General features: G+C 40.0%; 3 protein-coding genes and 1 long non-coding RNA gene across 4 annotated transcripts; 2 read left to right on the top strand and 2 right to left on the bottom strand.

Annotated features, from left to right (window-relative positions):
• Positions 1–14988: 14988 nt before the first annotated feature.
• Positions 14989–18374, bottom strand: LOC108339098 (CRS2-associated factor 1, chloroplastic). The gene is made up of 5 exons (XM_052867163.1): positions 17666–18374; positions 16413–16540; positions 16044–16269; positions 15831–15958; positions 14989–15704 (listed from the first exon to the last, which is right to left on the bottom strand). The coding sequence occupies exons 1-5, from the start codon at positions 18357–18359 to the stop codon at positions 15030–15032; spliced, it is 1851 nt and encodes a 616-aa protein (XP_052723123.1). The 5' UTR covers positions 18360–18374; the 3' UTR covers positions 14989–15029.
• A 9120-nt stretch (positions 18375–27494) lies between these two features.
• LOC128193529 (CRS2-associated factor 1, chloroplastic-like) lies at positions 27495–31110 on the bottom strand. The gene is made up of 5 exons (XM_052867162.1): positions 30304–31110; positions 29051–29178; positions 28682–28907; positions 28469–28596; positions 27495–28342 (listed from the first exon to the last, which is right to left on the bottom strand). Exons 1-5 carry the CDS (start codon positions 31082–31084, stop codon positions 27668–27670), a joined length of 1938 nt encoding a protein of 645 aa, XP_052723122.1. The 5' UTR covers positions 31085–31110; the 3' UTR covers positions 27495–27667.
• Positions 31111–44963: 13853 nt separating this feature from the next.
• On the top strand, positions 44964–47824 carry LOC128193454 (pentatricopeptide repeat-containing protein At3g63370, chloroplastic-like). Its single transcript, XM_052866734.1, has one exon. It carries the CDS (start codon positions 44980–44982, stop codon positions 47797–47799), a length of 2820 nt encoding a protein of 939 aa, XP_052722694.1. The 5' UTR covers positions 44964–44979; the 3' UTR covers positions 47800–47824.
• A 1061-nt stretch (positions 47825–48885) lies between these two features.
• On the top strand, positions 48886–50049 carry LOC128193583 (uncharacterized). Its single transcript, XR_008244907.1, has 2 exons — positions 48886–49340; positions 49833–50049. It is a non-coding gene; the product is annotated as an uncharacterized LOC128193583 (long non-coding RNA).
• The last annotated feature ends 4401 nt before the right edge of the window (positions 50050–54450 follow it).

The following is a 54450-nucleotide window of genomic DNA, read 5'->3' as shown; positions in this document are numbered from 1 at the left end:
CCCTAAACCCTAAACCCTAAACCCTAAACCCTAAACCCTAAACCCTAAACCCTAAACCCTAAACCCTAAACCCTAAACCCTAAACCCTAAACCCTAAACCCTAAACCCTAAACCCTAAACCCTAAACCCTAAACCCTAAACCCTAAACCCTAAACCCTAAACCCTAAACCCTAAACCCTAAACCCTAAACCCTAAACCCTAAACCCTAAACCCTAAACCCTAAACCCTAAACCCTAAACCCTAAACCCTAAACCCTAAACCCTAAACCCTAAACCCTAAACCCTAAACCCTAAACCCTAAACCCTAAACCCTAAACCCTAAACCCTAAACCCTAAACCCTAAACCCTAAACCCTAAACCCTAAACCCTAAACCCTAAACCCTAAACCCTAAACCCTAAACCCTAAACCCTAAACCCTAAACCCTAAACCCTAAACCCTAAACCCTAAACCCTAAACCCTAAACCCTAAACCCTAAACCCTAAACCCTAAACCCTAAACCCTAAACCCTAAACCCTAAACCCTAAACCCTAAACCCTAAACCCTAAACCCTAAACCCTAAACCCTAAACCCTAAACCCTAAACCCTAAACCCTAAACCCTAAACCCTAAACCCTAAACCCTAAACCCTAAACCCTAAACCCTAAACCCTAAACCCTAAACCCTAAACCCTAAACCCTAAACCCTAAACCCTAAACCCTAAACCCTAAACCCTAAACCCTAAACCCTAAACCCTAAACCCTAAACCCTAAACCCTAAACCCTAAACCCTAAACCCTAAACCCTAAACCCTAAACCCTAAACCCTAAACCCTAAACCCTAAACCCTAAACCCTAAACCCTAAACCCTAAACCCTAAACCCTAAACCCTAAACCCTAAACCCTAAACCCTAAACCCTAAACCCTAAACCCTAAACCCTAAACCCTAAACCCTAAACCCTAAACCCTAAACCCTAAACCCTAAACCCTAAACCCTAAACCCTAAACCCTAAACCCTAAACCCTAAACCCTAAACCCTAAACCCTAAACCCTAAACCCTAAACCCTAAACCCTAAACCCTAAACCCTAAACCCTAAACCCTAAACCCTAAACCCTAAACCCTAAACCCTAAACCCTAAACCCTAAACCCTAAACCCTAAACCCTAAACCCTAAACCCTAAACCCTAAACCCTAAACCCTAAACCCTAAACCCTAAACCCTAAACCCTAAACCCTAAACCCTAAACCCTAAACCCTAAACCCTAAACCCTAAACCCTAAACCCTAAACCCTAAACCCTAAACCCTAAACCCTAAACCCTAAACCCTAAAACCCTAAAACCCTAAAACCCTAAAACCCTAAAACCCTAAAACCCTAAAACCCTAAAACCCTAAAACCCTAAAACCCTAAAACCCTAAAACCCTAAAACCCTAAAACCCTAAAACCCTAAAACCCTAAAACCCTAAAACCCTAAAACCCTAAAACCCTAAAACCCTAAAACCCTAAAACCCTAAAACCCTAAAACCCTAAAACCCTAAAACCCTAAAACCCTAAAACCCTAAAACCCTAAAACCCTAAAACCCTAAAACCCTAAAACCCTAAAACCCTAAAACCCTAAAACCCTAAAACCCTAAAACCCTAAAACCCTAAAACCCTAAAACCCTAAAACCCTAAAACCCTAAAACCCTAAAACCCTAAAACCCTAAAACCCTAAAACCCTAAAACCCTAAAACCCTAAAACCCTAAAACCCTAAAACCCTAAAACCCTAAAACCCTAAAACCCTAAAACCCTAAAACCCTAAAACCCTAAAACCCTAAAACCCTAAAACCCTAAAACCCTAAAACCCTAAAACCCTAAAACCCTAAAACCCTAAAACCCTAAAACCCTAAAACCCTAAAACCCTAAAACCCTAAAACCCTAAAACCCTAAAACCCTAAAACCCTAAAACCCTAAAACCCTAAAACCCTAAAACCCTAAAACCCTAAAACCCTAAAACCCTAAAACCCTAAAACCCTAAAACCCTAAAACCCTAAAACCCTAAAACCCTAAAACCCTAAAACCCTAAAACCCTAAAACCCTAAAACCCTAAAACCCTAAAACCCTAAAACCCTAAAACCCTAAAACCCTAAAACCCTAAAACCCTAAAACCCTAAAACCCTAAAACCCTAAAACCCTAAAACCCTAAAACCCTAAAACCCTAAAACCCTAAACCCTAAACCCTAAACCCTAAACCCTAAAAAACCCTAAACCCTAAAAAACCCTAAACCCTAAAAAACCCTAAACCCTAAAAAACCCTAAACCCTAAAAAACCCTAAACCCTAAAAAACCCTAAACCCTAAAAAACCCTAAACCCTAAAAAACCCTAAACCCTAAAAAACCCTAAACCCTAAAAAACCCTAAACCCTAAACCCTAAAAAACCCTAAACTAAAAACCGTAAACCTTAAACCCTAAAAACCCTAAACCCTAAACCCCAAACCCCAAACCCCAAACCCCAACCCTAAACCCTAAACCCTAAACCCCTAAACCCCTAAACCCCTATACCCCTAAACCCCTAAACCCCTAAAACCCTAAACCCCTAAAATCCTAAACCCCTGAACCCCTAAACCCCTGAACCCCTAACACCCTCAAACCCTAAACCCCTAAAACCCTAAAACCCTAAAACCCTAAACCCAAAACCCAAAAACCCAAAACCCAAAAACCCAAAACCCAAAAACCCAAAACCCTAAACCCTAAAACCCTAAACCTTAAAACCCTAAACCCTAAAACCCTAAACCCCAAACCCCAAACCCCAAACCCCAAACCCAAAACCCCAAACGCAAAACCCTAAACCCTAAACCCTAAACCCGAAACCCCAAACCCGAAACCCGAAACCCCAAACCCCAAACCCCAAACCCCAAACCCCAAACCCGAAACCCCAAACCCCAAACCCCAAACCCCAAACCCTAAACCCTAAACCCCAAACCCCAAACCCCAAACCCTAAACCCTAAACCCTAAAACCCCAAACCCCAAACCCCAAACCCCAAACCCCAAACCCCAAACCCCAAACCCCAAACCCCAAACCCCAAACCGCAAACCCCAAACCCCAAACCCCAAACCCCACACCCCAAACCCCAAACCCCAAATCCCAAACCCCAAACCCCAAACCCCAAACCCCAAACCCCAAATCCCAAACCCCAAAACCCTAAACCCTAAACCCTAAAAACCCTAAAACCAAAAACCCTAAACCCTAAACAACCCTTAACCCTAAACAACCCTAAACCCTAAAAAACCAAGATCCCTAAACCCTAAACCCTAAAGAACCCTAAACCCTAAAGAACCCTAAACCCTAAAGAACCCTAAACCCTAAACCCTAAACCCTAACCCCTAAACCCTAAACCCAAATACCAAAACCCAAAACCCTAAACCCTAAAAACCCAAAAAACCCTAAACCCAAAACCCAAAACCCTAAACCCTAAACCCTAACCCCCAACCCCCAAACCCCCAAACCCCCAAACCCCAAACCCCCAAACCCCCAAACCCCTAAACCCTAAACCCTAAACCCTAAAAAACACTAAACCCTAAAAAACCCTAAACCCTAAACCCTAAAAAACCTTAAACCCTAAACCCAAAACCCTAAAAAACCCTAAACCCTAAACCCAAAACCCTAAACCTTAAAAACCCTAAACCCTAAAAACCCTAAACCCCTAAACCCTAAAAACCCTAAACCCTAAAAACCCTAAACCCTAAACCCTAGACCCTAGACCCTAGACCGTAGAACGTAGACCCTAGACCCTAGACCGTAGAACGTAGACCCTAGACCCTAGACCCTAGACCCTAGACCCTAAGACCCTAGACCCTAAGAACCTAGACCCTAGACCCTAAGACCCTAGACCCTAGACCCTAGACCCTAGACCCTAGACCCTAGACCCTAGACCCTAGACCCTAGACCCTAGACCCTAGACCCTAGACCCTAGACGCTAGACCCTAGACCCTAGACCCTACACCCTAGACCCTACACCCTAGACCCTAGACCCTAAAACCCTAGACCCTAAAACCCTAGACCCTAAAACCCTAAACCCCTAAACCCTAACCCCAAAACCCTAACCCCCAAACCCTAACCCCCAATCCCCAAACCCTAAACCCCAAACCCCTAAACCCCTAACCCCTAAACCCTAACCCTAACCCCTAAACCCTATCCCCTAAACCCTAAACTCCTAACCCTAAAACCCCAAACCCCTAACCCCTAAACCCCTAAACCCTAACCCTAACCCCTAACCCCCAAACCCCTAAACACCTAAACCCCTAAACCCTAAGGATTCGGATACATACACCAATAACAATCAAATTATCATATCTGTCACCAAAGGATAAACACTGAAATAATGTCAAACTGAGTAATGATTCACATTCACCTTCATTTCATGAATGACTATTTACATACTTATTTTTCCTTTTTTATCTCTCTTTTCATCATGTCATATAACCTTTGAACCTATCACTTTTACTCTTTCAATGTGTATATTAAGTGGTGTCAACCTTTAAGTTGTAGATGAATAATTGGTAAATCCGGAACTTTATTTCTAACAGGTTGATCATTTTTACACAGACATCAAATTAAAATATTTTATAAAATTAAAAACAAAACATCAGCTGTAATACATAAAAGAAAATACCAATATGTAGTTGGCGCGAAGATTTCTCCGCCCTCTTAACTAAGTGATTGATCTCATCCTTACTCAACGGTTCTCCCAACACCTCCTCCCTCGACTCCCAAATCGGCATGGCCAAACGGACTAGTTCAGCTCCGTTCTCATCTGATGGCGACGGATCGAGCAAGTGGAACTCCCTCACAGTTGTCTGGCTCGGCGGTACTGGGTTCCGCCCTGTCCATGGCCGTGGCAAGGTTGGCGGTCCAAACGGTGCGAATGGCGGCCCCCGCAATTTCACCAGATTCGCTTTCGGGGTCTCCGTGTAACTGAACCTGAAGTCGAACGGTGCGCCTTCGACCACGTAAGACACTCCATCCTCACCGATTTTCACATTTTCCGGCCCCGGTTGAAACTCAAGTCTCTCGACTCGTGAAACCACGGGATGCCAATCAAGCAAGGACTTCGGTTTTGGAGGTGGTTTAGAGTATTTCGATTTTTTCCCCAGAATAGAAGGTTGCGACGGTGCAGAGGAGGTTCCGAGAGATTTAAAAGTTTCGGAAGTGGGAGAAACAGCGGCAGTAGTGACAGTGTTAATGATGTTGGCGTTGTTCCAATGCGAAAAACGTAGCTCCGTGGAACAACGTTCGCGGGTCGGGTTGTGGTTAATGTGTGGGCAAAATATGGGTAACTGGATTGCCACCTTCAGTAACACATCCATCTCTTCTCACCGTTGGGCAGTGTCATAGACCCTTTATAAAACTCAACCACAAGGGTGTTTTGGGAAATAAATCTCACTTAGGATATTTTACATCGCTTTTTATTTTAAATAATATTAAAAAAATAAATTTATAATTTATAATTAAGTTTGAATAAAAATCATGATGTAAAGGTAAATATAATATATATATATATATATATATATATATATATATATATATTAGTTATAATAAAATTTAATGATAATATATGTATTAGACTTATAAAGGTAAATATAACTATATGTGAAAAACAATCTACACTAAAAAAAATTTAATCACTAAAGTTTAATTAAATTTTAAATTATGAATAAATTTAGATACTTTCAATGAAATTTTATTAAATTTTTGTGATTTAGTGAGTGTTAAAAAGTTTTATACCTCGAGTATCTTTAGTTTAATTTGTTTGTTATGACTTATGTATCCTCACATTTATTGCAAAAGACTTTCATGTAGTATTTATTAAATATAAAAAGTCATGAAAATAATTTTTAAAGTTATTTAAAATTATAATATTATAAATTAGATAATCATAAAATCATAAATTTATAAAATCATAAATTTATTATTTATAAACATTAAATATTATTAAAAATTATAAAGAAATACTTATTTATAGTTTTAAAGTAAAACTATTAAATAAAATTATACTTGTACAATATTTCACGCCGCCCTGCACATCATTTATAATATGAAATTTTTATATTATTATATTCCTAGTATGCTAACTTTATTAGAGAATTTAAATAACTACTAAGTGGGTATAAAAATAGGTTTAATATCTCAATAAACACTCTATTATAATTCCCTCTTAGGCTATTTATAATGGAAAACCCCCTTTTTTTTCATTCTTTTTTTCTAAATCTCATTATCTAAAACTAAATGCAGCCTAAAGACTTAAAAACAAATATTTAGAATAAATTAATAGAACAAATTTAAATGTCAACACAAGACAAGTAATTATGTACTAAAGGAGTAGTGTTATTTCCAAAATGTTTATATTAGACACCTTTTATACAAGTGGAAATAGATAACCTACTCTAGTGGCACAGAAAACAAATGACTAATACAAATAGAAATTTGAGATAGAACTTATGATGGAAGACCATCTAAGACACACATTGGACCTCTTACTAGAGCCATGGCAAAGAGGATTCAAGAGGAAGAAGGATCACCTACCATTTTGCTTCTATGGAAGGTAATTTACATTAATCCTTCTTCCCATAATTAAAAGCACATTTTTTTCTTTGCTTTGTAGGATTAATAAAATTGGAGGGAGCAGCTGCCAACATAGCATTTGAGCACATGAAAAGAGAGACTTGGAGGGAGAAGCTTGCTGCCAAAGCTATCAAAAAGCTCATAACCTAGCTAGCCCAGGTTTCACGTGTGCTGCTGAGTTGGAATAAGAATTCAGAATTGGTGTTGTTTCACGTGTGTTGCTGAGTTGGAATGAGGCATGTTTGGAGCTGAAGCAAATTGGCGCCTTTTTCATTTGCTTTTGGATTGAATTTCATTTCAGATTTGAGGCTCTTATCTTCCTATAAATAGGAGACCTCTTCCTTTTGTAGACACTTTTGAGCTTAGTCTAATTGCTGCAGAAATGAAATTCCAGCTTATCTTTGCTCTTGAGTCAACCCAATTCTTCACTTTCTTTCTCCTTACCTCTAGCTTCCTTCCAAAGTAGAAGGCCCTCTGAGCTGAGAGGTTCTAACCCACTCCATTCTTCACTGAACCCATACCATTCTCTGCATCTATTCCAGAATTCCGCTGCCTTCATTGCTCACTGGAACGCTTGCTGTTTGGCTTTCTGGTTCAATGCGTCTCACCCATAGCAAGCTTCCATCAAGTGGTATCAGAGCCTTGGTTGTCCACGCAAACCAGAGCTAAGTTCCTCTTCCATTTTCTATTCCAGAATTCCGCTACCTTCATTGCTCACTGGAACGCTTGTTGTTTGGCTTTCTGGTTCAATGCGTCTCACCCATAGCAAGCTTCCATCAAGTAGTGTGTTCTGTTTTGTTCCAGAGGTGCTGTTTTTCATTTTTGTTTTGTTGTGTATTACTTTTCCAGTAGTTCAATTTGAGTTTCCTTTGTGTGTTGATGTTGTCTTTTCATTTTAATCGGTGAAACTTCATTGTTTGAGTCAATTCCAGCCTTATAATTCAAAATTCAGTGCTGTTATAGTCTTGTGCAATTGTTGCAGTATATTTTTTTCTGTTTTGTTTAGTTTCCTGATTCTGCTGGAGTATTTTGTGTTAATTGATTTTCAAGTGCTAAACAAGCTGTATATATACCAAATAAGGCAATGAGGACTTGATCTAGCCTGGGTTATACAAGCTGAAGCATTAAAAGTGCAAATCAGATTTGAATTTGGTGTGAATTCTGTTGCAGAAATTAAATCTGGTGCAACACGTCTAAAACTGTTTCAGCAATTTTTATTTGATTCTGGAGCTTGGTACAACATTGTATAATGTTGTTGAATGTGTCTTAAGGTATAGCAAACCAGAATAAGCACTAAAATGCAGTATGCATAGTGTGGTTGCTCAAAATCCTTAACCATTCACCATTTCAGCTTGAAATTCTAGCTCTTCACCGTGCTAATCTATTTGAATTGGTCTAATATGAATTTGGTCATGCTAAGCACATTAAATCTAGCTTAGATCTGTGTTTATACACTTCTTAGAGTCATTGCCTTTGCTGTCCAGTTTTTGATTCCATGAAAAGCTAAATTTGGTTGGTTCCTTGATGGTTTTTGCTGCATAATTTGGCCATAGCAAGGGTGATTTTCGAATCCTGCTATTTCTGTGTGTTTGGACAGTTTGAACAAGTCTAAATGGATGATTAAAAGTTGCTAATATTGTTCATTTGATCAAAATTGAAGTTATATTCAGATTGGACACTTAAACCATCAATTTTGAGTTAAAATTGGAAGTGGACCAGTGAATTTGAGTAGTAAGCATTACTTCAGCTGTTTAAGAGTTTAAACATGTTTAATATCATGAATAAAAGTTGTTTGAACATTCATCCAAGCTGCTGAAACACTGCTACTCATTTTGGGTTCCAAAACCACCATTTTAGTTCATTTTTCTGGTGTAGTTTCTGTTTTTTTCCAGCCACTGTTTTGGTAATTTTAGTGTAAAATTCATTGCTGGATTGTGAAAAAGCTGGTTCAATGTTTAAAAATGAAAATACATGATCAAAAGAAGTATCAAGTGTTAAAAAGCTGTTAGAACCAACCAATCCAGATTACAGGCCCTGAAAAATCAAAAACACAAAATCTGAAATTCATTGGGGCATTTTATCAAACACTTCTGAAAATTATCAAACAATTTGCATTTGGAATAATTTCTGAACTGTGGTTGTGTTTTTCTTGCTTTCTTCATCCATTCTAGTGCCTTTGATAAGTTCCTCTTGTGTACCTACTTTCATTTGTATACTGTTCCAATTGTTTGTGTCTATTTTTTGGCATCTAAAGTGTTCAATACAGTAGCCTATACTGGTGCAGTGTGCAGAATTTTGGTGCAGATTTTTAATCTGTTTGGTGTGATTTCTAATGAGTTTTGGAGTGTGTGTGCAAGTTGTTTGGGGCATCCAGCACCAGAGACCTACTCCTACTTTGGTAGTCTTCTAGGAAGTGGTTTGAGAATTGAAAGTGGAGCAAGGAGGAAGACTCAACAGCAGCCCAAACACCACTGTCCAGCAGCTGAAAAACTCTGTTACAGCAGCATTTCAAACCTGGAAAAAGAGCAACTCACACCTTCATTTTGAGTAGCTTTCTGCAGCAGCAAGAAGACAAAGCTCACATTACTTTTAGGCCTCATTTCAAGTTTATTTACACCAAATATCACGGAATTAGCTATTTGAAATTGTATTTTTTTCTTTCTTTGCTGTTTTTGAGCCAAGTGACTTGGAAAAATGCTCTTGAAGCAATTCCAAGTTCACAATTGAACATTGTAATAGTTCAATTTTCGTTTTCTTAGTGTGGAAGTGTGTCAAGGGGCTCCAAGTGTCACTTGCACTTTCACTTAGGGCCGTCTAACATTTACATTCTTGCATCTTTATTGCTTTCTTTAATTCTTGCTTAATCTTTTTGTTTGTTTTTAAGTCTCCGTGGTATATAGGATTGCATAGCATTTAGTCAACCTTTCTTTGGTTTAGGTTCATTTCATAACATTTGAAAAGAATTTGAAGAATTTCTACTTAGAAACTAAGGTAAAGGATAACTCTAAGGAAACTCTGGCTAAGGAAAAACTTGGTTTCTAAGCTTGTCCATTTGTGACTCACCTTTTCTTCCTGGGAGCTACTTAGAAACATATTTTGCCTCTAGAATCTCTTTAGAAATTTTTCACCAAAAAACAAAGAAAGCTTGTGAAAATCTTTTCACTCATTACTTGTCAAATATTTTGAAAACTTTGTGAAAACCTTTGTTTCTTTGACAAGAATGAGTCAATCAAGTGTGCAAGGAAGTTTGAAACCCAATAGTGAAATGTCTTTAAGGGAAGAATTTGAGCAAAGATTTGAACAAAGGGATAAAGAGATTAGTGAGCTCAAAGATATGATTAGTCAACTTTTGATTAATCAAGATAAAAAGAAAGAGAGGTCTTCCCATAGGAGAAGAGAAGAATCATCATCTTCTCCAAGTGAAATTGAGCAAAATAGTAGTCATCACAATGATGACCACTACCAAATGCCTCCTAGAAGACAACAGAGAGTTAGAGAGCATTACCTAAGAGAGCCTAAGATTGATCTTCCTTCCTTCCATGGAAAAGATGATGTAGAAGAATACCTAGAGTGGGAAATGAAAGTTGAGCAATTGTTTGAGTGCCACCAAATAGATGATGAAAGGAGAGTCACCATGGCTTCTCTAAGCTTTCAAGGTTATGCCTTAATTTGGTGGACAGCCTTAGTTAAGGACCATAGGCTAAGACACTTACCTCCCATTAGGTATTGGAATGAAATGAGAGCTGTCCTGAGGAGGAGGCATGTACCAGCCTACTATGATAGGGAGATAATGGATAAACTCCATAAACTCCAACAAAGGAACATGAGTGTTGAGGAATATAGACAAAAAATGGAATTACTCATGTTGAGGGCTGGGATAAGAGAGGAACCAAGAATCACAATTGCTAGGTTCCAAAGTGGACTCAACTATGACATAAGAGATAGGGTTGAACTTATACCCTACAATGATCTCAATGAGTTAGTCCAACTTTGTGTGAGGGTAGAGCAACAACTCAAAAGAAAAAGCTCTACTAAGAAAGATTACCCTCATAGTTACAAGAAAGAATATAAGAGGGAGGGTAGTCTAATTAAGCCAAGATATGAAGAATCTAGAGAGAGGGAGAAAGGGAAAGAAAAAGCCAAAGAACCTCCAAAAGATAATAAAAGAAAGGAAACCAAATGCTTTAAATGTGGGGAAATAGGGCACTATTCATCTGAGTGTCGAAATAGAAGGTCAACTTACATTCTTGAACATGAGAGTGAAAGTGAGGGTTCTTCATATAGTGAGTCTAAGACATCCACTTCTGAAGAAGAAGAAGCTTTACCTTGTGATGGTGACTTACTTATGGTAAGGAGACTCCTGGAAAGTAAACATGTCGAATTAGAACAGTCACAAAGAGAGAACCTATTCCACACAAGATGCAAAGTTTTAGAAAAGACATGTTCAATGATAGTGGATAGTGGCTCTTGTTGCAACTGTTGTAGTTCTAGAATGGTAGAGAAGCTTGGCTTAACAACTACTCCTCATCCTAAACCTTACAAACTTCAATGGATCAAAGAGGATGATGGAATAGTAGTTAAAGAACAAGTAAGTGTACCTATTTCCATTGGCAAATATGAAGATCAAATTGTTTGTGATATAGTACCAATGGAAGCTGGGCACATATTACTTGGAAGACCTTGGCAATATGATAAACAAGCTTTACATGATGGAGTCACCAACAAAATCACCATTCAACACAAGGGAAAGAAAATTATTTTGTGTCCTCTTACACCTTCACAAGTAAGAGAGGACCAAATAATTCTTAAGAAGAAGTTGGATGGAGAAAAGAAAAAAGAAAATAAGAAAGAAAGAAAGAATTTGGTAAACCATGCCTCAGCCCATGAAGTTGTCCAACCTCAAACCTTGAATATTTCCAAAAATCTTTTTCTTGGACAACCTCATTTCCTTCTTTATTGCAAAGAGGCATTTGTTTCAATCACTCATGAACTTGGTTCTCTACCAAAGGGGTTGCAAAAACTTTTAAAGGAATTTGATGATATATTTCCCAAAGAGGTACCAAGTGGATTACCACCTTTGAGGGGAATAGAACATCAAATAGATTTGGTGCCTAGGGCAAGCCTACCCAATAGGCCAGCCTATAGAACCAACCCTATGGAAACAAAAGAAATAGAGAAACAAGTTAATGACTTGTTGAACAAAGGGTGGATCCAAAAGAGTTTAAGTCCCTGTGCTGTGCCTGTGTTGTTGGTCCCTAAAAAGGATGGGTCTTGGAGAATGTGTACAGATTGTAGGGCCATCAACAACATAACTGTCAAGTATAGGCATCCCATTCCTAGGCTAGATGACATGTTGGATGAATTACATGGAGCAAATCTCTTCACCAAAATTGATCTTAAAAGTGGATACCATCAAATAAGAATTCATGAAGGAGATGAATGGAAAACTGCTTTCAAGACCAAGTTTGGTTTGTATGAATGGTTAGTCATGCCCTTTGGCTTGACCAATGCTCCAAGTACATTCATGAGATTAATGAATCATGTGCTTAGGGAATGCATAGGCAGATTTGTAGTGGTCTACTTTGATGACATCTTAATCTATAGTCAAAGTCTTCAAGAGCATCTTAGACATATCAAGGAAGTCTTGCTTCTTCTTAGAGAACACCACCTCTTTGCCAACTTTGACAAATGTACTTTTTGTCAAGAAAGTGTGATTTTCCTTGGTTTCAAAGTTGGAAAAGAAGGTGTGCATGTTGATCCAGAGATGATCAAGGCTATACAAGAATGGCCAACCCCTAAAAATATAGGAGAAGTAAGAAGCTTTCATGGGCTAGCTAGTTTTTATAGGAGATTTGTGAAAGACTTTTCCACCATAGCTGCTCCTTTAAATGAGTTAGCCAAGAAAGATGTTCCTTTTCTTTGGGGTGATAAGCAAGAGTTGTCTTTTGAGACTTTGAAACATAAGTTAACTCATGCACCCATTCTCGTTTTACCTGATTTTTCCAAGGCCTTTGAATTAGAATGTGATGCATCTGGGATAGGTATAGGAGCTGTTTTAATACAAGGAGGACATCCCGTAGCTTACTTTAGTGAAAAACTTAGGGGACCTACCTTGAACTATCCTACCTATGACAAAGAGTTGTATGCCCTCATTAGAGCTTTAAAAACTTGGGAACATTACTTGGTTACTAGAGAATTCATCATCCACACTGACCATGAATCTCTCAAGTACATAAAAGGGCAAGCAAAGCTAAACAAAAGACATGCCAAGTGGGTGGAATATCTGGAGCAATTTCCCTATGTCATCAAACACAAAATGGGGAGTACTAATGTTGTTGCGGATGCTTTATCTAGAAGACATGCATTGTTAATAACCCTAGGATCTCAAATATTAGGATTTGATGACATAAAAGATTTATATGAAAATGATGAAACATTTGCATCTACTTATTCATCATGTCTTAAGAAGCCTTTTGATGGATTCTATCTTTCTGAGGGGTATCTTTTTAATAAAGGAAAACTTTGTATACCCCAAGGATCCATTAGAAAACTTCTTATCAAAGAGAGTCATGGAGGAGGTCTCATGGGTCATCATGGAGTTGATAAAACTCTAAATATTTTGAAAAGTAAATTTTATTGGCCACACATGAGAATAGATGTTCAAAGGCATTGTTCTAAATGTATAGCTTGTTTACAAGCTAAGTCCAAAATTATGCCTCATGGACTCTATACACCTCTTCCTATAGCTAATACCCCTTGGGAGGACATAAGCATGGACTTTGTCTTAGGATTGCCAAGAACTCAAAGGGGGTATGATTCTATATTTGTGGTAGTAGATCGTTTTAGTAAAATGGCTCATTTTATACCCTGCCACAAAGTAGATGATGCTAGCTATATCTCTAGACTCTTCTTTAAAGAAATAGTGAGATTGCATGGCTTACCCAAAACTATAGTGTCTTATAGAGATGTGAAGTTCCTAAGCCATTTTTGGAAAACTTTATGGGAAAAGCTTGGAACTAAACTTCTATTTTCTACTACATGTCACCCACAAACTGATGGGCAAACTGAAGTAGTAAATAGATCTTTATCTACATTATTACGGGTAATATTAAGAGGTAATAACAAATCTTGGGATGAACATCTATCTCATATTGAATTTGCTTATAATAGAGTAGTCCACAAAACTACTAATCTTTCTCCTTTTGAGGTTGTTTATGGTTTTAACCCTATCACACCTCTTGATTTACTACCTCTTCCAGAATCATCTTCTTTTCTTCATAAAGAAGGTTCTTCTAAAGCGGAGTTCATCAAGAAGTTACATGAGAAAGTCAAAATCCAAATTGAAAAACAAACTCAAAAATATGCAGAATACAACAACAAAGGGAGAAAGAAAATAGTTTTTGAAAAAGGAGACCTAGTTTGGCTTCATTTGAGAAAGGAAAGATTTCCCTCTCAAAGGAAGTCCAAACTTAGTCCAAGAGGAGATGGTCCATTCAAGGTGGTCAAAAGGATAAATGATAATGCATACATCTTAGATCTCCCTGAAAGTTATGGTGTCAGTCCTACTTTTAACATTTGCGACTTAATTCCTTTCACAGGGAATGATCAACAGGTTGAAGAAGATCTGAGGACAGATCCTTTTCAAGAGGGAGGGTCTGATGGAAGACCATCTAAGACACACATTGGAACTCTTACTAAAGCCATGGCAAAGAGGATTCAAGAGGAAGAAGGATCACCTACCATTTTGCTTCTATGGAAGGTAATTTACATTAATCCTTCTTCCCATAATTAAAAGCACATTTTTTTCTTTGCTTTGTAGGATTAATAAAATTGGAGGGAGCAGCTGCCAACATAGCATTTGAGCACATGAAAAGAGAGACTTGGAGGGAGAAGCTTGCTGCCAAAGCTATCAAAAAGCTCATAACCTAGCTAGCCCAGGTTTCACGTGTGCTGCTGAGTTGGAATAAGAATTCAGAATTGGTGTTGTTTCACGTGTGTTGCTGAGTTGGAATGAGGCATGTTTGGAGCTGAAGCAAATTGGCGCCTTTTTCATTTGCTTTTGGATTGAATTTCATTTCAGATTTGAGGCTCTTATCTTCCTATAAATAGGAGACCTCTTCCTTTTGTAGACACTTTTGAGCTTAGTCTAATTGCTGCAGAAATGAAATTCCAGCTTATCTTTGCTCTTGAGTCAACCCAATTCTTCACTTTCTTTCTCCTTACCTCTAGCTTCCTTCCAAAGTAGAAGGCCCTCTGAGCTGAGAGGTTCTAACCCACTCCATTCTTCACTGAACCCATACCATTCTCTGCATCTATTCCAGAATTCCGCTGCCTTCATTGCTCACTGGAACGCTTGCTGTTTGGCTTTCTGGTTCAATGCGTCTCACCCATAGCAAGCTTCCATCAACTTACAAGGATTCTGACTCTTACTTCAAATCTTGTGACTTCTTACTATCATAACCTGTCTGACAGTTTATAAAGAGGCTCAGGTGGAGTTGATTTAGAAAAAGCCATAGTGGTTTGATAAATGTAGTCGTCATCCAAAAATTTATCATCTAAAACAAGAGCACAGCCTTGCTCAACAGCTTGGTCCAACAGCAATAAAAGTCCTTCTGTACAAGGTGCACAACTTGATGGCTCACAAACATCTGCTTCTGAACCATCAAGAAAGTTGTTTGAATGAGGATCTGCTACAATGCTGGCAGAACTTTTATTGGTACCCGGTACCATTTGTGGTGTGCAAGAAAAGGCCATGACATCTTCTGTGATTTCAACTTCACATGTTTTCATAGGGAGTGAAGCAGCACCAGAAACATCAGACACAGGTGGATTGCTATTTTCTGTGAGACAAAGCACAGTTTTGTGCAAACTCAAATTATCTGAATTAGATAAAATCCTTGTGTCAAGAGGTTCACTGCATAGATGCTCAGTTCTATTGTTTTGTAGACACGTCGCTGATAATTTTCGGACACCTAGAGTCAATTTATTGGAATTTCCACTGTCAACGATAATTTTAGTGGCTTTTGTGTCATCATCTTTGGGATTTGGTAAAGAGGGCCTCCAATTTGGTCCTCTCCACATAAGTATGTGGTCATCTTCAAATGAAAGCAATATACATGGAACTAGATCCTAGAGTCAATGAACATATGTTAGAAAAAGATGTTTATTATAGCATCATTGAAAAATTTACATTACATAAGTCAATGCCTATTATCTTCAACGTTGAATTCAAAGTTTAAGTGAACATGGTTATACCTTTAGTTTTGCTCCAATCTTTTTATAGTCACTTGTATTTAGTTCTTGGCAATTTATTCGCACAAGGTCACATTGTTCAAATGCCTCTCTGACATTAGTCACAAGGTCCCAATATACACCATTTTTTGCTGCAACAATAAAATGATAAGGACATGTTAGTTTGAAGAAAGAACAAGAATAGTTAAATTGTAATGAATCTCCAAAACAATCTACCTAGTTTGCGGATGGGCATCAAGACCCTTCCCTTTTGACGCATTTCAGTTGCTTCGTCAAGTGTTAAACCTTTTGGAACTCGTTTAATCAGCTTAGGATATACTGGAGACACTGGTCTCCACCACATAAGACGAAATTGTGGTCGTGTTTCATAGCTGTAGTTTCTCCCCCTGAAAAGGTACACTGTGCCAAAATGTCGGTAAATGATTTTCCCCCCAGTCCTTTCCTGGCAAAACCACACAACATGACACAGCACACAAGATGAGTTTCTTATTCCCAGTGGATTCTCAAAGCGTAAAAGGCATATATTCATTTAAGTGGTAAGGGAAGCAAGCAAAGTATAAGAGATTACAAACTGAAAAAACAAACCTCTAACTGCTGGCACACATTATCCATGTCGACGGTACACACTCCTCTGCATTTTATCTTGCACACAGTGCTCCTCATCCAATATGTATGTATGTTTTCCAACATGTTATGTGTCAAACCATCCCTGCCTAAATCAGAAATTTGAGTGCAACAAAAGTATATTTCCCATTCCCAATAACCAGTTAAGTACATAAAAGTGATCCCCTCACTCTCATCCAGCATAAACTATTTTCCACTCCTCTTTCCATGTCAAATAATCTTTTACAAGTAAGGTTTCTTGAAAGCACAAAGCTTAAATTCAATTTTTTTAAAAGTGCTTTTCGTATTGTCCTATAATGAAAATTAAGATTTTACCACAAGCATCAAACCAACTTTAAATATCACGTCTTAGTGCATAAACACCTAAGGTAAAACTCTTCTTCAACAAATTTTCTGGTATGCCCTTACCAGAGAAAAAATAAATAAATAAATTGAGTTTCAATCATAAACTAAAATCAAATTAAGCACTTCATGTTTTATAAAACTTCTGTCCTGACCTGTAACTCGTGAAAGATGCACATTTTTTCTCTCTAATAAATAATTATGAAGAAATTTATCGATAGACTTAAAAACAATTGGAGAATTGCATCTAAGTATTATTGTCCATTAGATTCATACAAACTTTTGAAACAAAGTAATATAAATTGCAAAACACAGATGGTAAACACGAGGGAGCCCTTCATAAGGACTTGCATACATACATCAATAACAATCAAATTATCATATTTGTCATGAAAGGAAAACACTAAAATAATGTTTAACTGAGGAATGATTCACATATACCTTGATTTTATGGACACCTATTACACACTTGTTTCACACAAGCGAGCCCTGTACAAGGGAGGGCTCCATAAGGATTCGGATACATACACCAATAACAATCAAATTATCATATCTGTCACCAAAGGATAAACACTGAAATAATGTCAAACTGAGTAATGATTCACATTCACCTTCATTTCATGAATGACTATTTACATACTTATTTTTCCTTTTTTATCTCTCTTTTCATCATGTCATATAACCTTTGAACCTATCACTTTTACTCTTTCAATGTGTATATTAAGTGGTGTCAACCTTTAAGTTGTAGATGAATAATTGGTAAATCCGGAACTTTATTTCTAACAGGTTGATCATTTTTACACAGACATCAGATTAAAATATTTTATAAAATTAAAAACAAAACATCAGCTGTAATACATAAAAGAAAATACCAATATGTAGTTGGCGCGAAGATTTCTCCGCCCTCTTAACTAAGCGATTGATCTCATCCTTACTCAACGGTTCTCCCAACACCTCCTCCCTCGACTCCCAAATCGGCATGGCCAAACGGACTAGTTCAGCTCCGTTCTCATCTGATGGCGACGGATCGAGCAAGTGGAACTCCCTCACAGTTGTCTGGCTCGGCGGTACTGGGTTCCGCCCTGTCCATGGCCGTGGCAAGGTTGGTGGTCCAAACGGTGCGAATGGCGGCTCCCGCAATTTCACCAGATTCGCTTTCGGGGTCTCCGTGTAACTGAACCTGAAGTCGAACGGTGTGCCTTCGACCACGTAAGACACTCCATCCTCACCGATTTTCACATTTTTCGGCCCCGGTTGAAACTCAAGTCTCTCGACTCGTGAAACCACGCGATGCCAATCAAGCAAGGACTTCGGTTTTGGAGGTGGTTTAGAGTATTTCGATTTTTTCCCCATAATAGAAGGTTGCGACGGTGCAGAGGGGGTTCCGAGAGATTTAAAAGTTTCGGAAGTGGGGGAAACAACGGCAGAAGTGACAGTGTTAATGATGTTGGCGTTGTTCCAATGCGAAAAACGTAGCTCCGTGGAACAACGTTCGCGGGTCGGGTTGTGGTTGATGTGTGGGCAAAATATGGGTAACTGGATTGCCACCTTCAGTAACACATCCATCTCTTCTCACCGTTGGGCAGTGTCATAGACCCTTTATAAAACTCAACCACAAGGGTGTTTTGGGAAATAAATCTCACTTAGGATATTTTACATCGCTTTTTATTTTAAATAATATTAAAAAAATAAATTTATAATTTATAATTAAGTTTGAATAAAAATCATGATGTAAAGGTAAATATAATATATATATATATATATTAGTTATAATAAAATTTAATGATAATATATGTATTAGACTTATAAAGGTAAATATAATTATATGTGAAAAACAATCTACACTAAAAAAAATTTAATCACTAAAGTTTAATTAAATTTTAAATTATGAATAAATTTAGATACTTTCTGTAACATCCCAAAATATAGTAATTACCATAATCAGAATTAATTACATTAAGCTAATAAAACAGTGCAGTCTTACAAAACCGAACGAGCGTTAAAAGCCGAACGGCATAATCATACAGAAATAAAACGAACGCGATACAAGTAAGAGTTGAGATACGAACGGTCTTACAAAACTATGACCGAACGTCCACAATTAAACTTTAACAAAACTAAAATACACATGCGAGCGCTCTAAGGCTCGGCTTTAACTTCCACATCCACCAGGTTAGCGTCTTCCAAATTTTCTTCTTCTAGCACTTCTTCAAGTGACGCACCTCCATCTGCTCACATCCACGACGGATGATCATTGCAATGACAGGACGAACGTACAGATACAATGGACAACACAAGGAAAAACGGAAGGGTAAGCTTATATAATTTAATTCATACGATCAACTCATACATTTAAACATTCCAACTCATACATACATCAAGTAATTTAACATAGAGCAACACCGGATATATATATATATATATATATATATATATATATATATCAGACAGACCGTCCGGACTGTATGAACCATGTAGTTACAAGCGTCCTTGCACCTGAGTGGTGTAGTAGCCGGGATATACCTAATCAGCTGCCACTCGAGGTTAGTCCGTTCTTACGTCGCCCATGTTAACTTATGGACTAAGGACCTCCTGCCGTTCCCACACATGACTACACTCTTCTACATGAAGATGAGCATCACGGAACATCAGGATGGACAACGAGTCTTAACTTATCCATGTTCATACTTTACCAAATTTAATATTTAACGTATCCGAGACGTTCCTCCTTGGAACGCTCGTCCAAAATCCATACTCATAGAATCACTCAATATAGTGTTCACATGGTAATATCTTATAATTTATCATCATTCTCATCTTTAAATTTAAGAGCATAAAAGGACGAACGTTCAGTCCTTTGAAGAATTAGGACGAACGTCCAAATAAAGTACTGGATGGACGAACGTGACTCTCTGTTTGGTCAGTTAAATGAATTGACTCTATTGAAGGTATAATGATACTTAGAAAATTTTCATGAAAAAGATCTTGGACCAGATTCAATGTACCAAGGATGGTCAATAATAATTAGAATTTTCTTTGTAAAATTTTGTATATGAAGAACCGATGCCAGTATTTGAACGAACGTAAGAGGATGAATATTGTAATATTTGAACGAACGCTATTTACGTTCGTTAAGGAATCAAAGATAAGGACGAGCGTGCGGTTTAAGACCGAACACTACATCAAAGCGAACGCTAGGTAGATGACCGAGAATCAACCATGACGAACGCTTGGTATAGGACCGAGCGGTCTTTTAGGACGAACACTTGGTTTAACACCGAGCGCAATTTAGAACGAACGTTCCGTATATGACCGAACGTTACATATTTTAAAGTGTAAAGTATTTATATACAGCTGAGCTGAACCGAACGCTCAGACATTTAAATGAGGACGCTCGCTCTCAAGCGGAGTTCTTCCCAAATGAAAGAATTCCATTCTAAGTTATTTTCAGGGAAACCGAACGGTATAAGACCGTACGGTGACGAGCGTAATTTATCATAGGGAGTGATTTACGTTTCAGATTTTCCAACAATAACAGATTTCAGATTTCAACATTTAAACTTATACTTTATAATTCATAAAATTTTCAATTTATAAACTTTATAACATTCATTCCAATTACTTCATATTCAACACCATCATACAGATGTACTTCATACAACATAAACATCTATGTTCATAAGCACACATCTCAATCATCATACATCATACATTCGCATTCATAGTGCATACATGCATTTCAGTCATCACATGCATACGTTTTCATACATCCAGATCAGATCACACCACATTCAAGCATAAATTAAACATATAAGCTTCCCTTACCTAGATAGCAGTGTACTCCCAAAAAGCAAGATTTAGCGCTTCCTCTAATAACTTCCTACCCTCAGGTTTCGCTCAACAGTTTCCACTTAATCTAAAACACCAGAAATCGGAATAACTCAGACCTAGAACCCATGCATGCAACCAGAACTAGGGTTCGCATGAAACCAAAAGACGAACGCTTAGAAATGAGGACTTACCAGTTCCGTTCCAAATTCTGTTCGGATCAGAATGACGCTCACGTCTCCAGGAACGTTTCTATGGTTCTGAAACGTGATCGGAAAAGGAGAGGGTGAGTTACAGTAGAGAGAAGGTGTGACATCCCAAAAATACAGTCATAACTATAAATTCAGAAAAATCACATTTAATAATAATTCAATACAGTTTTCCACTAAAAAACAAAAAGAAGAAAAAAATTAAAATTTGGAACGAACGAACGCGCAAGGACGAACGTCCTTGAGTACAGTTCCATAGCTAAGGACGAGCGCGCAAAGCCGCACGTCCACACAAGAGTTTACAAAATAAAACCGAACGTACAAGAAACCTGACCGAACGGTTTACACAAGACAAAAACCGAACGGTCGAAATCAACTTAAACGAATACAAGAGATGGTCGAACGACCACTCAATTCAACAACTACACTACTGGCCGAGCGGTCTCACTGCTCGGTCTTCACTTCCACATCTACCAGATTCTCTTCTTCCAGCAACTCTTCCAAACGCTCGTCTCCCTCTGCTCACATCCACACGGATGATCATTGCAATGACAAGACGGACGTACAAGAACAAAGGACAACACAAGGAAAACGAAAGGGTAAGCTTACGTAATTTAACTCATGCATCAACATATAAATTCTAGTAAACAGTTCATTTCACACATACATATCAACGTACGCATTCATCATACATCACATAATTTAACGCACGTACAAAATAAAACTCAACACGACTGACTGTCCGGACTGTATGAAATCTGCGTAGTTAAGGGCGTTCGCGCACCCGGGTGGTGTGGTAACTGGCATCCTCATCAGCTGCCACCCGAGGTTAGTACGCTCGTCCAAAGTACCTCTAAGGACGACGACCTCCTGCCGTTCCCACACATGACGTGCGTTCTCTACTTGAGGACGAGCACTCACGGAACATCAGGATCGAACAGCCAGCATTAACTTCCCACAATCATACTTGACAATTTCCAACAATTTCCAAGAGTCGTTCCTACCTGGAACGCTCGTTCAATATTCATAACTTTCATTTCATCTCAGATACTGTCCATCATTCACTATTCATCAATCCATAATCATTTTTCATCTTAATGGGGAAAACATAAAAAACTGAACGTTCTATCTCCAAAGAAACGAGAACGAACGCTGTGAGCGAGACTAAAAGAACGCTCGTTCGTATTAAAGTACGAACGGCAGAGAAACAGTTACGTTCAGGAAATGGCCAAGTATGGTACTGTTTATTGGACGAACGCTATTTAGAGGGAAAAGAGAACGAGCGCTCAAAATAATACCGAGCACTATTAGGACGAACGCTCACTTCAAAACCGAGCACTATTAGGACGAACGCTCAGTTGGAGGACGAGCACTATTAGGACGAACGCTCAGAGCGATGCCGAGCACTATTAGGACGAACGCTCAGAGCGATGCCGAGCACTATTAGGACGAACGCTCAGTTGGAGACCGAGCACTATTTGGACGAACGCCCATTGTAAGGCCGAGCCTCTTTTATAACAAACGCTCGGTATGAAACCGAACGACACTTTGAGCGTACGTCCAGTGTAAGACCGGACGCCTTCCAGTACGATCGTCCGGTGTAAGACCGAACGATTATTCTGGACGAACGAGGTGTAAAACCGAACGTTCAGTAACTCAGATTTATAAATCTTGAAAATAAACTAAGAGAAGTTTGGAGAAGTAGTACGAACGGGAAAAATGCACTGTTACATATATATATATACAAGTACACAAAAAGAAAGAAGTTTATCAAACGTACAAGATTCAACAGTGCCAAACCGAACGCTCAAACAGTGAGGACGTTCGTTCTCAACCACAGAGTGTCAAATGACAGAATCAACATTCCAAACATCTTTCTAAGGAAAACCGAACGGTCAATGACCGTCCAAAACGAACGTACAACTGTTCATGGGAGGTTCATTTCTCAGAAAAATCATATCTCATTCGTTCATATCATTCCAAAATCTCAACTTTCATATATCTCATTCTATCCAACATCTCATGCATCATATGTAACTCAGTCATATATCATTCTCATTCAATAACAACGAACGTTCAACATAAATCAAGTACAACAGCTTCATACAATCAAAAGAACGAACGTTCATGCAAGTCACCCTAGAAACATCATACAGTAAAATAACGAACGTTCATACCATCATTTCATACATCATGCATTACTTTCATGCAGCCAAATAACGATCGTTCACACAGCATACATCAAACCAGTTAAATTAAATAAGCTTCCCTTACCCGGAAATGAACGAACGTTCACAGACGCACACAGACGCTCTCCACTCAATCCTTATCGCCAACGCTCGTTAATCCACTATTTAGACGAACCCCAAGGTCAAACTCAGAACTTCTCTACTCAAAGAAAATAACGAACGCACAACTCATAATTGAGTTTGCATGCACGAAGAACGAACGTCAGAGAGGAAGGAAAGGACTTACCGGTTCAGTTTTAACGAACCGAACGTCCTTCTGGAGTCTTACGTCGAGCGTCCTTCAGCTGCGCCGGAGATACTGATCGGAGGAGATGCAGTGGTGGTTCCTTAGAGAGAGAAGGGTGCAGAGAGTGTAGAGAGAAGGAGGAGAGAACTTAGGTTTCTCAGAAATGCAGAAGAGAGGTGCGTGCAGGGGAAGTGGGGAATAAGTTCAGAATTCCCACTTGCCAGCGCACGTTCGCACACCACCAGCGCACCCCATCCCGCCAGCGCACGTCTGCACTCTGCCTGCGCACTCCACTACGCCTCTGACAACCCACGCCGGACGGTCGACCACTGCACTGTTGCCACGCGTCTTCCACCACCGCGGACGCACGTTCAGGCTGACACACTGTTCTCCACTACGCCGGACACACGTTCTCTCTGACTGTAGATGTCGGACGTCCACTCTCAGGGAGACACGTGTAATCCACTACACCGGACGCACGTTCCCACTATGCTCTGACTCAGTTGGGCGTGCGACAGCTGGCGTTCGGCAGAGGGTGTCGGGCACTGTTTGTCGGCCATGTGTACTGCTGAGGTGGCGCGCTCTCCTGCTGCCACGTGGACGCCACGTGGACGCACGTTTTTCGAGGCCTGACAGAAGGTGAACTGGTTTTAGAGAGAAGTTAGAGAAAATGAAAGGTTTTGGTTCTGAGGAAGAAGATGAGTGGTGCAGGTGAGTGGAAGAATTTTTCTAAAAAGACATTTTGTTCAATTCCACGTTCGTTCAGACGAACGTCTCCCAAACCGACACTTGCACACCCTCTCTGACTTCCGAAGCTTCCAACGTGACAAGTGGCGCTCGTGCATGCAGCGTTTAGTGCGTTTTTAATGCACTGAACGTGTGGCGCGGTGCATTTATGGAAGCAGCCAGGTGACTCAGCAGTGCAATAATGACAGATTTGACATTAATTATGGTTTTAAATTTCCGAGATCTCACACTTTCAATGAAATTTTTTAAATTATGAATAAATTTAGATACTTTCAATGAAATTTTATTAAATTTTTGTGATTTAGTGAGTGTTAAAAAGTTTTATACCTCGAGTATCTTTAGTTTAATTTGTTTGTTATGACTTATGTACCCTCACATTTATTGCAAAAGACTTTCATGTAGTATTTATTAAATATAAAAAGTCATGAAAATAATTTTTAAAGTTATTTAAAATTATAATATTATAAATTAGATAATCATAAAATCATAAATTTATAAAATCATAAATTTATTATTTATAAACATTAAATATTATTAAAAATTATAAAGAAATACTTATTTATAGTTTTAAAGTAAAACTATTAAATAAAATTATACTTGTACAATAATTCACGCCGCCCTGCACATCATTTATAATATGAAATTTTTATATTATTATATTCCTAGTATGCTAACTTTATTAGAGAATTTAAATAACTACTAAGTGGGTATAAAAAATAGGTTTAATATCTCAATAAACACTCTATTATAATTCCCTCTTAGGCTATTTCTAATGGAAAATGTAACATCCCGATTATATAATAACAATTATTACTTAATAAAGACGTCAACATTCCAATAAAGAGAACAGTCGGAGCATGACGTGTAATTAAATGTGAAATTACAGTCATCCAGAAATAAAAGAAACGGAAATTCAAACTTAAACAGTTTAAAGATTCGAACACTACATGTGTTCAGATGGGAAACTCCTAAGAAAACTACTCCGCAACCTTTGTATCCTCCCGTTCTTGCTCCAAAGGGATCTCCTCAACAACGTCTGCTCCCATCCAAGTGGATGATCATCGCCAGAGAAACATACCCAAACAGCACACAACACAAACAATGCAAGGGTGAGCTAACAATTCAATACAATAACCATACCCCGATACCAAACCATACTATACTCACTTTACCAGATCAAATTACATAAACAAATATGAGTTACACAATATATATCAAACACCAAATCAGAATGCATACACCAATATGCATCAACAACATATCAGAATGCATACACCAATATGCATCAAACACCAAATCAGAATGCATACACCAATATGCATCAACAACATATCAGAATGCATACACCAATATGCATCAAACACCAAATCAGAATGCATACACCAATATGCATCAACAACATATCAGAATGCATACACCAATATGCATCAAACACCAAGTCAGAATGCATACACCAATATGCATCAACAACATATCATAATGCATACACCAATATGCATCACGTCCATCCATCCTTAAAGTCATACAAATTGACTATATCACATACATTCACATACTTTCCACCCATATCACTTCTCAATATATATATATATATATATTCCAAATATTAGTACACAAAATTCAACTCAAAAGAAAAATAAACTTAGACAACATAATTTGTAGAATACTATTCGGAAGACCACTATTCACTTAACCCATTCTGGAACGAACGTCACTGGACGAACGCCATTTCCAATTGACAGGTCGAGCACTATTTGGTCGGACGTCCTCAAATCATACGCTACTAGGTCGAACGCTCAAAACCGAATATCGAACGCCACCTGCCGAACGCTATTTTGCCGAACCAGGCCGAACGTTAAATCCGAACGCTCTAGATTAAACATATCTTGACCGGACGTTATTTTCAACGAACTAGACGGACACTATGAGAACCAGGCCGAACGCTCAAGATGCTAACTTAAAGCCGAACGCTCACATTCAGAATTTTATTAAAGCCGAACGCTACAATCTAAGAATACGATCGCCGATCTTCACTAAACAAACCCAGAACGAACACTAACCTTCGTTACTGGAAAAACCGAACGGTAATTTAGCCTACCATTGTCGAACACTGCACGGACAAACGGCCACTGGATGATTTGGACGAACACTCAACACTAATTTACTAAGACCGAACGGTCGAGACTGATACTTAAGAATATCAAATTTTAAGCAAAACCGAACGTGCAGGATATATTGGCTTTGGACGAACGCTACACTCATATGGTAGGACGAACACTACATTCCTATTTGAGGACGAACGCTACAGGACGAACGCTAAGCAACAGGCCGAACACTTCTCTGGACAAACGCTACGCTCAAATTGAAGGACGAACGATACACTCATATTGAAGAACGAACGCTACATCTTAAGGACGAACGCCAACGCTCGTCAAACTGAAGACCGAACGCGACAATCAGGACAACGCAAACGCTCGTCAAACTGAAAAGTGAACGCTCAGCATATTATGGCCGAGCTACGTGGACGAACGTCCCAAATTGGCCTATCCGGACGAATGCTCAGAACAAAAACCGAAGGTTCAGAATTTGGCTACTTTGGACGAACGTTCAGAAAAGATACCGAACGATTAATATAACTTTTTCAGAAAGACCGAACGCTCTTAACAATGGGAAGAACGTCCCATTTTAAATCCTAAAATTTGAACGTACGTGCGTTTCTGCAGAATTCTGCAGAATCGCGAAATCCAGAAACCCAAATTCATCCCCAAATTTCCCAGATTTGCATCACAGCATAATTCAATAATCAAAACGAAAAATCTAGCTCCCCTTACCTCTTGAAGACTTCCTTGAATCTTTCTCCAAAAGATTTACAGTGTCTGGATCTCCTTCCTACTCCAAAAGCTCTTCACTTCTCCTCTCCCAGATTTTTGCAGCAAGTCTTGCACTCCTCCAGATGCAGCACCGAACACCTTTCTTGAATCAATCTCCTCCAAGACTTGCCATCCAAGGCCTCTTTGCAACTCCAGCACCTCTGAACTTCACCTCCTTCACCAATTTGCAGCAAGAGTTTTTCTCTCCCAATTAAGCACCCAGCACCCCATTTTATTTCCTACGTCTGCAGCTTTGTTGAAGGGTGCCCATCATGAGAGAAAAAAAAACCCGAACGTTGCTCCCCCTTTGCTGCTGTTTTTCAACACCCATGCTTCCCATTTTTCCAAATAAAACAAAACCCCAACTCCCCCTATGGCAGCTAGTGTCCCCCAGCATTAAATGCTTCCCCACCCCTTTAAGAAAACAAGGTCCTTACAGAAAACCCCCTTTTTTTTTCATTCTTTTTTTCTAAATCTCATCATCTAAAACTAAATGCAGCCTAAAGACTTAAAAACAAATATTTAGAATAAATTAATAGAACAAATTTAAATGTCAACACAAGACAAGTAATTATGTACTAAAGGAGTAGTGTTATTTCCAAAATGTTTATATTAGACACCTTTTATACAAGTGGAAATAGATAACCTACTCTAGTGGCACAGAAAACAAATGACTAATACAAATAGAAATTTGAGATAGAACTTACAAGGATTCTGACTCTTCAAATCTTGTGACTTCTTACTATCATAACCTGTCTGACAGTTTATAAAGAGGCTCAGGTGGAGTTGATTTAGAAAAAGCCATAGTGGTTTGATAAATGTAGTCGTCATCCAAAAATTTATCATCTAAAACAAGAGCACAGCCTTGCTCAACAGCTTGGTCCAACAGCAATAAAAGTCCTTCTGTACAAGGTGCACAACTTGATGGCTCACAAACATCTGCTTCTGAACCATCAAGAAAGTTGTTTGAATGAGGATCTGCTACAATGCTGGCAGAACTTTTATTGGTACCCGGTACCATTTGTGGTGTGCAAGAAAAGGCCATGACATCTTCTGTGATTTCAACTTCACATGTTTTCATAGGGAGTGAAGCAGCACCAGAAACATCAGACACAGGTGGATTGCTATTTTCTGTGAGACAAAGCACAGTTTTGTGCAAACTCAAATTATCTGAATTAGATAAAATCCTTGTGTCAAGAGGTTCACTGCATAGATGCTCAGTTCTATTGTTTTGTAGACACGTCGCTGATAATTTTCGGACACCTAGAGTCAATTTATTGGAATTTCCACTGTCAACGATAATTTTAGTGGCTTTTGTGTCATCATCTCTGGGATTTGGTAAAGAGGGCCTCCAATTTGGTCCTCTCCACATAAGTATGTGGTCATCTTCAAATGAAAGCAATATACATGGAACTAGATCCTAGAGTCAATGAACATATGTTAGAAAAAGATGTTTATTATAGCATCATTGAAAAATTTACATTACATAAGTCAATGCCTATTATCTTCAACGTTGAATTCAAAGTTTAAGTGAACATGGTTATACCTTTAGTTTTGCTCCAATCTTTTTATAGTCACTTGTATTTAGTTCTTGGCAATTTATTCGCACAAGGTCACATTGTTCAAATGCCTCTCTGACATTAGTCACAAGGTCCCAATATACACCATTTTTTGCTGCAACAATAAAATGATAGGGACATGTTAGTTTGAAGAAAGAACAAGAATAGTTAAATTGTAATGAATCTCCAAAACAATCTACCTAGTTTGCGGATGGGCATCAAGACCCTTCCCTTTTGACGCATTTCAGTTGCTTCGTCAAGTGTTAAACCTTTTGGAACTCGTTTAATCAGCTTAGGATATACTGGAGACACTGGTCTCCACCACATAAGACGAAATTGTGGTCGTGTTTCATAGCTGTAGTTTCTCCCCCTGAAAAGGTACACTGTGCCAAAATGTCGGTAAATGATTTTCCCCCCAGTCCTTTCCTGGCAAAACCACACAACATGACACAGCACACAAGATGAGTTTCTTATTCCCAGTGGATTCTCAAAGCGTAAAAGGCATATATTCATTTAAGTGGTAAGGGAAGCAAGCAAAGTATAAGAGATTACAAACTGAAAAAACAAACCTCTAACTGCTGGCACACATTATCCATGTCGACGGTACACACTCCTCTGCATTTTATCTTGCACACAGTGCTCCTCATCCAATATGTATGTATGTTTTCCAACATGTTATGTGTCAAACCATCCCTGCCTAAATCAGAAATTTGAGTGCAACAAAAGTATATTTCCCATTCCCAATAACCAGTTAAGTACATAAAAGTGATCCCCTCACTCTCATCCAGCATAAACTATTTTCCACTCCTCTTTCCATGTCAAATAATCTTTTACAAGTAAGGTTTCTTGAAAGCACAAAGCTTAAATTCAATTTTTTTAAAAGTGCTTTTCGTATTGTCCTATAATGAAAATTAAGATTTTACCACAAGCATCAAACCAACTTTAAATATCACGTCTTAGTGCATAAACACCTAAGGTAAAACTCTTCTTCAACAAATTTTCTGGTATGCCCTTACCAGAGAAAAAATAAATAAATAAATTGAGTTTCAATCATAAACTAAAATCAAATTAAGCACTTCATGTTTTATAAAACTTCTGTCCTGACCTGTAACTCGTGAAAGATGCACATTTTTTCTCTCTAATAAATAATTATGAAGAAATTTATCGATAGACTTAAAAACAATTGGAGAATTGCATCTAAGTATTATTGTCCATTAGATTCATACAAACTTTTGAAACAAAGTAATATAAATTGCAAAACACAGATGGTAAACACGAGGGAGCCCTTCATAAGGACTTGCATACATACATCAATAACAATCAAATTATCATATTTGTCATGAAAGGAAAACACTAAAATAATGTTTAACTGAGGAATGATTCACATATACCTTGATTTTATGGACACCTATTACACACTTGTTTCACACAAGCGAGCCCTGTACAAGGGAGGGCTCCATAAGGATTCGGATACATACACCAATAACAATCAAATTATCATATCTGTCACCAAAGGATAAACACTGAAATAATGTCAAACTGAGTAATGATTCACATTCACCTTCATTTCATGAATGACTATTTACATACTTATTTTTCCTTTTTTATCTCTCTTTTCATCATGTCATATAACCTTTGAACCTATCACTTTTACTCTTTCAATGTGTATATTAAGTGGTGTCAACCTTTAAGTTGTAGATGAATAATTGGTAAATCCGGAACTTTATTTCTAACAGGTTGATCATTTTTACACAGACATCAGATTAAAATATTTTATAAAATTAAAAACAAAACATCAGCTGTAATACATAAAAGAAAATACCAATATGTAGTTGGCGCGAAGATTTCTCCGCCCTCTTAACTAAGCGATTGATCTCATCCTTACTCAACGGTTCTCCCAACACCTCCTCCCTCGACTCCCAAATCGGCATGGCCAAACGGACTAGTTCAGCTCCGTTCTCATCTGATGGCGACGGATCGAGCAAGTGGAACTCCCTCACAGTTGTCTGGCTCGGCGGTACTGGGTTCCGCCCTGTCCATGGCCGTGGCAAGGTTGGCGGTCCAAACGGTGCGAATGGCGGCTCCCGCAATTTCACCAGATTCGCTTTCGGGGTCTCCGTGTAACTGAACCTGAAGTCGAACGGTGCGCCTTCGACCACGTAAGACACTCCATCCTCACCGATTTTCACATTTTCCGGCCCCGGTTGAAACTCAAGTCTCTCGACTCGTGAAACCACGGGATGCCAATCAAGCAAGGACTTCGGTTTTGGAGGTGGTTTAGAGTATTTCGATTTTTTCCCCAGAATAGAAGGTTGCGACGGTGCAGAGGGGGTTCCGAGAGATTTAAAAGTTTCGGAAGTGGGGGAAACAGCGGCAGTAGTGACAGTGTTAATGATGTTATCTGCGGCGATGTTGCGGCGAGTGCGGCAAATTTCCTCTTCGATTTCATGGAGCGTCCGGCGGCGCTGGTTGAACTTCTCTGCGTTGGCGTTGTTCCAATGCGAAAAACGTAGCTCCGTGGAACAACGTTCGCGGGTCGGGTTGTGGTTGATGTGTGGGCAAAATATGGGTAACTGGATTGCCACCTTCAGTAACACATCCATCTCTTCTCACTGTTGGGCAGTGTCATAGACCCTTTATAAAACTCAACCACAAGGGTGTTTTGGGAAATAAATCTCACTTAGGATATTTTACATCGCTTTTTATTTTAAATAATATTAAAAAAATAAATTTATAATTTATAATTAAGTTTGAATAAAAATCATGATGTAAAGGTAAATATAATATATATATATATATATATATATATTAGTTATAATAAAATTTAATGATAATATATGTATTAGACTTATAAAGGTAAATATAATTCTCCAATGATACTTGAACAACCTCTTTTGACAACATTTAGACACGGGACAGGTGTCTAAATGGAAGTGGTCCACGTGAAAAATCAAAAAGCAAATGAAATATGACGTGAAAAGGGGTGGACAGGGTTTCAAGTTGCGTTTTAAATTTCAAATTCATTTCAAAGAATTGTAGAGAGAGAAGCGCGAAGGTTGAGGGAGAGTGTGACCTAGAGAGAGAGGCCGAGAGAGTTGGAGAAAGGGAGATCGAGAGAGAGAGGTCCGACGGAGTGCTTGTCGGGGTGCCGCCGGACAACGTTGAAGGCCGTGTTGGAGCTATTCAACCCCTCTAACCGATTCCGATTCACGGCCGCCGCAACTCCGACGTTGGCCAATGAAGCGAAGAGCATCGTCTTCCGTCCGGTCTGACCCAGCGAACTAGGTGCGCGTTCAAGGTCTCGCTTCGTCCCTGCTGCTTCCGTCCCTGTCCCGGAGTGCTGCCAGAGTACTGCCGGAGAATCGCCGGAGTGTGGACTGTTCGGTGGACCAAAAAGAGGGGTTTTCCGGGTTGTCAGTCCCACCCACACCTTTTTCTTCGTCTGTGTTCCAACCGCCACATCTCGTGTTCACTCAAGGTTCGTTTTTTTTTATTTCAGTGGAATGAATGTATAATATAGTATGATGTTTGTGGATGATTTTGGTTATGTATGATACGTTGTTTGTAAGCTGTAAAAATATGAATTGTTGGATGGTGGTGGAATGTTGTTTATGTATGATGGAGGTGGTTTGTTAATAGTATTTATTGGATAAATTAAATGTGTGGTGATTGATACTATGAACATGAGAACATAAACATTCTTCCTTTGACAATACTGAAAATGTGTCTCCGAAGTGGGAAAATTTATGGAATAGACTTTTGTAAGTTTTCTTTAGGCTTAATTACCTACTTAGTCCCCATGCTCAGAGGTAATTTGCTGTTTAGTACCCGGTTTTAAAAATGTAGGCATTTGATACCTATGTTTTGAAATTTGTATCAATTGAATCCTACCCACTTAACGCCGTTATAAATCTAACATTTTTCTGACTGTGTATGTGGACGAGCGTTTGTGGACGAGCGTTTGTGGACGTTCAGTGGACGCTCGTCCAGCGAAGCGAACGCCCAGTCAGGCAGAAGAGGACGCTCGTCCAGCGAAGCGAACACCCAGTCAGGCAGAAGAGGACGCTCGTCCAGCGAAGCCAACGCCCAATAAGGCAGAAGAGGACGCTCGTCCACAAACGCTCGTCCACAAATCACATACACAGTCAGAAAAACGTTAGATTTATAACGGCGTTAAGTGGGTAGGATTCAATTGATACAAATTTCAAAACATAGGTATCAAATACCTACATTTTTAAAACCGGGTACTAAACAGCAAATTACCTCCGAACATGGGGACTAAGTAGGTAATTAAGCCTTTTCTTTAAAGGTTTAATCCTTTTCTACATCCCTATTTATGTACGAATGTCTCAATTGGGTCCTCGTTTTTTAAAGTGTATCAAAATGGTCCCTAATTTTGAAAATTGAGATCAATTGAGTCCTTCCCGTTAAGTTGGCTGGACGGCGTTAAAAAAATTGATGAGTGGGATGCTGAGATGACGAAATGTTACTGACGTGGCATTGACCTGGCTTAATGGTGAGTTTAAATATATTTAAAAAACGTGAAATTTGTAAAAAGACGCTCGTCCACTGTGGACGCTCGTCCACTGTGCACGCTCGTCCACTGTGGACGCTCGTCCCCTGTGTACGCATTAGAGAACGCTCCCTCAGCGACAAAAAAGACGCTCGTCCACTATGGACACTCGAGAGGACGCTGGCCAAGCGATAAGAGCACGGTCGTCCACTGTGGACGCTCGTCCCCTGTGTACGCATTAGAGAACGCTCCCTCAGCGACAAAAAAGACGCTCGTCCACTATGGACACTCGAGAGAACGCTGGCCAAGCGATAAGAGCACGCTCGTCCACTGTGCACGCTCGTCCACTGTGGACGCTCGTCCACTGTGTACGCATTAGAGAACGCTCCCTCAGCGACAAAAAAGACGCTCGTCCACTATGGACACTCGAGAGGACGCTGGCCAAGCGATAAGAGCACGCTCGTCCACTGTGGACGCTCGTCCCCTGTGTACGCATTAGAGAACGCTCCCTCAGCGACAAAAAAGACGCTCGTCCACTATGGACACTCGAGAGAACGCTGGCCAAGCGATAAGAGCACGCTCGTCCACTGTGGACGCTCGTCCCCTGTGTACGCATTAGAGAACGCTCCCTCAGCGACAAAAAAGACGCTCGTCCACAGACTCCTAAAAACACCTCATATATGCATACACATTTTTTTAGACTCATCACATTTCATAACAAAAATAAAGTTTTAACTAGTAAGAAGTCTGACTTTCATTGAAATGGAAGAAAAGTACAACACGGTTACAACCCATCAGCCCATTCTCATCAACATTGATACGCAAATTGTATTTATTACACATAAAAGAAAAACCAAAAATACCAACACCTTCATCCAGTTCTGAACAACCAACAAAGATTTCTCAAACTTAACTAAAATTTTCCTATAACTATCCATTTCTTCACTGTGCACCGAACTTTCTTTGTTTCCTTCACACTTCAAGCATTTCCCCCTTTCCTCTTCCACAACATCATTGAACCATTTGAAGTAGTTGCAACCACCCTCTTCAGCACCACTCTGTATAAACAACAATCGATTCTCAAAAACACTTCCACATAATACAAACGTCAAATAAATCATACCTTATACTTCGAGCATCCCCAAAATTGCTTGCCACGATTCTTCAGAGTTTTAGCAGTTCCCAGCGCGCATCTCAGTCCATAGTGGCAAATCGGTGAACACAAATTACGGTTTTCCTTCCGCCACACACTGCATGTCGACGAACAACAAGAATGCTCCTTCGACATCGTCTTCGAACAACTACGTTCTTAAACCCACCCACCTGCGACGAACAACGACGTTCTTAAACCCACCCACCTGCGACGAACAACCACGTTCTTAAACCCACCTACCTGCGTCGAACAACGACGTTCTTAAACCTACTCACCTGCGACGAACAACCACGTTCTTAAACCCACCTACCGGCGTCGAACAACTACGTTCTTAAACCCACCCACCTGCGTCAACCGATTTGGGGATTTCTTCAATTTAGGGATTCCTCCTTCTCATAAAGCTTTCGTGGTTTATGTTAAAAATCAAAACGTTGCGTTTTGATTTACAAATTTCACGTTTTTTAAATCTAAAAAACTCACCATTAAGGCAGGTCAATGCCACGTCAGTAACATTTCGTCATCTCAGCATCCCACTCATCAATTTTTTTAACGCCGTCCAGCCAACTTAACGGGAAGGACTCAATTGATCTCAATTTCCAAAATTAGGGACCATTTTGATACACTTTAAAAAACGAGGACCCAATTGAGACATTGGTACATAAATAGGGATGTAGAAAAGGATTAAACCTATTTCTTTCACTTATTTTCCACATTAACTTTTACTATTCACTATATTTTATTTCACCTAATTTCTCCACCAACTTTTTATATTATTTCTTCCACTTAATTTCCACACCTAATTTCTCCACCAACTTTTTATATTATTTCTTTCACTTATTTTCCACATTAACTTTTAGGCATAATACCCAATTTTGTCCCCACTTTGGTTCGGAAATCTCAAGTTAGTCCCTTTCTAGAAATGTGAGTGGAATGGATCCTTACTTGTAATTTTTTGAGTCTAATGAGTCCCTTCCGTTAAATAGAAGGAAACGGAGTTAGTGGGCTGATGATGTGGCAATTGTCTTTGGTGAGGTGTCAAGACGCAAGCTTACGTGGTGTTAGAGTTCCCCATACCCCGGAAATTTGATCTCGCGGCGAAGTGCTTCGAGCGCGCCACTGATCTGGTCTCAAAGCTTGACATCAATTCAATCGTCGACGCTGGAGAGAGAAAACTGTTGCTGGATCTGAACCTGGCACGGTCCCGAACAGCGTGGGAGGTTCAGGATCCAAGCTTGTCGGTGGCGCTGCTTAACCAGAGCAAGAGCTTCCTCTTCGGTTCGTGCGACCACTACGCGGATCTCGCGAAGCAGTTCATGGCGTTTGGGAAACGCGTGCTGTCGAACAGCGGCGCGGACGTGAGTCGCGAGGCGCTGAAGCTGATGAACGAGGCGTTGGAGACTTGCGAAAAGGGATTCGATACAGCGCGAACACAGGAAGAGAAGGTGGAGATCCGAGGGTTGAGGTGGAAGGCACTTAGGTTTATTGCTGCGATTCATTTGCAAAAAGAGGAATATGAGAGCGTGATAAAGTGTGTGAAGGTTTTGAGAGACTCGGCTGATGGCGGTGACGAGCATCCGAGTCTTTCGGTGTTGGCGATGAAGGCGTGGTTAGGGTTGGGAAGGCATGGTGAGGCGGAGAGGGAGTTGCGGGGTATGGTGATTGACAGAGGGATTCCGGAGGGAGTTTGGGTTTCGGCGGTGGAGGCGTATGGGCAACCCTAACACCACGTAAGCTTGCGTCTTGACACCTCACCAAAGACAACTGCCACATCATCAGCCCACTAACTCCGTTTCCTTCTATTTAACGGAAGGGACTCATTAGACTCAAAAAATTACAAGTAAGGATCCATTCCACTCACATTTCTAGAAAGGGACTAACTTGAGATTTCCGAACCAAAGTGGGGACAAAATTGGGTATTATGCCTAACTTTTACTATTCACTATATTTTATTTTACCTACTTTCTCCACCAACTTTTTATATTATTTCTTTCACTTAATTTCCATACCTAATTTCTCCACCACCTTTTTATATTATTTCTTTCACTTAATTTCCACACCTAATTTCTCCACCAACTTTTTATATTATTTCTTTCACTTATTTTCCACATTAACTTTTACTATTCACTATATTTTATTTCACCTAATTTTTCCACAAACTTTTTATATTATTTCTTTCACTTATTTTCCACATTAACTTTTTCTATTAATCTTTTTTTATTATATTTTAGGCTTAATTACCTACTTAGTCCCCATGTTCGGAGGTAATTTGCTGTTTAGTACCCGGTTTTAAAAATGTAGGCATTTGATACCTATGTTTTGAAATTTGTATCAATTGAATCCTACCCACTTAACGCCGTTATAAATCTAACGTTTTTCTGACATCAACTTTGAATTGTGGACGAGCGGTAGTGGACGAGCGTCCTCTTAGTGGACGAGCAATTGATAACGCTCGCCCTGTGGACGCAAGTACATTCAGTGGACGCTCGTCCAGCGAAGCGAACGCCCAGTCAGGTGGAAGAGGACGCTCGTCCAGCGAAGCGAACGCCTAGTCAGGAAAAAGAGGACGCTCGTCCAGCGAAGCGAACGCTCAAGAGGACGCTCGTCCAACGATGCTCGTCCACTAAGAGGACGCTCGTCCACAACCGCTCATCCCCAATTCAAAGTTGATGTCAGAAAAACGTTAAATTTATAACGGCGTTAAGTGGGTAGGATTCAATTGATACAAATTTCAAAACATAGGTATCAAATGCCTACATTTTTAAAACCGGGTACTAAACAGCAAATTACCTCCGAACATGGGGACTAAGTAGGTAATTAAGCCTATATTTTATTTCATCTAAATTTTCCACCAACTTATTATATTATTTTTATTCATCAACTTTCTTCATCCTTAACTCTATAAATACCTACATTCTCTTCACTTCACACACACAAAAAAATTACATAATACTCATCTCTTCTCTCTCAAAATCTCTTCATTCCATCCCAAAACTCTACTTCATTTTCCTCTCACATTTTACTATTTCCTAATCCCTCTATACATAGTAAATCCCATACCACACTTCTACTACAAATTCATCTTTTTCACCATCAATCTACCTCTTCTCACAACTTATTACAAGCAAAGTCTTGCTTCATCTTTCAAATCTTTAACAAGGTACACATTTTCTTTTCATTCTATTTATATTCATTTTGATCATTTTTTAGTTTATAAATTTCTCCTATTTTCTACCACAATTTTAACCTATGCTTTTTAATATTTTTACGTCATAGATATTTCAACTCATCTCTCTTCTTAATAAAAAGAAAACTAAAATATAAAAATTAAAGATAAAAAGAAAAATACAAAATGAAAAAATTAAAAATTACAAAAATACGTTTTAAAGGTTTAGGCACATGTGTGATCGCACGCATCGTCCTTGTGCCAAAAACCTTTTCTCTTTCTTCAAAATCCCAAAAATATGTTTTAAAGGTTTAGGTACATGTGTGATCGCACGCATCGTCCTTGTGCCAAAAACCTTTTCTCTTTCTTCAAAAAATGTCAAAAATACGTTTCAAAGGTTTAAGCACATGTGTGTTAATTTGTGGTGTGCGAGATTTGATCTTTAAGCAATCGTTCGAATAGTGTTCGAAATAATAGTAATTGTTCTAGTAGAGTACACTGTCTTAACGTGAAGTCTAAGTACTTGATCTTAATTAGCGTTTGATCTTTTGGTATTCGACCTAATGGTATTCGGTATAATGGCGTTTGATGCTCAGTTTCTAGCTTAAGTGATCAATCTTATTGTTCGTGTAAACAGTATCCGATGTAATATAAGTTCGTTGTTTTATCGTTTGATTTAGTAATGTTATGATATCTGGGTATGTATTGAGGTTGAGGGTACTGTAGTAGGATGTCTTGATCTGTGGTTGATTGTGGACATATTGAGGAGACTAAGAATGAAATCACAAGTGGGGCACCTTCCGTTGATTTGCTCATCAACGTATCATCCGGATGAGAGTTTATTGTGTATTGGGTTGATTATTAGGTACTATGGAATGAGTGTCCAACAGGAATTGTGGTACGTTGGTTTGAGGATGTCGGACTTAATTATTATATGATATTTGTATTGAAATAACTATGCATGTTTTATAAATGATGTGTTTCAGGTTAGCTCACCCTTACTTTGCTTGTTTGTGCATGTGAATGCGATGATCGTATAATGTGTGATGTTATACGGGAGCAGTTGAAGGATTGTCACGTAATCCTGTGCAAATGGAGGAAGAGATGGAAGATCGAATTAGAAGGATTCAAGGTTATCTTTGTTGTTGCGTTTGAGCTTAAGACTGATGTATAGATTTTAGTTTATGCTCGGGATGTTATGTATTATTACAACATTTAAGTTTTGAAAAATTTATTTGTTTTTAGGGTGAATTTTTTTTTGGGATGTTACAATAATGGTATCAGAGCAGTTCATCCTTAGGATGACCTCTGTGTTGTGGGTTTGCCGTGTCTTCGCTGTGAAGAATTTAGTGTAAATGGTATGATTTACCACTTCCTCCGTGTCTATATAGTAAGGTGTGTATCTAACTAGATGTTTTGAGAACAGAAAACGTCTTGATAAGAGTAATGAGGGTGCACACTCATGACTTTTACCATAGATGGTTTTCCTTTCTTAATTCTGAAGGTTAGAGTTAAGAAAGAGTTAGAGTTTTAATGGTGTTTCCTGTAGTAATTCATGTCTTGTTCTTGCTTTTGTGGTAGTGTAGTGTGCTCGATAGTAGGAGAGGAATGCATATTAAAGGACAACTTGAGTTGTATACCTTTATTAGAATTGGTTGAAGCCTTTGAGACAAGTTCTTGCCGCGAAGATAGGAGTTAGAAGACTTAAAGTTAAGCTTCGGATCCTTGAGGAGTCGGGGAGATAGGTCTGAAGTCGCGATGGATGACGGCTCGGGTCGCCTGTTATTGAGAGCAGGTTATGACGACGAATTACAAGTAAACGACATCAGTTTATGAAAGACTAGTCTGCAGTGTCATGTGAGTCGATTTATCATGGGAATTGTTATAGTATTTGTAGTGGGTTTATAGTGTGATAATTCTGGTTATTCATCTTGCATGTTGTGGTTGTGGTTTCTAACCGTGATGGTCGTACGGATACGAGAGAGATGGTAGTGTAGATAAAGTTGGATTTGGAATACTTCGAGAGAGAGATGGGGAGTAAAACTTGTTGGGTCTATAGGTAGTAACGAGCGTTCTTACTAGTGACGTTCGGTCTTGGAGTTATTTATTTTCAGGTAGCGAGCGTTATTAGATAACAGTTGATCTTGATGTTAGTGGATCTGAGGTAGCTAGCGTCCGATCTTAATTTGGTAACCTGAGGTTTAGTTTGATTACGTTCGGTCAGTACTGAGGTGTTCAGCAGAGTACTCTCGGCGTTTAACCTAGACTCAAGCGTTCCTTATTATAGTGTTCTGCCTCGTAGCGATGGTTCTTAGGGAATGATCTTTATTGGTGATGTTGCTCTGAGGTTGTAATCATTTATAGGGAGTGACCGGCCTTGATAGTCGTTGAGGTATCGATCGATTGATAAATAGTGATTAGTCGTGATGATACATGATTCAGGAAGTGATCATTCATAGGTAGTGCTCGGGTCGGATGATGCCTGTCTCAGGTAAGGATCATTAATAGTTAGTGGTTGTACGTAGAGAACATCCGGTCTCGATGAGGTTACTCTCAGATAGAATTAAATTCAGTAAAGTGATCAATTAAGTGTTCGTCCGAATGGTACTTAATCTGTAGTGTGCGAGATTTGATCTTTGAGCAATCGTTCGAATAGTGTTCGAAATAATAGTAATTGTTCTAGTAGAGTACACTGTCTTAACGTGAAGTCTAAGTACTTGATCTTAATTAGCGTTTGATCTTTTGGTATTCGACCTAATGGTATTCGGTATAGTGGCGTTTGATGCTCAGTTTCTAGCTTAAGTGATCAATCTTATTGTTCGTGTAAACAGTATCCGATGTAATATAAGTTCGTTGTTTTATCGTTTGATTCAGTAATGTTATGATATCTAGGTATGTATTGAGGTTGAGGGTACTGTAGTAGGATGTCTTGATCTGTGGTTGATTGTGGACATATTGAGGAGACTAAGAATGAAATCACAAGTGGGGCACCTTCCGTTGATTTGCTCATCAACGTATCATCCGGATGAGAGTTTATTGTGTATTGGGTTGATTATTAGGTACTATGGAATGAGTGTCCAACAGGAATTGTGGTACGTTGGTTTGAGGATGTCGGACTTAATTATTATATGATATTTGTATTGAAGTAACTATGCATGTTTTATAAATGATGTGTTTCAGGTTAGCTCACCCTTACTTTGCTTGTTTGTGCATGTGAATGCGATGATCGTATAATGTGTGATGTTATACGGGAGCAGTTGAAGGATTGTCACGTAATCCTGTGCAAATGGAGGAAGAGATGGAAGATCGAATTAGAAGGATTCAAGGTTATCTTTGCTGTTGCGTTTGAGCTTAAGACTGATGTATAGATTTTTTAGTTTATGCTCGGGATGTTATGTATTATTACAACATTTAAGTTTTGAAAAATTTATTTGTTTTTAGGGTGAATTTTTTTTTGGGATGTTACAGATGGTATCAGAGCCTAGCCTCTCCCAGTACGGTGTGGTTCGAGGACGAACCAGACGGAAGCTGGTGGGCATGTGACATCCGGGCACTAACGAGGGCGGGGAGTGACGCCGGTGCAAGAGGCATGGTGCAGGGGCACAGACAAGGAGCGGCTCCTGGCAGCTTCGGGTGGAAGGGGTACATGGACGAATCGAACATACACCGGAATGAGAGGGATCTGGAGATTGTGTAGGTATTGGACAATACAGTTGAAGGATAGATTAAAGGAATTGATTTGACTAATCATATCACCAAAATGCATTTTCTTTTCGGTAGCCTGACTCATAAGAACTCCATAGTTAAGCGTGCTTAGCCTGGAGTAATTTTGGGATGGGTGACCTTTTGGGAAGTTTTCCCGGAAAGTGTGCGAGTGAGGACAAAACACACCAAAGGAGGGACGTGCCTCGTCCTCCAACGCACATGCGCCGCCGCCTCCATCGGAATCGGCCACCGCACCACCACCTCTTCCAGTTTTGGCGTCGGCGGCAATCCCACACGCTACCGGAACCATTTCCAACCGCAGCGCAACTGCCTTTCTCTCTCTCGTCTCTCTCCTTTCACCTCGAGCTAGTTGCTGCCGACTACAACAACAACAATCGGCCGCCACTCGTAGCAACATGCCGCCACTGTCCTTGCTGAGGGTATCACCGGAACTACCAGTGTTACGCTCTTCTCCCCGTGTTTCAACTTTTATTCCATTCTTATTGCTTTCTCTTGGTTTTTGGTGGTTGGAGGGTAAAGTGGAACAGGACGTTGAGCTGAGTTATGTTCATGAATGAGCCATGGTTTGGTAATGGTAGTGGAAGTTCTGTGTGTGAACCGTGTGTTTTTTATGTTTTGGGTGTTGAGATGGGTTGGTGTGATGGTGATAGGAACACGGTAGAGGTTAGAAAGTGAGGTTGGGATGGTTACGGGTGAGGGGAGTCAAGGAGTTTGAGGTTAGGCCGTGGTATAAGGTGTTGGAGATGAAAATGAAGAGGAGAGGGATGAAGATGATGGACCGTGGTCATGAGGTGTATGATGGATGTGTTGGAGGTTACAGATGAAGTTTGGTTCTTTCTCAGACTGGAAAACCATGGGTTTTGGAACAAAAAAGAGAATTTTGCTTCCGTTCAGGAGATGGAACCCCGAGGATTCTTCAAGGTGAAGGTCTGACGTTGAGGAGTGGGGATAGAGAGTGATGGGAGATGTTACAGGGATGGGTGACGAAGGTGTCGCCTTGGGTGGTCGCCCCCCCTCGTTAAGCTCAGATGGTTCTCTTTTTTGAGTGGTCCAAGTTCTCCTCCCAATGAAGAAAGAAGGGCCCAAGATAATGGGTTCCCCCTGTTCCCAAGAATGTCCCCTCTTTTGAATGGCGTAAAAGGAAACTTTACAGAGTTCCAAGGATGGGCAGCCGTGGCAGACAACTCCAAGATGATTCCCAGAAACCCAATGCTCAGCCCAAATTTAAAACACACACCACTACCTTTTGGACGCTCGGTCAAAACCGAACACGAATGACCGAACGTTCGGACCGAACGTTCACAAGATAAAGCCTCATTGGAGAAAAACGAACGACCTTCATATAAGCTGACCGAGCACTCAGACCAAACGCTAGCCACTGGGACGAACGTTTTGCATGACCCAACGTTCGCATTCGCGAAAAAACGAACACTGTTCAAAACACCATTTGGACGAGCGGTAGAACGAACCGGACGATCAAATGCACTAGGGATAGGACGAGCGCTCAAAACCGAGAACGAACGTTCAATAAACACTATGACCGAACGCTGTAAAACATTTTAACAACACTGCCCCCCACTGACCGAACGCTCGGTCAAAACAAAAACGAACGAACGCTCACATTATGCGAACGAACGCTCTAACCAACGAAATACACGGACAGAACATTCACAAGGTAGGCCCCACATCCAGGCCGAACGCAGACAGTCACTAACACAAACCAAGAACGAACGTTACAATCACAAACACATAGAACGAACGCTTAAGACCCAGACCAAAATAAAACCGAACGACACTTTCACGAGTGCCATAAGATTGACCCCCAATAACACCTGGACCAGTAGGACGAACGTGTAGACGCTCCGGACGAGTGAGAACGAGCGGCAGAGGATGGTAACGTCACCAATTCCGAACGCTCGTTAAGACAAAAGACCGAACGCTCAAAGAACGCTTTACTATTTGGACGAGCGTCCCAATATTCCAATTGCCGAACGTTATACCAAGCCGAACGTCCAACTCTTTGAGGAATACCGGACGGTTGAAGCGGAGACGAACGATCAACAAAAGGGTGAGGACGAACGGTCACGCCAATGACGACGAACGTTTTTCTTTATTTTTTATTTCTCTTTTTTTTATTATATTTATTTTTTATTTTTATTTTTATTATTATTATTATTTTTTTGGCTTAATTACCTACTTAGTCCCCATGTTCGGAGGTAATTTGCTGTTTAGTACCCGGTTTTAAAAATGTAGGCATTTGATACCTATGTTTTGAAATTTGTATCAATTGAATCCTACCCACTTAACGCCGTTATAAATCTAACGTTTTTCTGACATCAACTTTGAATTGTGGACGAGCGGTAGTGGACGAGCGTCCTCTTAGTGGACGAGCAATTGATAACGCTCGCCCTGTGGACGCAAGTACGTTCAGTGGACGCTCGTCCAGCGAAGCGAACGCCCAGTCAGGCAGAAGAGGACGCTCGTCCAGTGAAGCGAACGCCTAGTCAGGCGGAAGAGGACGCTCGTCCAGCGAAGCGAACGCCCAGTCAGGCGGAAGAGGACGCTCGTCCAGCGAAGCGAACGCCCAGTCAGGCAGAAGAGGACGCTCGTCCAACGATGCTCGTCCACTAAGAGGACGCTCGTCCACAACCGCTCGTCCACAATTCAAAGTTGATGTCAGAAAAACGTTAGATTTATAACGGCGTTAAGTGGGTAGGATTCAATTGATACAAATTTCAAAACATAGGTATCAAATGCCTACATTTTTAAAACCGGGTACTAAACAGCAAATTACCTCCGAACATGGGGACTAAGTAGGTAATTAAGCCTATTTTTTTTATTTTTTTTGAAAATAAATTTTATTAATTAACCCGGACGAAATTGAGTGTTGACAGCTGCCCCTCTTTACTTAAATTGACAGGGAGTGCCAGCTGAACTATGCAGGTGTAAAGATGAGTCGTATGAGGGTATGAGATGTGGTTTAATGAGTATGCTTTAATTGTTCCTATATATGTATCTACGTATGATGACATGAATTAAATGTGTTGTATGTATAACATGCTTTTTATATCTAGCTCACCCTTGCATTGTTTTTGTTATGTACTGTTTGGATATGTTTGGTTGGTGATGATCATTCACTTGGATGGGAGCAGATGTTGTTGAGAAGATTTCTTTGGAGCAAGAGCTGGAGGTTACTGATGTTGCAGAGTAGTCTTCTTAGGAATTTCCTGATTGAACACTTGTAGTGTTCAATAAGTGTTCAATCCTTTCAACTGTTAAGTTTAAATTTTCGTTTCTTTTATTTTTGGATAATGTAATTTCGCGTTTAATTACACGTCATACTCCGACTGTTCTCTATGTTTTAATGTTGACGTCTTTATTATATAATATTGGTTATTATATAATCGGGATGTTACAGGTGAAGTTAACCAAACAAACACAAAAATTAAAACAAGAACTGGCAAGAAAAGAGAAAATAAGAGATAAGAGAGAGGAAACTTGCAAGGCGTCTTGCTGCGCTCCATGGAGTCCTCGTCGTAGGTCATGGCAGAGTTGAGCGGTGCGGCGGTTGAGCGCTCAAACGCCATTGCTGCAATAGAATCACACGCTCAGACGAAACGCGAATGAAATTGCGAAAAAAAAAGACAAACTAGACTTGCAGCTGAAACGCCATTGGTGAACGGTGCTCTCATTAGTGCATTACGAATTGGGAACTGAAGAGAGAGAAAGGAAGAAAAGAAAGAGGAAAAAGAGTTGTCGTGAGGTGGTGTGTGGGAGCTTTTTGGAGCGAAAGGGATTTAATGCATATCTGAAGGGTAAAAAAGGGAAGAGGAGATACAGAGAGCATTGTGGTGGAGAGTAACTCTCTAGAAAACGAATATATGAAATAAAAAGGTTATTTATTTGTCACTTTAATTTAGTGTTTTTGTTTGGCGGCTTACACATGAGATCTTTGTTCTGGTGCGGCGCAGCGCAGCTTCACGCATGCACAGTCACCATGCCGACTTCAATCCTCTCTGGTCTCAAACCCATTTCCATTAACACCCTCCTCAACGAAGGAGCCCTCAAACCCGCTTTTGAATCCTTAACCCTCCTTTCCTCTCACCCACTCACGCCCCCCTCGCTTCTCGAACACGCGCATTCTCTCCTCCTTGACTTCTGCACCACTGAGAAAGCCCTCCCACAAGGCCAACAGTTGCATGCCCGTTTGTTAAAATCTCACGTTTCGGCGTTTCTAGCCACCAAGCTTGTCCACATGTACGGAAAATGTGGCTCTTTGAGCGATGCACTCAAAGTGTTCGGCGAAATAACTGAAAGAACTAATTTTACCTGGAATGCCATGATGGGTGCGTTTGTGTCAAGCGGTAAATACCTCGAAGCAATTGAGTTGTACAAAGAGATGAGAGTCGATGGAGTGGCGCTTGACGCTTGTACTTTTCCCTCCGTGCTTAAAGCGTGTGGTGCTCTTGGAGCAACTCGCTCTGGGGCTGAAATCCATGGTGTGGCTGTTAAGTGTGGATATGGTGAATTTGTGTTTGTGTGCAATGCGCTTATAAGTATGTATGCCAAGTGCGGTAATCTTGATGGGGCCAGGATGCTGTTTGATGGGATTATGATGGAGAAAGAAGACGCTGTTTCTTGGAATTCTATTATTTCGGCACATGTAGCAGAAGGGAAATGCTTGGAGGCATTGTCGCTTTTTAGAAGAATGCAGGAGGTTGGTGTCGAGAGTAATACATATACTTTTGTTGCAGCTCTTCAAGGTTGTGAGGATCCCTCGTTTGTTAAACTGGGTACGGAGATTCATGGTGCCGTGTTGAAATCTAACCATTTTGTTGATGTCTATGTTGCCAATGCTTTGATTGCCATGTATGCAAAGTGTGGTCGTATGGAGGATGCTGTAAGAGTTTTTGAAAGTATGCTTTGCAGGGATTGTGTATCTTGGAATACATTGCTCTCTGTTTTGGTTCAAAATGAGCTCTATAGTGATGCTGTAAATTACTTTCGAGATATGCAGGGTTCTGGCCTAAAGTTTGATCAGGTGTCAGTGTTAAACTTGATTGCTGCGTCTGGCCGATTGGGAAATTTATTGAAAGGGAAGGAAGTTCATGCCTATGTAATAAGAAATGGAATGGATTGTAATATGCAGATTGGGAACACCATGATAGATATGTATGCCAAGTGTTGCTGTGTGAAATATATGGGTCATGCTTTTGAATGTATGCCTAAAAAGGATTTGATTTCTTGGACAACTGTTATTGCCGGTTATGCACAGAATGAATGCCATCTGGAAGCGATGAACTTGTTCCGGATGGTTCAGGTGGAGGGGATGCCTGTTGATCCCATGATGGTTGGAAGTGTTTTGCAGGCTTGTGGCGAGTTGAAATCTAAAAACTTTGTCAGAGAGATTCATGGTTATGTTTTGAAAAGAGATTTAGCTGATACAGTGCTACAAAATGCCATTGTCAATGTATACGGAGAAGTTGGGCATATAGATTATGCAAGACGTGTATTTGAATCAATTAAATCCAAAGATATTGTGTCTTGGACAAGTATGATTACCTGCTGTGTTCATAATGGACTTCCAGTTGAGGCTCTTGAACTTTTCTACACTCTAAACCAATTTAAAATTCATCCTGACTATATAGCTCTCATTAGTGCACTATCTGCCACTGCTAGTTTATCTTCATTGAAGAAAGTGAAGGAGATTCAGGGGTTTCTGATTAGGAAAGGTTTTTTCTTGGAGGGACCAATTGCTAGCTCCCTGGTGGATACGTATGCTCACTGTGGGAATGTGGAGAACTCAAGAAAGATATTTAATTCTGTAAAAAAAAGAGATTTAATTTTATGGACTTCCATGATTAATGCAAATGGAATGCATGGATGTGAACGTAGGGCCATTTCTTTATTCGAGGAAATGACTGATGAAAATGTTATTCCTGATCATATAACATTTTTGGCTTTATTATATGCATGCAGCCATTCAGGGTTGATGGATGAAGGTAAGAGGGTTTTCGATATTATGAAATATGAATATAAACTAGAACCCTGGCCAGAGCATTATGCCTGTATGGTTGATCTCCTCAGCCGTTCCAATTCCCTTGAGGAGGCTCATAGTTTTGTGAGAAACATGCCTATCAAACCTACTTCTGAAGTCTGGTGTGCTCTTCTCAGCGCTTCCCTCATTCATTCTAATAAAGAACTGCGAGAGCTTGCAGCAAAGAAGCTCTTACAATCGGATACAGAGAATTCAGGAAAATATGTATTGATATCAAACATCTTTGCAGCAGATGGTAGATGGAACGATGTTGAAGAGGTGAGGTTGAGAATGAAAGGAAATGGCACGAAGAAGACACCAGGATGCAGTTGGATTGAGGTTGAGAATAAGATTCACACCTTCATGGCAAGGGACAAGTCTCATCCAAAATCTGATGATATTTGTCTAAAACTAGCTCAGTTTACAGAACTTCTGGAAACAGAAGGCTATAGGGCTCAAACGAAGTTTGTGTTCCATAATGTCAGTGGAGAAGAAAAAATGCAGATATTATATAGACATAGTGAAAGGTTGGCACTTGGTTTTGGTCTGCTTGTTACGCCAAACGGTTCTACTATTCGGATCACAAAAAACCTTCGAATTTGTGATGATTGTCATACATTCTTTAAGATAGCATCAAAAGTCTCCCAACGGACCCTTGTTGTAAGGGATGCCAATAGGTTCCATCATTTTGAAAGAGGAATTTGTTCATGTGGAGATTTCTGGTGAATACTTGATAATATGAAAATTTATAGCACACTTCTATGTAGAGTTTACAACTTGATTCATGGTCCACATGTTAGTCCTAGTTCATCCATGAAAAAGCCCCATGGTTTCTTCAAGTGGAGTAAAAGAAAGCTTTAGCTCCCAAAACTCTACGTAAAGTGGATTAGAATCAAGATCAAGACTGAAGTGAGTTTAACCTTTAATTAACTCTTATAAACAATATCAAATATGTTGGTAATTTTTTTTATATTTAAATCCCTCAATCTTGTATTTTCCTTTCTCTCTCTCACGTGCCTTTGTCTGCCACTCTCTTCTGCTATCGGTGCCATGTGGCTTGATTTCCCAACTGACTCATCCTTAGCCTCCATTTCCCCTGCCCATTCTACCCCTGCAGTGGCCCTTTTATTCTCACTCGTTACAGAGACTCAATAACAAAACAGAAAGAAATAGGAAAATGATACTTGAACAACCTGTTTTGACAACATTTAGACACTGGACGCGTGTCTAAATGTGACTGGTGCACGTGGAATTGTTTTTTAAAGGTTTAATCATTCACTAAGTCCCTATTTTCGCATGGAATCTCAATTTCGTCCCTTTCTTTCTGAAAATATCAATTGGGTCCCAATTTTATGAAAATTGCAACAAATCGATCCTTTCCGTTAAATAGTGTCAAACGGCGTTAAAAAAATTGATGAGTGAATGCTGAGATGACGAACGAGCGCTCGTCCAGCAGCGAACGAGCGCTCGTCCAGCAGCGAACGAGCGCTCGACCACCGAACGAACGGTCGTCCAGTGTGGAACGAACGGTTGTCCAGCAGTAAGAGGTCGACGGGCGTCCGTTCTCTGGTGGTCGAGCGCTCGTTCGCTGCTGGACGAGCGCTCGTTCGCTGGTGGACGAGCACTCGTTCGTCATCTCAGCATTCACTCATCAATTTTTTTAACGCCGTTTGACACTATTTAACGGAAAGGATCGATTTGTTGCAATTTTCATAAAATTGGGACCCAATTGATATTTTCAGAAAGAAAGGGACGAAATTGAGATTCCATGCGAAAATAGGGACTTAGTGAATGATTAAACCTTTTTTAAAATGAAAGAATGACGTGGTAATGAGAGAATTGGGGGCAGATTCAAATTGTAGGGTTATTTCGAAAATTTCAGATTGAAATGTTTTCAGAGAGAGAAGGTGGAGAACATTTCACGGAGCACCGAACCTTCGAACCTTCGAGCCAGCCACCACAACTCTCGCCGGATATCCACCGCCAGTAGACGTTGTCGTTGCCGTTTTCGCTCCATCCAGTGCCGTCGTAGTGCCGTCGGTGTCCGTTGTCTTCCACCCAGCCAGGCAGTTCGGATTGCGGGTCGCCGCAGCTCCGGCGTCGGCAGACGAATCGAAGACGGCATCGTCTTCCCTCCGGCCTAGCCAACCAAGGGCGCATTTTGAGTATTGATTCCTCCCACCCGCTTCCTTCCCTGTGCCGGACCCTTGCGGTGGCCGCCGGAGCATCGCCGGAGTGTCGTCGAAGTGTCGCCGGACCCTTTCGAGGTATGGTTTAGTGTGGGTTGAAGTTGTGTAGAAGATTTAGTGCCACCGGTGGAACTATTCGCGAACCCTATTCATGATCCAACTTCAGAACATGATATCTTTGCAAGCTCTTTTCTTGCTTATTCAATGTTTGCTTTGTAAGTTCTTGTTAATTTAAGTTGATGATATTTTATGGACTTGCAAATCTCTTTTTCCAGTAAACCAACTTCCTTAAATTCTACTGATTCATTGGATGGTAGAAATACATAAATTTGTTGCAATATATGCTGTCTTTTATGGACGAATTTCTCATAAACTATGCTTAGAATATATGTTCATTAGATTTGATAGAGTATTGAGATCAAGTTCTTTAATTGCTTGAATAGACCCAAAACTATTTTTGTCGTTCTTGGATTTATTTTGTTAATTTGAGTTGACAAATCATGATACAATGATAATTTTGTTTCGGTTCTTACATGTTTTAATCACATCTATTGGTTTGAAATTCCACAGGAGACTAGAAATGAACAAATTATCTGAGGATGTGTCTTCGTTTGTAAATTGCCTTAGTCTTTCTTTGATGTAAGTTCTATCTTTTTTTATTTTACTTTTGGAACAATTTAGCATTATAGTTCTCTGGAAAGATCATATAACTTTTACCTAACAGATTGGTTATTGACTTAAAAATCTATACTAATGTATCTTACAAAAATTTAGTTGGTGTTATTCCCACAAGCAATAATTTTTCAAGATATTACCATCAATGTTTTGTTTCTATAGTTTTGTGTTGTCTTGCTAATCCGATTCTTCTGCATTTTCTATGTAAGTAAAAGATTTACAACATCTTAGTTCCTGTCTTCATTGAGATTGAAAATCATGGGCATTTTCCTACAATGTTGTTATTTATATTTTTTTTCCAAATTTCTCTCAGTTGCTCTATCTGTCGGCATGTTTAGTAGCATCCGTTAATTAACTCTCCATCCATCCGTTTATATAGCAGTAATAGATCATGTAACTGATTGTGAGCGTTCGGTATGATTCAGACTGTGAGCGCTCGTTTATTTTATGAACGGTCGTTTGTTTGCATATTGACCGAACGTCCAAAACTGGCTGCATTTTAAATTGATGTGTCAGTGAAGATTCCCACCGTCGACTGCCGAAAATGTCTGCCATGTGAAAGCTGCAGACGATATGGGTTTCACGATTAAAAAAAGGGGGGTGAAGCAGAGAATATTCCTGGCTAACACTTCCACTTGTCTTCCACGTGCGCCCAGATGGAACCCCTGCTGATTCCGTCTGGCATCCCAAACGCGTGCAACGCCCTGCCTCCCACTTACCTTCAGCATCATTACCTTATTCGAAAAAAGGGAGGGAAAAATGAAACGGAATCTCTAGCAAGGTCACCTGGGCATATTCAAACCGAACTCCACCACCAACATCATTATCCATTTTCACGGCATAATCCTTCAATCACCACCTCTGACCCCCGCCAAATACCGTGACCACTTCACTCATCAGCCACCAGGTTGCACCTCCACGGGACCACCAGGAACCCATCTTTGAGTCACAGCCATCATCATCCCAAGCCCCCTCAGCCACCATTGCCATCCTCAATACTACCGTCTAGCTCCTTCATCACCATTGCACCACTGTAACTCTCCACCGTGACCAGTCCAACACCGTCATCATCTTCCTCGGAAACCTTCCACCCAAACCGCCAAGTTGCTGCCACCGTGCTCAGTCTAAAACACCAAAACCGAACGCTTAGGCTGAAACATCAAAGTTTGAATGGAACCATAAAACGCGTAGTATGACCTTACGTTCATGCACAAATTAAACTTAAGCATAAAACGCAAACCCAGAAACACAAACTTGAATGGAACCAGCGACTGAAAGCAAGCATGAACAATAAAATCCTACCATGGCAGCGTGAAAGAGATGATGAACAGTAAAACTTGCAGTACAATGAACAGTTAAAGCGTAAAATGAATAAGAAACTTGAGTGGAGAAACAGATTCAACTAGAAAATTTCAAAGAGACTCAGTTCAATACATGAAAATGGGAAAGAAACCAAACCCTAAACCTCCCTGTGAGACCCTAGAAAATCGGTACTGCAAATCCTTGTCGCGTCACCATTAATACACGCCACATCACTGCTCAGTAAATTAAAAACGCACTTTGCACTGCATGCACTAGCGCCATGTGTCGCGTAGAAGCTTAGGAAGTGAGAAGTGGGAGTGCAGGTGTCGGCTGAGGAAATGTTCGTCTGTTTCACGTGGATTGAACAAAATTGAGTTTTTGAAAATCTCTCCCACTCACCTGCACGCATTCTTCTTCTTCCTCAGAACTCAACTCTCCATTTTTCTCCACCTTCTCTCTAGAAACCTTCACCTTCTCTCTACTGTAACTCATCACCTTCTTCTCCGATCACGTTTCAGAACCGTAGGAACGTTCCTGGCACCGTGAGCTTCAATCCGAACCGAACAGATCCTAGTTCTGTAACCGGTAAGTCACTCGACTCTGGACGTTGATCTGAACGTTTTTTCTGTAGTACATGCAAACTAAGATTCAGTTGCATGCATGGGTTATAGGTCTGAGTCGTTTCTGATTTCTGGTGTTTTAGATTAAGTGAAAGTTGTTGAGCGAAACCTGAGGGTAGAACGCTGTTAGAGGTCGAACAAAACCTTGCATTTCGGGAGTACACTGCTATCCAGGTAAGGGAAGCTTAGTAATTTAATTTATACCTGTATGTTGTATGTAAACCTGATATGAACTGAATGTATGAGATGTATGCTGGTTGAATATGCATGATCGAACGTCGCTGTACTGAATGAATATGATATATGTTGGTTGAAATGTATGATATGGGTGATACGTGTGAATATGAAATATACATGCTTAGAAGCAGTGAACATAAGTGAAACTTGAATATCAACTTCCCTATGATAACGTATGTCCGACATTAAACGGTTCTCGACCGTTTGATGTTCCAGTAAACTTCTTTGAATTGGAATACTTTCATTTGGGAAGGATTCTGGTCGAGCATGAGCTATGTAGGTCTTTTACTTAGAGCTCATAATGAGCAGTGTCGATCTTACACATAGTAATCGTATTGGGCAGTGCTCGGTCTTACACCAAGCGCTCTTACTCTTTTTTGGAAAAATCTTTGTTAATACAGATCATCCATCTGTGTCGACCGACAGTGTCGAGTACCTTTGTTAATACAGATCATCCATCTGTGTCGACCGACAGTGTCGAGTACCTTTGTTAATACAGATCACCCATCTGTGTCGACCGACAGTGTCGAGTACCTTTGTTAATACAGATCATCCATCTGTGTCGACCGACAGTGTTGAGTACCTTTGTTAATACAGATCATCCATCTGTGTCGAGCACCCTTCTTGATGTAGGTCGTCCAACCGGGTCGACCGACCGTGTCGAGCCATCTTGAAAAATAGGTCGTCCATTTATCTTGAAGTCGGTATTACTTTATTTTGGAACGGGGCAAGTTCTTCAGTCTCGTTCCTCACATTCGTTCTCGTTATAAAGAGGTCGTGATTTTTATGTACTTTGACAGAAAGACAAAAATGAAAATAAAAGTGAAAGATTATAAATGATGAACATTGTATGAGGTGAATTATGGTTGTGAATTTTGGACGAGCGTTCCAGGGAGGAACGACTCATGGTTGAATATGGAATTTTGTAAAGTATGACTGTGGGCATGCTAATGCTGGCTTGGTCCATCCTGATATTCCGTGACACTCGTCTTCACGTAGAGGAGAGTAGTTCATGTGTGGGAATGGCAGGAGGTCCTTAGTCCATAAGTTAACATGGGCGACGTAAGAACGGACTAACCTCGAGTGGCAGCTGTTGAGTGTATCCCAGTTACTACACCACTCGGGTGCAAGGACGCCTGTAGCTACACAGATTCATACAGTCCGAATGGTCAGTCTAGAAATAGTTGTTGGATATTCATTTGTTTATTTATGTTGAATCATTCTGGTATGTTTGACTTGATTGAATTGATACTTTAATGTATGAATTAAATTACATGAGCTTACCCTGTGTTCTCTTCCTTGTGTTGTCGTTTGTCTTTGTATGTCCGTCTTGCCCTTGCGATGATCATCCATGTGGATGGGAGCAGATGGAAGTGAGCTGCTGGAAGAGGCGCTGGCAGAAGAAGTTTCGGAAGATGTCAGTCCGATTGAAGTAGGGGTGAAGGTCGAGCCCTAGAGTGCTCGACATGTGGTAGCCTTTAGTATTTTGTTTAGTCTTAGAATTTTGAATACCGCTGGCTACATTACTTTTTGTACTTCAAGTCGTTCGACGTTTTGGACCTCGTATCTTTTTGTAAAGACTGCACTGTTTTAATGATTAATGTAATTAATTCTGATTATGGTTATCACTATATTTTGGGATGTTACATTAGTGGTATCAGAGCAGTTTTGTTCTATTAAAAGGACACTGTAGGTTATGAGTGCACTGTGTTTTTGCTGTGTGCTTAATATGTGTTTAATGAGCTATTTCTCAAACTCGTTGAATATGACTAACGCTCTTCTTCTCGGTTCCAGAAAATAAATGGCTCCTAGACTCCCTCCTCCACCGCAACCTACTGACCCTGAGGCGTCCAACAACGCTAGGTTGTTGGAAACGGTGATTGAGAGACTGCAACAACAAAATACCACTCTGATGGAACAGAACGCTACACTGATGCATCAAAACCAGGCCGCTATGCAGAGTTTGGAGGCCTCGCGTGCCAACTCTGAAACGACGTAGAGACAACTGATGGAAATTTTAGCAGCAACTAGACACACTTCAGGGGCGTCTTCTTCCAACGCTGCCCCGCCTACTGCTGAATGGAGTTTGGAGAGCTTTCTTCAACATCATCCCTCCAAGTTTAGTGGAAAATGCCTTCCTGATGAGGCAGATCAGTGGCTGTGGGACATGGAGAAGATTTATAATGCAAAGAGGTGCCCTGATGACAACAGATTGGCGTTTACTGAATACCTGTTGATTGGTGAGGCCAGCCACTGGTGGTCGAGTGTGAAGGCTATCCTGACAGACGCTCATGCTCCCATCACTTGGGAAGTTTTTAGGAACAAATTTTATGAAGAGTATTTCCCAGACAGCG

Source organism: Vigna angularis, chromosome 8 (assembly GCF_016808095.1).
Source record: "Vigna angularis cultivar LongXiaoDou No.4 chromosome 8, ASM1680809v1, whole genome shotgun sequence".
NCBI lineage: Eukaryota > Viridiplantae > Streptophyta > Magnoliopsida > Fabales > Fabaceae > Vigna > Vigna angularis.
The sequence above is the reverse complement of the archived record's forward strand: the minus strand, read 5'-3'. Positions and strand labels throughout refer to the sequence as shown.

Bases quoted from the DNA above. Each gene is read 5' to 3' on its own strand.
- LOC108339098 (XM_052867163.1), bottom strand. From the start codon at position 18,359: ATGGATGTGTTACTGAAGGTGGCAATCCAGTTACCCATATTTTGCCCA. The intron at 16,541-17,665 runs GTATTTTCTTTT...TTTCTGATTTAG, and splicing joins TTCGCGCCAACTACATATTG to GCAGGGATGGTTTGACACAT. The intron at 15,705-15,830 runs GTATAACCATGT...CATTGACTCTAG, and splicing joins AGATTGGAGCAAAACTAAAG to GATCTAGTTCCATGTATATT.
- LOC128193529 (XM_052867162.1), bottom strand. From the start codon at position 31,084: ATGGATGTGTTACTGAAGGTGGCAATCCAGTTACCCATATTTTGCCCA. The intron at 29,179-30,303 runs GTATTTTCTTTT...TTTCTGATTTAG, and splicing joins TTCGCGCCAACTACATATTG to GCAGGGATGGTTTGACACAT. The intron at 28,597-28,681 runs GTAGATTGTTTT...TTATTGTTGCAG, and splicing joins GATGCCCATCCGCAAACTAG to CAAAAAATGGTGTATATTGG.
- LOC128193454 (XM_052866734.1), top strand. From the start codon at position 44,980: ATGAGATCTTTGTTCTGGTGCGGCGCAGCGCAGCTTCACGCATGCACA.